We start from the raw sequence: 72,089 nt of genomic DNA on the forward strand, positions 1-72,089 counted from the left end.
AAGATTAGACAAAAAAGAACGTAATCTCGATCAGTTAAAAAACACAACAAACAAGATTTGACTTTTAAAGTTTCATACGTAAACAATGTAGACTTTAAAAACCATTAATATACTCTTCTGCTAAGCTGAGTTTAAAGAAATAAAAAAACAACCGCACCAACCGTTAACGCTTACCGTCAGACGGTGGTTTTGCCAACCTTTAAAGTTCTGCAAAAACAGTTTTTCGGAGAGTTAAAAATGTTCAACGCAAAAAGTTCAAGCGTGAAGTTCGAAGAAGACGGCGTGCCTCGCTTAGCTGCTGCATGGCACGACCTTCGACCCTTTTCGCTTGCGTTTGCCCCCCCTTCCTTGGCACAAGACCTCTGGCTCTAATTAGCTTCGCTTGCGTTCGTTCTCTTATCTCAGTCCCCCCCGTCTCTATCTGTGTCACAAAGACACCTTTGCCCAGGCCACATAGTTATTTCGGCTGCGTTTGGTACTCGCCCATCTGCTCTTCGGTTTTCGTTGGACAAATGGTAACTTTTCTGTTTCTTTTATTATGTTTTAATTCATTGAGCGGAGCTCTCTTAGCAGCGAGTTCAATGGGAAAGTTTTGTCCGTCTGTCCGTCCGTTAGTAAGGTTCAAAGGAGGGGGGACGCAAGATAAAGAGGCATGGTATGAGATACGGGTTGCGAGAGAGAGAAAGCGAGAGGGCAGGAGGGCAGGGGGTGCTAGACGGGGATACGAACGGTCGTCCGTTAGTAAGTTTGAAAGGAGGGGGGGCGGAAGAGAAAGAGGAATGGTATGAGCCACGGGTGGCGAGAGAGAGAGAGAGAGAGAGAGAGAGAGAGAGAGAGAGAGAGAGAGAGAGAGAGAGAGAGAGAGAGAGAGAGAGAGAGAGAGAGAGAGAGAGAGAGAGAGAGAGAGAGAGAGAGAGAGAGAGAGAGAGAGAGAGAGAGAGAGAGAGAGAGAGAGAGAGAGAGAGAGAGAGAGAGAGAGAGAGAGAGAGAGAGAGAGAGAGAGAGAGAGAGAGAGAGAGAGAGAGAGAGAGAGAGAGAGAGAGAGAGAGAGAGAGAGAGAGAGAGAGAGAGAGAGAGAGAGAGAGAGAGAGAGAGAGAGAGAGAGAGTATAAAAAGGCTTTATTATTCTAGCCAAAACATAGTTAGTTTTACAAATTAATTAAATAAAATTACAAATACAGATTTTCATAAATGCACATATACATATTCAAACTAAGCCAAAATCTGAAATTAAACCAATACGTTAACAGCTTAAGAGGATAATCAAAAAGTGGTAACTAAGAATTATTAATGTTTAGAAATAATTTACATGTGTAACAGATGTAAATTTGGAATATTGCATTAAAAATTATCATAGGAAGTATACGCAAATTAAACGGTAAGCAATTTGAGGTTATAAATATTTTTCCAATTCAGTTACGTTAACACGCCATGTATTGTTAAATAAATCAATTTGATCATGTTTTCGAGCCCATGTCAGGGCTAATTTAATACGAGAAATGAACTTTCCACGGAACCGATTGAATAGAAGTTTCGAAATTATTTTAGGAGGTTGATCTTCAAAATTGGCATGACCGTCTCGCAATGCAGCTCTGTATAGGGTGTCTTTAAGTAGTACGTAGGCCAGGTTGCAAGCGCGATGGGGGCGGAAATCGGGAACTAAAAACCAGTAATGATATGGGCTGTGAGAGTGTCCTAACAATTTAGATAGAAAATTTTGAACGTCAATCAGAATGGTCGTGACAATCGGGCAAGTATAAAACATGTGAAGAACGTCACCAACCGCTGGACAGAAGGGACAGTCCTGAGTCTGGTGAGTGTCCGGGTCAAAGTGATGTAAGCGGGTGGGAACTGGAAGAGCTTCGTGAAGTAGACGCCATTGGGTGGCATTTTCGTGGCGGCTAGAAAGCGGACTGACGGTGTTGATGCTCCAAAATTTGTAAGATTTTGGAGCAGTGAGGTCAGGTGGGACGAGAGGCCGAGGGAACTCGGACGTAAGGCGAATGATGTGAGAATAAGAGATCCGGGATAAGCCAATACCCGAAAGATGGAGTGTCGTATTCAATGAGCCGGACAGGTTAAGGACAATCGTTGGGGAAAGAGAGTCACCAAAAACATGGTCATCTCGAACACCACGAATGTCAAAAACGTCGGGAAAGGCGTCAAGGACACCCTTTTGTAAAGCACGGAACGATTTCACTGTCAAGCGAGAAACGGATTCCGGTGAAGAGGCGAGATCGGGAGCGTGACGCCACCAAAGGGAGACCGGATCAAGGAGATCTATGATGGAGGAAATTCCGTCACGAGTGAAACGATTAAAAAGAGTTCCTAAGAATGGAGTTTTGTCTGAGTCAGTGATACCTGGGTTATCAAACAACGGAATGTTGGCCAGGGCCTCCACGTCAATGTTATCAAGAGAAAGGTTAAACTTTAGAGCAGCTAGGTTTTCAGAAAGCGAATTATAAAATGGAGAATGACAAGGCCGAGGTTTGTTAGTACGGAAATGATGAGAAAGCGAATAGGAAAAACCGTGGATGAAAGCGGAAGCGGTAATATGGTTAGGTTGAGTAGGAGCAGTTTGTAAAAGAGTAGCGACACTGGCGGCGCGAAAACTTCGAATTTTGTTCACGATCGAAACGAGTCCTAAGCCTCCAACTGGTTTGGGAAGAAGACAATGTTCTCTTCTCACCCAACGAACCTTATCCCAAACAAAAGCCTCAAGAGCAGATTGACAACTATTGATAAAATCATCCGGAGGATTCAATACTTTGAGCTTGTGCCACAAGACACTGGCCGCTAACTGATTGGCGATATTAACACGGCCGTAAAGGGAACAATGGGGCTTAATGGGCCTCCATCGAGCGAGAACACGGTGAAAGGCCTCTTCAAGTTCCGTCCAATTTCGGGAAATAACCGACGGGCTGTGACCGAGATGGACGCCGAGGAATTTGCAGCCTTCAGAAGACCAAACAAAACCCAGCGGAGAATCCATACGACCACGCCAACTACCACACCAGAGACCGACAGTCTTCAAGTTATTAACATTCGCTCCAGAATGAACGCAGAAAGTATCCAGGCAAGTTCTCAATACCTGGAATTCAGTGTCTTCTCGAATAAAACAGGTAAGATCATCAGCGTACGTACCATTAGTCACTCGGCGGTGAGGAATTAATTCGTTGGGACGAGAGAGCTCAAAGTCGAGAAGACGAAGGAGTGGCTCGATCGCAATGGAAAATAAAGCGCCAGACAGAGGACAACCTTGGCGAATTCCACGGTTGAAATTAACGGATGGGGTCAGCGAGTTATTAATTTTAAGGTGAAAAGACGAATTGGAATAAAGTGTGGCAATAGAGCTAGAGAATTCAGGAGGGAAACCAAAAGCGCGAAGAACATTTAAGAGGTAATCATGATGAATGGAGTCGAAGGCTTTCTCGAAGTCAATATTTACGAAAGCGAGGGGCTCATCATTAACGTCAGCGAGATCAATAAGATCTCGAAGAACATTTAAATTGTCAAAAATTGTGCGAAATGGGACCGAATAGGATTGCGAAGGCGAAATTATATCACAAAGAACAGAATTAAGTCGAAGGGCAAGTACTTTGGCAAAAATTTTGTAATCGACATTTGTCAAAGAGAGAGGACGCCAATTGCGAAGATCGCGAGGGTCTCCCTTCTTAGGCAAAAGACACATCACCGACTTCGAGAAAGCCTTTGAGTATGGAGAATTTTTAAGATCTTTCAGCAGTTCACGATATACTTGAAACAGGGCATGGCCTAGCACGTCCCAAAAGGTAACGTAAAATTCCGTAGGGAGCCCGTCCAAGCCAGGGGAACGACCCCGAGACATGGATTTAAGGGCACGAGAAAATTCGTCAAAAGAGAAAGAATTTTTAAGTGAATCAGCAGATGATGGAGAAAGCTGAGGCAAATTTTGAAGAAAAGGCGGTAAAGCCGAAGGTAGGACTGCGTTAGAATTGGAATTAGAGTAAAGATCAGAATAAAAATTAATCACCGTTTCACGTACATCTCGAGGATCGGAGACCAATTCTCCATTTAAGTCAAAAACATTCTCCATTGGTTTAACGGCAGAAACGCGAGAAGTCCATCGGAAAAATTCAGCTGGGGGCTGATCGACGTTCGCAACGTGGGCCATTCGACTCTTCAAAAGAGCGTCCTTCGCGCGATTGTTTAAAATATCATTCAATTGAGAACGAAGTTCTCTCGCTTGGGCACTTTCGGGGTCATCAAAATTGTGTACTTCACGCTGCAATTCACATAAGCGAGAGCGTTCCAAGTTGGATAAGTGGTTACAGAATTCCCGACAAACTGCTCGGGCATTTGGTTTGAAATCGTCGAACCACCACTGTGACCAAGAACGGCCAGTGGAGTTCGAGCACTGATCATTCACAGATTTACGAATGAAATTTTTAACATCACTTACAAAATCAGGATCTTCAAGCGCCTTAATGTCCAACTTCCAATAGGCCGGTTTAGACCGAACTTTCGAAAGCGGATCTGCGATACGTAAGATAACTGGGCAGTGGTCAGAGAAGGGGCACACTTCGTGAACACACGCTCTGATGGGGGTGGCGCTGTCGACGTAAAAACGGTCTAAGCGTGCCCGAAAGACACGACCACGCTGAGGGACGGAAGACCAAGTATAAGAACGCGTATAAGGTTGGAAAATTCTAAAAGCATCTTGCAAATCCTGGCCGTTTACGAGGGAACGGAGGGCTTGCGAGACGTTCGTACGCCGATCGATACAGTCACGACGGTCTAGGGATTCGTTAAGAGTGCAATTAAAATCGCCATTTAAAATGACGGATTCACCTGCAGGTAAATTTTCAATCAGAATTTTTAAATGATTTAGAACGTCTAACGCAACTTGATCGTCGTTAGACGGAATATAAACGGAGAATACATGTGTGAAATTTTGAGGGGTGAGTTCAAAACGAATATAAACCAAATAACTTAAGTGAATTTTGACTTCACGAATGAAAGAGAGGAATTGGGGCTTCATACCGATGGAAACACCGGAACCCAATTTAGAAGCAAAAGCGTGTTCGAAAGAATACGACCAGTGTTTCCAGAGGTATGACGCCCCAAAATCCGTTTTAACATTAGTTTCTTGGAGACAAACAATATCAGGATTAGAATTTTGAATAAATAAACGAGCGCGGGTATTGGTCTCGGGGGTACCAATACCTCTAACATTTAAGGAATAAATTGAAAACATTAAAATAAAAATAAAAATAAAGTTCATAACTGGTGGAGAAGAGAATTTACTTGGCCGAGTCGGATTGTAGTTCCTTGAGAATTTTGCGTTCCCATTGGTAGATCGCCTGCTTAGACATTCGCGAAAGCGGGCTTTTCCTGTGGGAGGCGTCGTTTTTTCGGATTCCTTCCAGTTGTTTCAGAAGGGCAGCCGCCGAATCAGTGTGCTGACGGACGTGTTCAAGAATGGGAATCTTTGACCTGTACATCGCGTCGAAAAGGCTGACGAGAGACGAGTCGCTGAGCGGAGCAGATGAAGGAGAACTGGCATCAAATTCTGAGTCAATGAAGTCCGACAGGTCGTTGTTAGAAGTAACGCTTGAATAGGATGAGGCTGATGATTGAGATTTAGCTTTGGGCATAGTCTCAACCAGAGACAATTTCATCGGAGGTTCAGACTTGTGCACGGTAGAAGGCTGCCTCTTATTTTTGTTTAACACGGTAAACCCCGGAGGGTGTTGACGAATGGGAGAAGAAACGGGTGTCTTAAAGACGTCCATACTGACATCCGGAAATTCCACACTAGGTACAATTGGTGACATGTCCAAAACGGGATGATCATCGTCTTTTTGAGAGGCCATGGTGACATCCATTTCAATTTCAGCGGCGTTTTCAACCGCTTTCGGTGTGGTAGAACTGTTTTCACCGGCTGGGACCCTTTCAGCGTGAGATTTGGGGCAATGATCACGGGTGTGGCCAGTCTTGTGACAATTGTGGCACTTGATATCCGTGGAAATGAAGAAAGTATACGGAACGTCGTCCAAGTCGACAAAAATTCTCTCGGGGAGCATTTCACGAACTTTAGAGGTGGGAAACTTCATCATCACTTGTCGACGGAAACTCTGCAAAGCCGGAAGTTCTGCATCAACGTACGAGGCTTTGAGAGTCTTAATCGGGCCAACGACGGAGCCGTAGGCCGACATCAGATCACGCAAATCCGCGTTTTCAAAGTGCGGCGGCACGTCAGACACCACCACGCGTGTTGGAGGGGTGCCGATAGCGTGGCATTGGACGAGCGTATTGTCAGGCATCGGAAGACCGTTGGTCTTCAAATCCGTTGCCCAGGTCGAATTGATAAAAAATAGTTGGAAAGTACCTTGTACTCTAGCGAAAGCGTAGATTTGAGTCGGGTTAGTGGAAGCCTTTATTGCATCAATGAATTCTTTATTCGAATAGGGATAAATTGAAGAGTCTATCAATATACCGTGCGAGGCGGTGATCTTCTTGTTGGTGGTGTTCGTTGGATTTGGCTTGGAACGGAATGAGTGCCTTTTTTGTTGAGCTCGGTTCGGTCGGTTCATATTTGGTTTTCGCCCATTCTTGGCTACCGCATCAGAGAAAGAAAATCGATTCGGATTTGATGTTTTCGGGTTGACGGTGGATTGATTAGGATTGGCGGAGTCCGCCGAGATTGAAACGGTTGGCGCGAGACCTTTTGAAGCCATGGCGCGAGGTTTGAAAGTTTTATTCCGCGCGCGCGCGAAATTAAAAACTTTCAAAAGTCTTGAACCGGAATAATACAAAAATAAAGCCTGTACGGCACTTTGAACTATAAAAATACTCTAAAAATCGGGAGCGTTAAAAAGCGCGAACTTTATAAAACGAGAGAGAGAGAGAGAGAGAGAAAGAGAGAAAGAGAGAAAGAGAGAAAGAGAGAAAGAGAGAAAGAGAGAAAGAGAGAAAGAGAGAAAGAGAAAGAGAGAAAGAGAGAAAGAGAGAAAGAGAGAAAGAGAGAAAGAGAGAAAGAGAGAAAGAGAGAAAGAGAGAAAGAGAGAAAGAGAGAAAGAGAGAAAGAGAGAGAGAGAGAGAGAGAGAGAGAGAGAGAGAGAGAGAGAGAGAGAGTTTTTTTTTTGTTTTCAAACATGGCCTTTATTACGGCGGCAAGATCAGTTACATGAAATCAAATACAAAATTAAACTAAAAAATGGTTAACATTTACACAAAAAAGCGCTCATTTTCCATTTCGGGCACGTCCCATAAAGATTTAAATAGTGGTTCTTTGTTCATTAAAATCGCGAAAGCTTTCCGCGACCGGTATCGGCCAAGTACTCGTATTTTACATTTATAAAATAGCCATTGATAAAAGAATTTAAAATTAGTACTAGAGAAATTGATATTGGATAAATGGTAATACCTATCCTGGAGAATGCATTTAGCGACCACGAATACCAGGTTACAAAAACAATGATTACCTGGGGTACTTGCCAGGTAGAAGAAATCGCTGGGGCGATGCTGGTGACCGGTGTGATATAACACCCATTTTAAAACTTCGTTTATAAATTGAGAGATAATAGGACAGTCAAAGTAATTATGACAAAAAGAACCGATTGCGGGACAAAAAGGACAATGTGGAGTTAGTATATCGGGTATAATATGAAAAAGTCTTGATGGACACGGAAGAGCACCATGGAGCGCCCGCCACTGAACACCATTTTCAAGTCTCGTTGTAAAAGGAGATAGCTTCGAAATTCTCCACGAAGCGGAACACTCCTGAAGTGTCACAGGAGCAACAGTTACCGGGCGAACCACCGAGTGAGCGCGGGACACGAGAGAAAGGTAGACCAGTCTCGTGGAGGCATCGTCTTCGAAGGACACACGCGTAACACCAGTGAGTGATGCGGTTTCGAGTACGTAGGAATGGGAGGTACACATACCAAAGGTAAAAGTACCAACGACCCCGGAAGAGTCAAAAACACCAGGAAAGGAGCGTATAATTGCAGCCCGAATTCCGTGCAGAGCTAGAACTTGACCACGAGATGGACGCGAGTCTTTGAACAACGCGTGGGCGGAGATCCACTTCCGAGTTAGCGGATCGACGAAGTCACTGAGGCGCGTGTAGCCCGACCGTGAGAAGAACGCGTGAGAAACCGAAGGCAAAGGCACGCCTTGCACCGAGGACACAAACGGTGAGTCGAAAATGGGAAGCGTCATGAAGACGTCAACCGTGACGTTGTTCGCTGAATACCGAACACCGGACGAATGCCAGGCGGCGTAAATCGTCGAGTAGAACGCGTTAACGATATTAACGTTTGGTCGTAGTAGTAGGAGATCGGTGAGCGAAGTAAAAGCGGGCACACACTGACTGAGAACAGCCGAAGCCGTGACTGCACGTGGCATGGTGGCACCAGTACCGTTGGAAAGTGAGATGGCTTCGGTTAAACGAAAGGCCTTGATCTTGAGGGCGACTTCCGAGAGTCCGAGGCCCCCTGAGTATTTGGCAAGGTAGAGAGTGGAGGACGGCGTCCAGTGGATACCATCCCATAAGAAATTAACAAGCGCCTTTTGAGCGGCAGAGACGAAGTCGGGAGGTGGCTGAAGAACTTTAAGTCTGTGCCATAGGACGCTTGCCGCGAGCGAGTTGGCAATTAAGGTCCTTCCTTCGAGAGAGCAAAGATGTCGGAATTTAGACCACCGACCAAGGACGTTATGAAGACGAGTTAGAAGTTCTGGCCAGTTCGTGGCGTCGTACGATTTAGAGTTTCCTAAGTAAGTTCCTAGGAAAAGACCGCCGTCCGAACGAGACGGGATACCGAGGGGAGTATCGAGACGCCCCTTCCACGAACCGCACCAAAGGGTGAAAGACTTGTTGAAATTAACCACCGCGCCCGAAGCGTCGCAGTACTTATCCAAACAGTCCTTGAGCGACACGAATTCTTCGTCATTTCGTAGAAAGTTGTTGGAGTCATCAGCAAACGTACCGTTGATAATTCGAAAATGATTTGGACCAATCCGGCCTCCAATTCGGGACCGAAGAAGACCCAAAAGGGGTTCCAATGCCAGGGTGAAAAGCAACCCGGACAATGGACAACCCTGGCGAATTCCTCGACGAAACGGTATAAGGTCGGTCACAGCATTGTTGAAACGCACGCGAAAAACCGAGTTAGCGTAAATCACCTTTAGCGAGTCAATAAAACACGTCGGAAAACCGAAGCGAGCGAGCACACGAAAAAGATATTGATGGTCGACACGATCAAACGCTTTTTCAAAGTCGATGTTAACAACGGCAAGTGGTTCGTCGAGGCTGTTAGCGAGAGAAATGAGGTCACGCAGGACGGCAAGCGTGTCGTAAATGGTCCGACCCGGAATCGCGTAGGGCTGAGACTCATGAACTATCGTGGAAACAACGGATTTAACACGGAGAACTAAGAGTTTTCCGTAAATTTTATAGTCCGCGTTTGAAACGGAAATAGGACGCCAATTGGAGAGGGCAAATAAATCCCCTTTCTTTGGAATAAGCGAAACAACCGATTCCGCGAAAGCAGGACGAAAGTGCGGATTTGATTGAAGATCGCGATAGACGTGTAGAAGTAGCGGAACAAGAATATCTTGATAGAGAAAGAAAAACTCTACTGGCAAGCCGTCTATGCCCGACGCCTTACCACGCGGCAAGGACGAGAGCGCGTCAGAGATGAGGGACTCGGTTATTGAACTTTGGATGCTAACAACATCGTCGTCAGCAAGAGTGGGTAAGTCGCGAAATAACTCAGTCTGCGAAGGGGTTACAGACGGGGACGGGCTGAAGGAAGAATATAGAGACGAGTAGTAATTAACTACACGGTCACGAATAGACACGGCGTCACGAATAAGAACGCCCGACTCATCGTAAAGGCCATGAATCACGGAACAGGTCCGCGCCTTCTTTTCAAGTCCATAGAATTGCTTGGAGGGAGTATCGACAGCGTCCGAGAATTCATTTCTCGAGCGAACGAGGGTATCACGCGCTTTCTTCAGTAGCAAGGAATTTAGTTCTTCCTTACACTGAATATATGCCAGCGAATCCGGAGGGTGAGACGCGAGAGCCATCTCCAGATTTTTCGTAGAAATATCGTTTCTGACGCGAAACTCGTGGGCGAGCGTAATAAGAAAAGACTTTATGGATGGCTTGAAAATACGAAACCACCAATAGCTCCAGGTAACATGGTGAGGGCGGTCGCGGACAAGAGCTAAAATCGCGGTTCGAACTCTCGTGGCGAAAACAGTGTCGAGTAGCATTGCCGGGGCGAGGCGCCAGAAAGGAGCCCGTCGCGGAATGCTTACATTATCAAGAAAGACACAATGAACGGCGTCATGGTCAGAGAAATACGTTGGTAGGTGCGAAACGGACTGAAGGGACGCGGAAGAGTTATAGTACAGGCGATCCAGACGAGCGGAGCGCAACACAGCGGCAGTTCTCATTCGCCAAGTAAAAGAGCGCCTAAGTGGGTAAAAGTGACGAAAAGCGTCAACGAGGTCATTTTGATTAACTAACTCGGATAAAGCCAGGCAAACCCTGGTGCGAGTCTCCGCGCAATTAGCGCGATCAGCTGCTGGATCTAGTGTACAGTTGAGGTCACCGAAGAAATATATATTGTCGGAATCCTCAACTGTCGCGAGGTGAGAAGAAATGAACTCGAGCGTACTAAGGGCTAACGCGTCATCAGATGACGGAACGTAAACCCCAAAGAGGTGTTCGAAATAGGGAGCAGCTGGTGTACCGCGAGCAAGACGGACGTATATGCAATGACCATGAAAAGAATCATGAAAGTTTACGTATTGGGCGAGCGCCGGAGAGAGACCGAGTGAGACACCAGTACCACGAGAAGAAGCCGAGCAGCTATGATAAAAAATGAATGGCCAAGTGGTCCAAATATAAGAATTCGAAAACTGTATAGAAACGTTTGTTTCTTGGAGACAAAGTACAGAAGGATTGGGTCGGGATACGAAGTCTCGGGCGCGAATATTCGTGAGAGAGAGAGAGAGAGAGAGAGAGAGAGAGAGAGAGAGAGAGAGAGAGAGAGAGAGAGAGAGAGAGAGAGGGGGGGAGGTCCACGCGCGTTTGGATATTTTAGCGTGAACGGGCTCGACCGATTTCGCGCGTGCTTCCCGAACATTTTAACAAGTTGAACAAGACACGAAGAATTTATGCTAGCGCCTATTCATGAGGGGAATTCCTTCGAGGGTTTTTTTTATTGAGAGATAGGGAAACTGGCAATGGTACTATAGGCAACGTCAAATATCTATATTTTCACCGATACTCGCGAGTATTTAAACGAGCTGCCACTTTGTGTGCTTGTTAATTTTCCAACATACTCAGGTCCGTCGTTATACAATAATCTGATACCGATCCCACCAATCACCGTTTCGTTTAAAAAGGGGGCGGCCACTTGTACTCGTAAGCAATTCCCACTGCAATTTGCTTACGCAATCAGCATTCATCGTTCCCAGGGCTTAACACTTGAGCAAGCAGTTGTTGATCTCGGACCCAACGAATTCGCTTTTGACATGGCATACGTTGCCGTTTCGCGCGTAAAATCATTGGACGGCATAATTTTCGATCGCGGATTTAAAGTAGAACGACTTTTGAAAGTCAATAGTAAGACCGGGCTTTAAAAAAAAAGAACTGGAGAGGCTGAAACTACTATGATATGTATGTCATAAAAATAAAAGTTATTACCTTAATTTATTTAAATGTGTGTTCAATATTTGAATTATTTATATTGTCGCTAGCTCGTTCCGCTCAGGTTTTTGTCAAAAATACCCGTTGGGGTTTTGTGACGCCCTAGTATAGACATTACTATGACCCCTCATTTATACTGAGATCGCTCAGTATAACACAATCCCGCTGTGATATTCAAAGCTTGCAAATTTTTGCAAAAATTCGAAGGTAGTTTGATGTTTTCGCTTTGCTGATCGATCGGCACAGTTCCGTTACCAATTTCCAAAAGGAAGTTTGCGAAGCGTTCTGCAAATTTGTCTCCGTGCAATGAAACTCTCAGTTTGGTGGTTAGGGTTGTTTCCTTTACGTGTTTCTAGAGGTGTGAAGCTTTGAAGCAAGCATTTAGTTCGTCAGCTGGTGTACCCCTCGGAATGAGAGGTAGGGTCTGCCTAAAGTCTCCGGCCAATACAACTACGACACCACCCATAATTCTTTCGTCACCTCTAAGATCTTTAAGCGATAGATCCAGGGCTTCCAGCGCTGCCTTATGAACCATCGTACACTCGTCCCAAATAATAATTCGACATTCTTGGAGAACCCTGGCTTTACCAGTGCCTTTACTGATATTGCATGTTGGATTTTCAGCATAGGCTAAGTTTAAAGGAAGTGCAAACGTAGAGCCAGCAGTCCGACCACCAGATAGAAGAGTTGAAGCAATTCCCGATGATGCTACCGCCAGAGCAATTTGTTTTTTGTTTCCTAATTTTAGCTAATAGTAAATTTATAAGGAAGGTTTTTCCTGTACCACCAGGAGCATCGAGAAAAAAAGGCCCCAGTTTCTGATGAAACTGCCATTCTATAGGCAGCTACTTGACCTTCGACCAGTCGTGGTTCATTTTCGTCAATGAATTGTTTTAACTCATCGGTATTGTAGTTGGTTTCGCGCAAAATATCTCTACATTCAGTGATTATTTCGTCCCTCTGCGGCGATGGAAGACCTAAAACTTGCAAATTTTTTCCGACCATACTTCGAACTTTATCCTCCAATAAAATTAAGGCTTGGTTAAACATTCCTGATGTGAATTCTCTCTCCATTTTGTTATTTCTCCTCGTCCTTATTAGAATGTCCTCGGCCTTATTAGAATGTCTTCGGCCAAGCTCTCTTTGTGCGCCTCCCACAGTCCTATTGGATTTGAGAGTCCACAAAATGCCAGGAGAACGGCAAACAGATTCCTTAATTTGAAAAGCGAATCCTTCGATGCGGCTTCTCTCATCATAACATCCCATTGGCCGTCTATTTCTAAAAGACCTCTAAGTTGGCATGCTTCGCGATAAGTGGTGCATACGGTGTCATCAACGGTCTTAAGAGCTTTAAATGATGTCGGACCTTTCATAGTGTGTAATAACAGTCTGAAGTAGAAGCTTTCGCCGTTAGTGGGGGTGAACTGTATATACACGACCAAGTGCATCAGTTGCATATATGACAGGATTATCAGTAACGGGTACACCCTGCACTCTACGTTTGAAGTTTTTAGAGCTGATATTCCAGGTATAATATCTCGGTATCTCGCAGTAAAAAAGCGTTTTTGCAAAGTCATCTCGTTGACATAGCTTGAAAAAAGCAGTCAGAGTTGTGTTTGGAGGATCTTGAACTCGATCTTGGGCGTTGGCTTCTGTGAAATAGACCCTTTGACCATTTTCCAAATGGACACTCAAGTCATTCACTGTTGGGTAACGGTCGTGTTTAGGGAAACCAGTAGTTTGTAAGCCAAATACCGCTTGATCGCAACCCTTATTAACGTAAGTACAAATGTACTTGATTGATTTTACTGAATTGCAAAATTCGACATTTATATGGGCACAAAATATGCGCGACAATAAAGGGCAATAGGGAACAACTCATTTGTTGTCAATCTCAACTTCTTGACCTCGCATTGTAATAATGCTTGATAACCCCCCGTGACCTGGACTCCTTCTCCGGTATTTCGGATAGCCATCTTTTCCGGTCGAAGTCTCGTGTACTAAAGGGCCAGGGTATCGTTTAGTGCATTTACCGCCTTTCATGCAAGGTGAGTTAGGATTCAACATACCGCATGGCTCATGTATCATATTTTTGACGATTACACCATGCAGTGTGGAGTCTTCATGGGGATCAGGAAGCTCCGTGCTTATCACCTGATCAATCTGGTTTAGTCTTATTTTTTCTTTTAACCAAATCAAAACGTGGGCATGCGGTAAGCCTCTTTTCTGCCACTCAATGGAATATATCCAACATCGGACTTCTCCGAAACTCGAACCTTTAATTATTAAGTTCATAAACGTAATCAGTTTTTGCCGGAAAATTCTTGCTGTAATATCATGGCGGTCTTGCGATGACTGTCCAGGAAAAAGAGCAGCGGTAATTTCAGGCCACCCAGGGTTGCAGGTGAATGTTAAAAATACATCTGACGTGCCATAATATCTGACATAAGTCATGGCGTCTTGCGTATATTCGTGCATATGGCGTGGTCCACCCGTGAAAGATGACGGTAGAATTACTGTGCGTCCCACTTTAGAAGCATTTCCGTCTGTAGGAATAGCATCTCTTAAATGTATGTAATCTTTGATTTGTGCGTACAAAAAGAAGTCTTTCAGTTTCTATTTTGGCAAACTGGTGGAAAAGTTGCCGGTAGAATAAAATGTGATTGAGGCATCCTGGCCTAATCATTAATCGGTATGCGTAAAAATCCATAGCAGAAACCTTTTCCCCATGGATTGGTTGGCCGGTATTTGATTTGACTTGAGGAATTTGGAAATTGCCCTCTGGTTGATTTCTTTTTCTTAGTCACCCATAAAGTAAATCTGAAGAAATTTGGGTTCTTCGTTTTCTAGAGGAAGCAATGATCCAGCGAGGTGGTAAACCTGGCCCTGTACTTTAAAGGTTGGCATAAACCCCGGAGGCCGAATAATTTTCGTAGCGCCGAAGGACGTCATTTGGAAACTCGAGTTATATTTTCTGAGAACCGTGATAAACTTTTTGATTGTGCGGTATCGGCAGTGAGAAGAGATTTGAGTGGTTCGGGCGGCTCGAGTAAAGTAGGTAGGCTTACCTTAACCGATGAACAACACATGCCAGGAGTTTTCGCCTTTCCATTTAGCAGCGCCGCCGAACTTACAAATTATGGACATATCTCCAATAGAGAGCAATGTTATATCCTCATAACGTTCATCCGCTTGATATTTGAAAGCAGCTCCTTTCAGGCAGATCCATGTTTTAGATCTTGAGATTGAAGTTCTTTCTTGTTGAGATTGTAGCCGTAGTCGTCGTTCGGAAGACGGTGCTCGTGATCTCGAAGTCGCCGCTCTCACCCGTAGTTCCCCAAGGCGTGATTGCGTCTGCGAAGACGTTTCTCGCGATCTAGAAGGCATGCTCTCACCCGTAGTTCCTCAAGGCGCAATTGCGTCTGCGAAGACGTTTCTCGTAACCTCGAAGTTTGCGCTCTTTGTTTTTCATTATCACGGCGGGATTGTGTTATACTGAGTGATCTCGAAACAGCTATCCTTTGACGTTGCTCAGCTAAACGTATTTCCGTTTGCAAAGGAGTTTCACGTGACCATAAGACCTAAAACGTTCGAGTCTTAATTATCTTGCTTCGTCACTTTCGTTGTCCCTTTTTCTTTTAGTGTCCGTAGCCAAAGATGTATTTCTACCCAAATAAGGCTTTCTTTTAGGTGGAATGACTATAAATGAGGGGTCATAGTAATGTCTATATGAATTGAAACATAATAAAAGAAACAGAAAAGTTACCATTTGTCCAACGAAAACCGAAGAGCAGATGGGCGAGTACCAAACGCAGCCGAAATAACTCTGTGGCCCGGGCAAAGGTGTCTGTGTGACACAGATAGAGACGGAGGGGGGGGACTGAGAAAAGAGAACGAACACAAGCGAAGCTAATTAGAGCCAGAGGTCCCGTGCCAAGGAAGGGGGGGGGGGCAAACGCAAGCGAAAGGGGTCGAAGGTCGTGCCATGCAGCAGCTAAGTGAGGCAATTTGAGCCAGAGATATAAACTCCCGTGTCTCTTAATACCCGCATCTCTTGACAGCGTGAGGTCAGTGGTTTTGGCCTTGCGGTCACCGGTTATTGGTCCCGTGGTCAAAAACTACGAAGGTGACTAATCTCAAGACGCACCTATAACCAGACGGCAGAAGGTAACAAACCAATATATATATATATATAATTTTTTGCGGCTCCATCTACCTTGTAGTCGCTTTCCACGCCAAACAAACAACAACAAACACTTAACGACATTCCGTCCATAGCGATAGTCCCACTTCGATATTTACAGGGTGTCTTAACTATAGTTGCTAGAAATGTGAAATTATTAGTATATACTCTCTCGGTGAGGACCCTTTTCTTTTGGAATTTTCAGAAAAATCGTGAAATGTTTCACCGTTTTGAAATTTTTATTTTTTGAACGACAGGTGGTAGACGAAAATGTTCAAACAACAAGTTGTAGAGCGTACTCGAAAACCATTAATGAAATTGGTTTGGTCAAAAACGGACAATTTTTCATCGAAATAATACGTTATGAAAAAAACAACAAGTTGGTACTACCCAAAAAGATTTACGTTAAATGAAAAAGAAAGAGAAACCTATCTAATTTTAAATCATCGTATGTTTGTAAAGATTAAAAAAGTAACTGTTTTTTAAGCCAAATCATTTTAAATAATTTTTAGAGAAAATACAATTTATATAGTAGAATTCCAGAATTCACGCAAGAATGTTGCAAGAAGTCCACGAAACCGTCTAATTTATGCCAACTGAATTAGAAGGCAACATGAATCGCAGATTCCGCGGACCTAGTCATGACAACATCAACATGGAAGACAAAGTCATCGCCTACTTTGTCGCCTACCCTCGAGCAAGCATAAGAATGGCCAGCTCTGATTTGGACTTGTCAAAGTACTACGTTTGGATCGGTGTCCTGACCGTCAAAACTATCACCCATTTCGTGCCACGCTCCACCAAGCACTTTACGATGGTGATCAGCGACTTCGGCTGGATTTCTTTAACTGGTTTTTTACTATGGCCGACGGAAACGAAGATTTTTTCCGTTTGATTCTTGGGAGAGACGGCCCGTTTAACAGCCAAAATAACCACATGTGGAGTGATGAAAATCCGCACTGGGGATTTCCTCACCACAATCACGTACAATTATTAAGACGTCTGGGCTGGTCTTCTGGGAGATCGCGTTATTGGGCCATTTTTTCTTCCGCGTCGACTCAATGGGCAGAGCTACCTGGCCTTTCTACAAAATGAAGTCGCAGACGAGTTGGAAGATGTGCCATTAGTCGACGTCCCACGCCTTTGGTTCCAGTATGACGGTGCACCTGCAAACCAAGAAAGACACGTCGTGCAGTACCTTAACAACGAGTTCCCTGGGCGATGGATAGGCAAGAACGGTCCAGTACGATGGCCTCCAAGGTCCCCAGATTTCGCTCCACCGGTATTTTTCCTGTGGGGGATTCGTCAAGGAGGAAGTGTATAAAACGCCTGTCACTAACGAAGAAGATCTACGGCAGAGAATCATCGCAGCGTTCCAACTCGTAACTCCCGAGATGGTCCGCGCTTCGTTTCAAAATATGCATCATCGCGCACGGATTTGTATTGCAGCGGACGGTGGAATTATTGAACCTCATTTAAAATAAGACGCGTTAATTCTGGAATTCTACTATGTAAATTGTATTTTATCTAAAAAATTATTTAAAATGATTTGGCTTAAAAACAGTCCTTTTTTATCTTTACAAACATACGATCATTTCAAATTAGATAGGTTTCTCTTTCTTTATCATGAAACGTAAGCCTTTTTGGGTAGTACCAACTTGTTTTTTTTTTCATGACGTATTATTTCAATGAAAAATTGTTCGTTTTTGACCAAACGATTTTCATAAAAAGTTTTCGAGTACGCTCTACAACTTGTTGATTTTCAAAACGGTGAAAAATTTCATGATTTTTCTGAAAATTCCAAAAGAAAAGGGTCCTTACCGAGAGAGTATATCCTGATAATTTCACATTTCTAGCATCTATAGTTTTTGAGAAAACCGCCTGGGCCGATCAAATTAAGACACTTTATATCGATGTGGAACTAAAAATTGGAAATGTTATTTTGATATTTTCATTTTGTTATTTAGGATTTCTAGCGAGAATAAAATCGCCGGATCATCCAAGGATAACTAGGAAGCAATTAAATATTTCTGAAATTTGGATTATGGTTATGTATCGATAAAAACTTACATTTGATTTAGTTCTTCAAGGATCGATTTGGAAAAATTGTTTTCTCTTTGAATTATAAAGACAACCATCTCGGTCCTCAAATCATTGGGGGAGCAGTAGAATAAATGGTGCCCTTTGTAGAAGCGAGCACAGTGCGCTTGAAACTTGTCGAGCTCATCAGATACTTGAACATAGACTGCTTGTTCTTTCGACACTTTCATTAAAGATTCCGTGTTGTTCATTGATGGTTCTATTATGGTCCTTATACGGTTGCCAATGTTTCCTTGAAGTCCCTAATTTCAAATTAAGCGTAATAAGATCAAAATCTTTTCCTTCGCAAGTATATTTATTTTGTGTTTAACTGTATAGGCGCCGCCGCATTTAACAAACCATGTCGGTCACTTATTTTTCGCACTTAGTTAACGCGGAAAAAGACCCTTAAACTTCCGTTTTATCTGAATGTCCTGTCAGAAGATTTGCCATACATTACAAAACGGAGCCCCAAGCTCTGTGTAGATCAAGTGATTCTCAAAAAATACTTCGGAATCTCTCAATGTTGAATTAACATATCTAATTGCATTCATTGACTTGTTGTTAACACTTTATCAGAAATTTTCATACTCAAAAAATAGAAAGCATCTAAGCAGAAAACTAGGTGGATTGTAGGAGACTGGGAGGGATTATACAAAATTTGCCTAAAATAACTGCTAAGGAAGTGACGTTCATGGTAAAGGTGGCTATAGCGGAACCCACTTATTCCAACGGAAATCCAATAAACTGATCAAGCGTCAGTGGATAAAATCTAATCCAAGTGGATTTAAAATTTACCATCTATTGACTAAATACCAATTACGTCAAGCTCAGAAGCCTAAATACTTAGATTTTCGACCAACCAATGCAATATCACTCACTTTAAGCCAATTTTATTGCAGTGTGTTCATCTTTGAAAAGATGATCCCCACCTCAGCAAGTGAAAAGGGTACTTTAAGGTTGGTTTTCAAAAGGACAAAAACTCCGCGACAGGCAGCGTCGTGTGTTCTGACCATTATGTCACCCAGACTTTAATCTACAATTTATCTGAACGCTGAACTGATTTTAACATCATTTTATATTATAAGTATTTGTTTAATAAATAAAAATCACTTATTATTAAAAGTTGAGTATCATCTTTTAAAATTAATCAGTGTAAAAAATTATATGAAATATATTATGATCAAAACAGGAAAGCTCTTGTTTAATAAAAACGTTTTAGCCTACGATTATCTTTTAAAATTCTTAAAATTAAATAAGGAAAATAATATTACAAAAGATTTCATGATGTTCCACATCGAAATCTGGGCATTATTGAGAAATTTCGAAATCTGGGCATTATTGAGAAATTTACTTACGTTAAAATAATTTCTTATCGATCCCGATAAAGGAAACACAATTTTGAGATTTTTAAAAAGTAAAACGTCTTCTAAGTTGTTAATTACAAATGTTCCAGGAGACAACACCTGAGAAGTTATTTGTGTAATTATGACAATGTTGAGCACAATAACCGATGACACCCATAAATTTAGAAGATGTAATGAAAGTTTTCGATGTAAATTCGGTGTGGAATCTACCAAAAGAAGAAAATGCAAGAATTGGTTTTAGTTTTTAAAATAGAACTGAGCCATTCCATGTCAAATCAACATGGCGTAAAACACTCAAGTCACAGGTTTTGATGAAATTTGTAGAACTGGTGTAGTTTTGCATAAAACTAATCCTGGTAAAGTAAAATTACCCAAAAAAATGTATTTGGGGGAGATATGGGTTAAAAGCGTTTTGTTCTTTTTTTTTCGATCACATCGCACAAAATCACAAAAATGGCTATAATTTTGTTTCTAAACATGATACAAATGTGTTATATGACTCATTTTTAAGGTAATGAGTTCAGCAATAGGTCTTATTTTTAATTTTTAAATTTTTATTTTAAATTTTTATTATTTAATTTGAAGGTCACTCATTGGTCAATACCCAAAATACCATATTTAAAAAAAAATTATTATATATTTTTCTGGACTCACCTCGAGGTAATACGTACAGATAAACAATTTTTTCTTGTGTATTTGAGTTTAAGGTCGAGATACAAGCTATTTACTACACCCCCACCGCCACAAAATTATCAATCATTTTAACTTTTTTCAAAACATTTCAAGATTTTTTTTTTCTGAAACTCTACCCTATTGGATAATATTTATAAACAAATTACTAGTTATTCTCAGGTTTGAATGTACATGACTTTTTTAATGTCGAAAAATTACAAGTAATACGTGATAACCGACTACAATTAAATATAAAATATTTGAATTTCATAGATTTTTCTCTACTAAACAAAGTTCTAATACATTCTATATTTCGACATGACTTGTTTTAAAGAGGTCTGTAACGTTCTTTGTTTCTTCAACTGGTAGTTTCTACAATTTGCCTGTTGTAGTTGTAGGGTTTACAATAGATTTAACGTCAAAACGGGGAGTTCGTTCGATGTCTGTTTTACTTGGATGGTAAAATGAAGAAGCTGGTCAGTTGGGGTGAAGAAAACATAGGTCAAGCTCCTGTACTTCGTCAAATTTCTTAGTTATACACGCCAGCCAACAAATTTTTGTTTCTTTTCACCACAACAAAACCCCGGAGAGATGCCCATGGCATGACGTCTTTTTCAGATTCAACAGCAACCGTAATATTGTAAGCGATATTCGTGGAAGAAAGTCTTCTTGTTTCTAGCGTACTTGGCGTTAAAGGGACAAACGAGTGGAAAGTTCTGATCCCTTTAATTCATAAGTCACTATCATATCGAGGTTTTAGTTCAGTTTCCATCTTGACTACGTCTTCTTTGTTTACGTACTAAAAATTTAGGCCTTCATTTGATTTCCAGTTATTCTGGGCCCACGGGAAAAGTTGTTCTGGACTCAAAATGAGGGCGTTGTTTTAACTAGCCATAGCAGCCAATCTTTTCACACTGCCTCCTAGGCCGTCACACGGCCCTTTTCTACCAGTTGAAGAAACAAAGAACGTTACAGACCGGTTTAAAACCAGTCATGTCGAAATATAGAATGTATTAGAACTTTGTTTAGTAGAGAAAAATCTATGAAATTCAAATATTTTATATTTAATTGTAGTCGGTTACCACGTATTACTTGTAATTTTTCGACATTTAAAAAGTCATGTACATTCAAACCTGAGAATAACTAGTAATTTGTTTATAAATATTATCCAATAGGGTAGAGTTTCAGAAAAAAAAACCAAAAATCTTGAAATGTTTTGAAAAAAGTTAAAATGATTGATAATTTTGTGGCGGTGGGGGTGTAGTAAATCGCTTGTATCTCGACCTTAAACTCAAATACACAAGAAAAAATTGTTTCTCTGTACGTATTACCTCGAGGCGAGTCCAGAAAAATAAAAAATAGTTTTTAAAAAAATAAGGTATTTTGGGTATTGACCAATGAGTGACTCCCAAATTAAAGAAAAAAACAAAAAAAAATGAAAAATAAAAAGTTAAAAATTAATAATATTATCTATTGCTGAGCTCATTACCTTAAAATGAGCCATAGAGCACATTTGTATCACGTTTAGAAACAAAATTATAGCCATTTTTGTGATTTTGTGCAATGTGATCGAAAAAAAAGAACAAAAACGCTTTTAACCCATATCTCACCCAAAAATTGTTTTTGGGCAATTTTACTTTACCAGGGTTAGTTTTATGCAAAACTACATGTACACCAGTTCTCCCAATTTCATCAAAATCTGTGACTTGAGTGTTTTGCGCCATGTCGATTTGACATGGAATGGCTCAGCTAAAATTAAATGTCTGAGTTTTAAGTTAATATAAAATAACTTATGTAATATGAGAAAAAGATATTTGATTTGGGGCAATGATATATTTATATACTGTTTCCAGCCAAGGAGTCCTTGTCGCATGAAGGAGCTCTTCTCGCACAAAGGAGTCCTTGTCGCACGAAGGAGCTCTTCTCGCACGAAGGAGTCCTTGTCGCACGAAGGAGCTTTTCTCGCACGAAGGAGCTCTTCTCGCACGAAGGAGCTCTTCTCGCACGAAGGAGCTCTTCTCGCACGAAGGAGCTCTTCTCGCACGAAGGAGCTCTTCTCGCACGAAGGAGCTCTTCTCGCACGAAGGAGCTCTTCTCGCACGAAGGAGCTCTTCTCGCACGAAGGAGTCCTTGTCGCACGAAGAAGCTCTTCTCGCACGAAGGAGCTCTTCTCGCACGAAGGAGCTCTTCTCGCACGAAGGAGCTCTTCTCGCACGAAGGAGCTCTTCTCGCACGAAGGAGCTCTTGTCGCACGAAGGAGCTCTTCTCGCACGAAGGAGTCCTTGTCGCACGAAGGAGCTTTTCTCGCACGAAGGAGCTCTTCTCGCACGAAGGAGCTCTTCTCGCACGAAGGAGCTCTTCTCGCACGAAGGAGCTCTTCTCGCACCAAGGAGTCCCTGTCGCACCAAGGAGTCCTTGTCGCACGAAGGAGTGCTTGTCGCACGAAGGAGTGCTTGTCGCACGAAGGAGTGCTTGTCGCACGAAGGAGCTTTTCTCGCACGAAGGAGCTCTTCTCGCACGAAGGAGCTCTTCTCGCATGAAGGAGCTCTTCTCGCACGAAGGAGTCCTTGTCGCACGAAGGAGCTCTTCTCGCACGAAGGAGTCCTTGTCGCACGAAGGAGCTTTTCTCGCACGAAGGAGCTCTTCTCGCACGAAGGAGCTCTTCTCGCACGAAGGAGTCCTTGTCGCACGAAGGAGCTCTTCTCGCACGAAGGAGTCCTTGTCGCACGAAGAAGCTCTTCTCGCACGAAGGAGCTCTTCTCGCACGAAGGAGTCCTTGTCGCACGAAGGAGCTCTTCTCGCACGAAGGAGTCCTTGTCGCACGAAGAAGCTCTTCTCGCACGAAGGAGCTCTTCTCGCACGAAGGAGCTCTTCTCGCACGAAGGAGCTCTTCTCGCACGAAGGAGCTCTTCTCGCTCGAAGGAGTCCTTGTCGCACGAAGGAGCTCTTGTCGCACGAAGGAGTCCTTGTCGCACGAAGGAGCTCTTGTCGCACGAAGGAGCTTTTCTCGCACGAAGGAGCTCTTCTCGCACGAAGGAGCTTTTCTCGCACGAAGGAGCTCTTCTCGCACGAAGGAGCTCTTCTCGCACGAAGGAGCTCTTCTCGCACGAAGGAGCTCTTCTCGCACGAAGGAGTCCTTGTCGCACGAAGGAGCTCTTCTCGCACGAAGGAGTCCTTGTCGCACGAAGAAGCTCTTCTCGCACGAAGGAGCTCTTCTCGCACGAAGGAGCTCTTCTCGCACGAAGGAGCTCTTCTCGCACGAAGAAGCTCTTCTCGCACGAAGGAGCTCTTCTCGCACGAAGGAGCTCTTCTCGCACGAAGGAGCTCTTCTCGCACGAAGGAGCTCTTCTCGCACGAAGGAGCTCTTCTCGCACGAAGGAGCTCTTCTCGCACCAAGGAGTCCTTGTCGCACGAAGGAGTGCTTGTCGCACGAAGGAGCTTTTCTCGCACGAAGGAGCTCTTCTCGCACTAATAAATGTGTTTTAATACATTTTCAAACAGTGTACATGAAAATCCCCAAAGGGTAAAACATTACATTTCCGTTATAATAGTTTAATGTATACGTAACCGATTTATGTACGTGAGGCATTGTTAGATTAACTTTACACCTTATCGGAGTAATACGCGATGCTTACAACGTATGACCTGAAATAACAAATAGGTGTGACACTTATCGGTGTAATACGCGATGCTTAAAACGTATGACCTGAAGTAACAAATAAGTGTGACACTTACTAGTACACTTAGACTTGAAATTTGTTTCGACAATGACATTTTTTTAAAGAGAACGTCTAGGGCATTCATTCGTTTTTATCGCTAAAGATTTTTCGTGCAACCAACACCTTAACATTTTAACAATATGCAACTAATTAACATCTTATTTTCTTAAATAAAACCAGAGAAGGTAACCATGAAAATTTAAAAATGTTGAAATAGCAATCAATTGAATACAGCCGGTTTATTCAATAGTCAAATTTACACTTTATCAAAACTTTTTGCCTTATACGTATATTTAAGGGCCTAGATAGCGAGCATGTTTTTGACCGATCGTTTTATAGGATCTTGGCTACTTCTACATATCTGTTGTGGTAAGTTTTAGTCAAGTCGATAAGTTGTTTGTGTTTGAAAGTGTATAGTAAAATTTCTTTAACATATAAATGTTTAACAGAAAAAACTTTAAATTCATCATATAGTAATTGATTTGGGTAATAATAATTTCGTACATATGCGTAGAATTTTTCTTTGTAATATTTCTAATGATACGCATGTAGATTCATAAGTACGACCCCAGCCGATTATTCCGTATGATATAATTGATTGAATTAGGGCGTAATATACTGTTTTTAACCACGGTATTTCTAGAAAGTTTTTAATTTCACGGAATTTATACATAGTCGAATTTTATTAGTGATATAGGTCACATGTTCATTCCACTTTAGATTACTGTCTATTATTACCCCCAGATATTTTAGTTTATTTACTCTTTCTAACTTTAAACATTTTCCAGTGCAGTTTCTACAATTATTATTTTCGTGAATTTTTTATTCATGTAACAAATCTATAGTCGTTCTCGAGAAGAAACAAATGTAATTAGTTTTATTTATGTTGAGTGTTAATAAATTTTCATATAAACTATATTTAAATTTTCCTTAAGTTTCATATAAACTATATTTAGAGCCCTTTCTGTCTTGGAAAAATAAACCAGCCTAGGGAATATTTCAAGTTTTTTACATTATTTATATATGGTTTTCTTTATCGTTCTTCGAAGTCGGTCGTGTCTGGTCTGGCCGATCCCGATAGCTATCTGTTGGAGAAACAGGACAACGACGTTTCAATTCAGAAACCGTATAGGAGTGAAACGCTCAATAACTGACCATAAAAATAACCAAAAAATGGTTAACCAAGTAACTTCTAGCTCTGTATTTGACGGTAATTAGAATGTCATACTTATCGACTGCTGCTTTTTGAAAAAGTTATAGTAGCAATGTACACGTTTAACACGAATAACCGTTTAAAAGTTCATATAGGGGCGACTTGTTTAGGTAATCCGAATCCATAGATACCTGCGTGTTAAACTTTTTATAATCAATCTTTATGGACATATCTTTTAGCGACGAAAATTCAGACGTTGTTAATTATACCGTCATTGATCTATTAAAATGATGAACGGTTATTGAAATATCCATTACAAAGTCAAGTAATTTACCCTACAAAGTTTACTATTATATAAATTTCATGAGCGCGAACCAACCTTGTTTAATGTATGTAAATATTTCGTATATTGGCAATGTATTCAATTTAATTAGAAAGTTCCGAATACTATTATGTGTTCAACACGCGAACTTATAAATGCATTATATTTACCTAACCATGGTCGATTGGTATAACTAAAAGGTTACGGTTATACGTAAACTAATATTACTAAATGTACACAATGTGGGTAAAGACATTGTATACAGTGAAACATTTATAAGGCCAGAGCTGCAAATTGTATACCAAGCTGATTCTTAATATAGGGACAACTTGTTTCAAACTGCGAGGTTAACGAATTGAACATTGAAACAATCTATAGGTATTTGCTAAGTTTGTTGATACTCAAATAAACGTCGCGCTGAGGTCACCATAGCAACGGGGGATTCTCCGCTCAACACCTGTTCTAAATAAATCAACAATGGAGATAAACGCGGAGAGAGATATAGTTCGCGGTGATCAGAGGAGCTCTAACGGCGTAGAGAGATAGTTAGCGGTAATCAGATTCCTTTGTGTTCGACCTGTACTGAACTAACCACATCGCGTTTTATACAAACTAGTTTCGCTTTGTTTTTGTTGTGGAATAATGACTTATAAAGAAAACAAGGACTATGAACTGATTAAACATATAAATAAAGAATTGAAAAAAATTAATCGTCAACTTGAAATGGATTTGATTGCACAAAGAATGATATATTTTCAAAAAGAGCATAATTCTCACGAAATGCATTTGGAACGACCCCCAAAAACTGGATTCTTAAAGGCGATAGACGAGTTAGTGGTTTTTATTGATAGCGTGTTAAATGTTATTAACGATAGTTCCTTTGTGTAAACAACAAATGTTGTAAAATAAAGTTTAAATTTAAATCAGAGTTTTTTATTTTAAACATAGAAGGATGTAAGATAATTTTAAAAAAATGGTAACAATTTGACAAACATATTTAATTTCAGGTTCAGAGTTGGAAGGATGTAAGATAATTTAAAAAAAAATGGTAACAATTTGACAAACATATTTAATTTCAGGTTCAGAGTTGAAAATTATTTTATAACATTGTATTATTCATTCAACACCTGTTCTATATAAAAAGGTTTATTATCAATTCAAATAAGCAACGCATTGACGGTATAAGTTGGTTTTTTAGATGTAAAGTAGTTTAATTGTTAAAGAACTAAAACCCGTTTTGTTTGTTATTATACCAATGTAATTACTTATTACGTTTATTTAAATTTCATGAGCGCGAACCGACCTTGTTTAATTTATTTAAATATTTCGTATAGTGGCAATGTATTGAATATAAATTAGAAAGCTTTCCCTTGCGTCGTTATTAAAGGTTAAGTGACGGTAATATATGATGCATATGTCATAATAATCAAGTTCAAGTCATCTAGGTACGTAACGATATAAAAATCCGTTAGGAACAACTTGTTTAAAAAGCGTTAAAAATTGACGTAAATATGGTAAATTTCCTAAAAATATATAGATGGCCACCCTACCCGTTTGAATATGCGACATTAAAGATGGCGGCCAAATCACGTGAATTTTACAAATTACTAAGAGTTCATATAATAACCGTTAAAAGAGAGTTACAAACTTATGTTAAGCCTTTGTCATTTTTATCGGGCTTCCTAACGGTTAATAAAACATAGCTTATAAAACTGATTAATATTTCCCTTTTAAGACCACTTGTTGATTAACCCCTATCAAATATCTTTACCCCGTTATTAACGTATTGACTATGTTTAAAAAACTTGAAATATCCACTCCCTAATTACTTCACGGTAATATATGATGCATATGTCATAATAATAACCAAGTCCAAGTCATCTAGGTACGTAACGATATAAAAAATCCGTTAGGAATAACTTGTTTAAAAGCGTTAAAAAAAATTGACGTAAATATGGTAAATTTCCTAAAAATATAAAGATGGTCACCCTACAGAACCCGTTTGAATATGAAACATTAAAGATGGAGGCCAAATCACGTGAATTTTCGACGTAATAATTCGAGAAATATGACATAATTAATATGTGTATGAGATTCTCTCGGTAATGTCACTAAAGGTATTTTATTTGTTGATACTCTAACAGCGAGCGGGGTAACCTAGCAACGGCGCATTCCTCGATAAACACCTGCTCAATCAATCAAACCTGTCACCACTTTAACAATGCCCGAGTATAGCGAGCCTGGGAATTCCTTTAAAGGAGTATTGACCCCTTTTCGCGCCAAAACACCAACCAATCAGCGCCATTTTGAATAATTTCGCACCAGCCAATTAGCGCGCAGTACACGCGCCGCGCCAGCCAATCAGCGCGCAGTATCCGCGTCGCGTAGTTACCACGTGGTCCCCGCGCCAGCCAATCAGCGCGCGCGCCACCTGGCGGGAGTAACCTGACACCCTTGGCCACGCCCACAATGTCGACCCCCCGCGCCACCTGCCGGAAGGGGGAAGGAAGCGGGGACTTCCGGTGCCGACCCCCTTTCTACCTGTACATTGAAAAACCCTGATGATTGGGGACACTCCTACTAACGTAGGCAAGAATTCAAGGACGGTGGGGACGGGAATCTGAAACTAAAAACCAATATTGATAGGGATTGTAGGTATCATCGAACAATTTTGAGATGAAATTTTGAACGTCAATCAGAATGATCGTGACAATCGGGAAAGTGTTATTCATGTCAACGACGTCACCGACTGCGGGAAAGAAGGTACAGTCGCGCGTCGGATTGGAATCAGGGTTGAAGTGGTACAGAGGTGTTGGGACAGTAAGGGCGTCGTCAAGTAAACGCCACTTTATGCCATTTTCTATGCTATGGCGTTAATTCACCAAAATTTTGAGCGGTTGGAACGGAAAAATCTGCCGGGCAAAGACGATTAGGAAATGTAAAAGCAATGCGTATCAGACGAGAGAACGTGAGTCGCGAAAGACCAACGAAAGATGAATAGAGTTTCGAGTCCAAAGAACAGGGAAAGATTATTTTAAAATAAGAACATAAAAACAATCAATGAACATTTTAAAACAAAACATTACAATGGACTTGATTGGGCGATATCCACCAGTGATTTCACGGTAAAGCGGGAAACGAATATGTGGGAAGACACCAGATATGGAATACGACGCCCCAAATACATGTTTTTTAATGATAAAGTTCGTTTTTACCTCTCCGAGGGGACTTTGTACCCTAGGAGAGGTTATTCAATCAGCGTGTCAGTCTGTGTGTGTGGGTGTGTGTGTGTGTGTGTGGCCTGCGAACGTGTTCGCATTTTCGGGGCAAAGGGTAATCACTGCGTACGCAGTCGAACAACCGTTTTAGCAGTTTAAAGGTTGGCAAAACCACCGTGTGACGGTGAGCGTTAACGGATTGATTTGCGGTTGGGTTTGGTTTGGTTGGTCTTTTTTTCGTCAACGCTCGACAGTTTTAATTCAGTTTGATTGGATATTTCGTTATTGTAATGTTGATGTGTAAGTTGTGAATGTTGAGTTCGTGTTATGACGGTTGTGGGTGTTGAGTTTGTTGTTCTTGTGTTATGATGGTTGTGGATGTTGAGTGCGTGTTATGACGGTTGTGCGTGTTGAGTTTGTTGTGTTTGTGTTATGATGGTTGTGGATGTTGAGTCAGTTGTGTTTGTACGGGCGTTTTCTCTCCAACTTCTTCTTAATGACTTTGGGATGGACCGAGTGCTGACGAGGAGACTACCCGAGGTGATAATCACCGATTTTGTTGAAACTAGGTGGGTATGTAGACCTTATGGTAACATGAAATTCCACAAAGGGAAAAGTTGCAATGTGCATTAGGTTTGCCATGGCAACCGAAAATGTTTTTGACAACACAGTCTGTATATTGTCCCATTGAAAATAACAATTGATCAATTTTTACATATTTTGATCAAATTGAACAAAAATCAATAAAATATCATACAATTCATTTCATTTGTCCATTTTGATCTATTTTTTTTGGTTTTGAAATTTGAAATTTTTTTAAAAAATTTCACATGAGTAAATATACATACTGTGTTGTCAAAAACATTTTCGGTTGCCAGGGCAAAACTTATGTCCATTGCAATTTTTCCCTTGGTGAAATTTCATGTTACCATAAGGTCTACATAGCCACCTAGTTTCAATAAAATCGGTGATTACCACCTCGTGTAGTCTCCTCGTGAGTGTTATGCAACCTCTCAACGTCAAATGGCAGGGTTTTCACCAATTGCACACGGAATTCGTCTTAGTATCAATTTGCGATTTATTGGCGCCGGCCGGGAATCAAACCCGAGACTGCCTCGTGCAAGAGATTTACTCTAACCACTCAGCCACCAACGCTTATTAAGTTACGGCGAATGTCCTTTACAAAGTTATAACGTTAGGTACTATAATTTATTCTACATAATTTTAATTATTTGTAAATTATATTAATCTTATATCTAATAAAATATTTGTAAATTATATTAATCTTATATTTAATGAAATATTTATAAATTATATTAATCTTATATTTAATTAAATATTTATAGATTATATTAATCTTATATTTAATTAAATATTTTAGTATTTTAATGTAAAATTTGATCGTGATCAGGAATTGAACTCGGGTCGCATTGTAACAATGCAGAGGTGGGCAAAAATTGTGAGCGAATTTCGAAATGAACGCCCAGACGTTTTTAATTTCAGTGATCAAGGGAGCGAGTCCTCAATACAGGTGACGCTATTTTATCTTTCTTCAACTGAGCCAGCTCAGGCCGAGCGCCAAAAAATTATCACAATCACTGATCGTTCACGGCGTGTTGAGCGAGATCCGCCGATCGACGCGCTAGCATGCTCACTTCTGAGCGCCGCGTCGTCTAGCGGCCTAATAGTTCGTTCAATAAAAAGCGCTGCCGTAAAGTCGAGAGAGATCAACCCGAGCGATTGAATTAATTTTTTAAGGCTGACGGATTTCAATCATTGTGAGCGACCGGATGGTTTGTTCGACCACCGCCGCTCAGTCGGCGGGAGGCCTACGTGTCAAAGTTATTAATTTTTTATCATCATAACTTATTTTTTAATTGTTATAATCAGTGACGGGATTAATATTTTTCTTTAATTTCTCATCGATTTGTGCGTTCTAAAAATTAAATAAAAAGCGGACAGAGGGTGCCCAATACTAACCGCAAAAATTAAAAAATATTATAAAGGAATACGAAAAACAATTGGATAAAATAAACCGCAAACTTTCGTATCTATATTGCACTTTTTTATTATGAAAATATATCATCCGAACGACAAAACCCCTTCCAGATTGAATGTTACCACCGTAGCTAGGTAACAGGTTCTTCGAAATCTCGGGGACTCGATTGCTGCAAACGTTTTCCTCTCGCTATTAGTAAATGCTAGTTTACGTCATATAACCCTTTAAGAAACCAAATTTTGTTAGACTAGTGTTTTATTGTCTATGAATGTAATCAGTGGTCAGATTGGGAGGAAAGTAGCGGTTTTACCGACTATCCAAAACTTTGGGGGATGCTCCCACATCCCGTAAGGGACGCCTCTGGATATAATGATTATAATATAATCACTTATTTTAATGTGTTTGCAATTGTTTAAAGCCTTCAATATGTTTTCCCAATTCTAATACGTTAAGTCTAGCAGGCTGCCCACAAATGTGGGGTGGCAGAGTGGCTAGCACTTTCGCCTCGCAGCAAGAGGAGCCGGGTTCGATCCCAGCTTGTGGCACTGGGTGAAAACTCGAAACAGCTCCTTCTGCGTTGGGTTTACAAGTTCTCTCCTCACTGGATAAAGGGGTTTTCCCCCGAGCTCTTCGGTTTCCCCTTCTATAAAAACTTGTTAAGGTTAACGGTAATAGCTAGTGTAGGGAGCTGTTGGCTCGATCGTGTGGCATGCAGGGCTTGCCACCACCCTCCTACGCATTGTAACCCGGCCACCTGAATTAAAGGTTTCAAAAGTCGCTTGATGACTTAAGCCTAAGGTGGTGCCTTGGGTATTAGCCTAGCTGATTATTATTATTATTAGTTGAAATGTCTGGTTTTAGCGTTTTATATATTAGCCTGTATGGAGAGATGACCCTAAAAAATAGTGAACAATAAAGATGGCGTCAATGGTCACCGTCGAGCTGAGTATGTGGCGGACGACCAACCAATGGTTAGTCGGAGTACAAACACCTCTTATTTCTTTGGGGAAAAGGGGTATATAAAACCTTACGGTTAGCTGAGGTATTTTTAGTAGTGAATTAACAATGCTGAACACGCTGGTAATTAACCGTTGAAAAGAAGATTTTTAGCAGTGCTTATACTGTAGGCTGCTGTTTTATTCGAGGGGCTAACCACTCTTAGAAAGTCTGTACACCGGACTACGCTTAGATTACCACTGCCAAAGGCAGGGACTTCAAAGATTACGCGTAGTCCCATTAGTACAGTCAAAGGTACAGCTCTGTACACCGATTACGCGGAGTGATCAGCCCCTCGGTTTTATTATCTTATTTTTGTATGGCTAAAGTTGGGCACTATCAAACACGAGTTTTGACCACAATCGAAAACGTCGTGTGTTCCGTCGTCTAACCTTAAGCTTGCTATAATTCCAACCATTACATTTACACAGTTTTGGACGGTGCTATTAGAGTGTAAAATCTATTATAATGGAGCGAGAAAACATTAATATTCTCAAGTTCTCAATACCATAGCAGAGCCTAAGTCTTAGCGCCAGTTCCGGATAAGGGCGATGGAAACTGGTCATTCTCTCTACGTCGTTAATTAAAGTAGTAACGATATTATTGAAATTGAGAACTAAGTTTCTGATTTTCGGCGGAGGATGTTCGTTCGGCTATTCTTTCAAACGAGTTCTCCCTTTCACCTTCATTTTGGTATTTAGTGTAAACATCAATCCATATTATTGTTGACTAAGTATGTATAGTTAAAAATGTGAATATAATAATACTAATTGTGCAATAACAATACTAACCTAATATTGTTTGCTAATGTAGGATGTATGATTAAATTTATTTTTGAGTTTTCAATCGATTAACTCTCGATTACATTTAGAACTTAACAATGTAGTTTCACTCGTCTTGGAAAAAAGTGTAAAATACATTTCAGAAGAAAAAATATATTGTTCAATATTTCTACCCTATTGCGGCAAGTACCTAACCTTAGGTAGCACGTGAAAGATTATGCCCTCCTCAGTTCTAATGTCGAAATGGTCGAAGGGCCGCCTCAATGTCTGGAGACCCCCCGTGTCGAGATATGCCAAAACCTCGAGAAAGGTGGAACACTGAATTGGAATGCATTGGGTAGGTGCTAGGTGCGTTAGGGGGTACAAACAATCACCGAGTGAGGCGTCCGGAGGGAAAGCGTTTAATACGGAGACCGCATTTCCTTAAAACTTGAGAATGGTTAGCTCTAGAGTTTTGAAATTTTAAAATCAATGTTGAGGGCCTCATTTCCCACTAAACGCGCTTAATTCCAAATAGTTATCAATTACTATTTATTTACTCGACTTTGGACTTTCGCCTCTTTGCTTCTCTTATCTATTTTCCCGGCTGGTCTCTGCGGTATTTTCCTGGGCGCGTCCGTGTTTGGTTTTTCCCCTTTCAGCCCCATCCTCCATTACGGATACCCCAAAAGTGGATGCTAGACTCCCCGCTGGTTCCGACTTGCACCTCTTTCCTTCCCTTATCCATTATCGGATCCATTTTTTTTTAAATGTCGCGTGGTCACGCCGTTATTTGTTTTAAAACGTCGCCCGGTTGGTTTTCCTCACTTGAGTTTCTTGCGCCCGTCCCGACCTTTAAACTTTTTAACGGGTTAGTGTAAAAGAAAGGGACTTTGTAGAAGTGGAGGTTTAGTTGGGATTTTTAAGTACTGCAGGACTTTTTGCTACGCGTGTTACGTGCGTTATGTTTTTGCTTCGCGTGTTGTGTCTTTGCTACAGCGTTTACCTTTCTTACGTACAAATCAGATCTAATTCATTAAAACTAAGATTTCGGGCGAAGCCGGGTATTAGTACTTCCAATAAAAATGAGCTTTTTATACGCCATTAGAAGTAATTATTGATAGTGTTTAATAAATTGTTTGTTCATAAATATAAATAAAAACTATTTAAACGGGAAATAATTAGCTAAACTTGGTTGATTTTGTGAGTTAATAAAAAGATGAAAAGCAAATGGTTCTGTTGTAGTTTGACAAACGACATACAAGTATCTGTAAAAAGCAATTGAGAAAATTAGTGTTATAAAACCGAATTCAACACTACATTAACAGTTAAAGCACCAATAAACAAGTTGGCAAGCCAAAATATACCTCTCCTCGGAAGAATGGTCCCTAGTGGTAATAATATCTCGACACGACCCCCAAAGATGTCTCCGCAATTCAGAGTTATTTACGAAAAACGTATTCTCGGTTCAATCCCTGCCCGGTATAAAGTTTTAATTATAATTAAAATAATTGAGATGAAACAACCTAATATAATTTATTCAAAATATTATAAATTAAGTAGTTACAACAGCGAGTTAGACGTACTAAAACAATGCACAATTGAATTTAACCCTATTTACGGTACAAGTTTATCAGTTAAATATAATACGAAGCCAATTTTATCGAAAGAAATATCTAAAGAGGGTATTTGTATTTTTCTCGCTTAAGAAATACTTGCCGCATCTTTAACGCTCAATTAATTTCAAATTAAACAGCTTAATCGTTCGAGAAAACGTTTAAAACAAAGTACGAAGTAATGACGACCCAGTTAAAAACCAGACCAACATAAGTGTAAGCGCACGATGTATACAACTCGATAAAAATATACGACTGAAAAAACGAAATAAAATTAAATAAACTGATCCTAATAAAACGTGAAAATACCCTCCACGTCACGCACATTCGAAATACGCAGAAGTAACGTTATACTATATCTAGTTTAAAATATTAGAGTATCAAAAAATAAAAATAACGAATAGAAAAATACACAATAACAACCCAATCCATCAGACTTCAGAAACAAAACTCATTGAAAAATATTATAACGCAGTCAAGCAATAAATTAGTTCAAATACTTAGAAATCAAGCAATAGAAAATATAATATCAAGAAGCGCAACACCTTACCATTCACAAATACGATTTTTCACGTTATTATAATGAAACTGGATAAGCTTTTGGGCATGCAGGAGGTCTCGGGTTCGAATTCCACCCGATGCGATCGCAAAATTGATACTAAGACGAATACCGTAAACAACTGATGGAAACCTTGCCATTTGGACGTTGAGACGTTTATCGTAACCCTCAGCACTCGGTCCGTCCTAAAAAGTCAATAAGAAGAAGTTGGAGAGCAAAGACGCATATGCAAATTCAACACTCACAACCGCCATTACACAAACTCAACACTCACAACCGCCATAGCAAACAAATTCAACATTCCTACACTACACATAAACATTGCAACAAATTCCCATTACAACTGTGCCGAAACCGAAACGACGGCGAGCGTTAACAAAAAAAACGACTAAACCGCACCCTACGCAACCGCAACTTTACCCGTTAACACTCACCGTCAGACGGTGGTTTTGCCAACCTTTAACAACGATTTCACGACTATTGGACTTTGCGCCCGGTAACGCGTTTTGGACTTTGCCCCCGGTAACGCGTTCGTACACACACACACACACACACACACACACAGACACAGACACACAGACAGACAGACACACACACAGACACGATGATTGTAAAACCCCTCCTAGGGGACTTTGTCCCCTCGGAGGGGTAAAAATGCAAAATTAAAAATTTCAGTTTATTACGAATACCGAGATAATGATAAATAGCAATTTTTGCCGTAACTAAATGCACGTGAAAAATACTGCTAAGTAACAAACTAGGATGATACAGTGCTGCCGATCGTGTTTTGTTAAAAACTTTTCGCTGTGAAACCAAATCTATTCCTAAACAGACAGAATTTCAAATAAAAAATTTCATAAAACAAAAGATTCGTAAAGGTTTCCTTTTAAGTATAACTCAGATTGAACTTTTTTTAAATCTGCGTGCGCGAACAGCACTTCTGGACTCAACAAACGATATATTTTTTATTAACTTATCAAAATACCGTTTAAAAATTTAATTTTTCCATATAAAAGGAGTCTCTACACAACATTAGTCTTTCGTATTGTATTATACATAAAACATTCATCAGTCAGTGCAACTCATTTCAACGATGGTTTGTTTTCGATTAATTACTATTGCCTTCTTAGTCACTCTCGTCCACAGTCAAGAAAGAGAAGATGAACACGGTTCCAGGTGGTTCAAAGGTGCTAGACATCCAAACCTGAATAACGGGTTGAATCGGCCTCTACATCCTGGCCAAGGATTTTTTCCTCAAGTAATGCTCTACAATTAAATTTTCGTAAAGCGCTTGCCAATGATTTACTATTTTCTAGCAGCCTAGTTACGAAATGGCTGGGCTTGTACCGGGAGGAAGTTTCAACTCTGGAAGCGGTGGTTCAACTTTCGGAAACACCATGAACACTCCTTGGCTCGACTCTGAAAACAGCGGCAATAACCATTACTCATACGGAAATTCGTTGTTTGGAGCTTTCTCGTCTTTCTCGCAGAGTTGGTCGTCGAGCGTGTCATCCAGGAAGCAAGGCGCTGAGAAGACTTCTGCCCTGATAGACGACGCGGATAAGGCCATCACCCGGGTCGGCGGTCAAGTTGGAGAACATTGTCTGTTGCGAGTCTTGTGTGAATCCGCCATCAATCCCCAACGGTTCGGCGGTTTCTCTCAGTCGGTCACCAATTTCGTCCAGTGAGCACGTGACCGCCCCTCGATTGGTTTTCGTTATCGCTCTAACAGTATGATGTGTTTTCCAAATAGGGCGGTGGGCGAGGAAGTACCTGAAAGCCTCAAGTCGTTGGTGAGCGCCTTCTCCTACGGACAAAGGAAATCCTTCAGTCGTGTTCAGGGCGATACGCTGGTTGCAAGTCCACTCCATCACAATTGATGTCAGATGTCATTGGTGTTAATTTATAAAGAAAATAATTATTGTGTTCGACGTCTTATTCAAAATAACGAATAAAATTACATTTAAACAAATGTTGTTGTCTTCGTATTCCTTTAAACTCAATCAAAAGATAGTAACTTGTATACAATGAGAAATATTCTAAAGATATCTTTCTTAAATTGTGGCATAGAACTAAGCCAATTTAGTATCACAAATTGGGTTACATGTACTCCTTCTGCGTTGAGTTTGTATGTTCTCTCCCCACTGGTTTAAGGGTAGTTTCCTCGAGCTCTTCGGTTTCCCCTTCCATTGAAACTTGTTGACGTTAACGGTAATAGTTAGTGTAGGGAGCTGTTGGCTCGCGTGGCATGAAGGGCTTGCCACCACCCTCCTACGCATTGTAACCCGGCCACCTGAATTAATGGCTTTAAAAGTCGCTTGATAACTTAGGCCTAAGGTGGTGCCTTGGGAATTAGCCTAGCTGATTATTAATTTTTATTTCTCTTTGGATTTAATTTTATGATAAACAAATCCTTCACCGAGTTCATCGCTGTTTCGTGAAGATAAGGGTCTGAAGGGCAATGCAAATCACTTCCTTGGTGATTGCACAGATGGATACCGGTAGTCAAAGGCGTAAACATTTTTCAAGGGGGATGTGAGGGGCCGGAAGTCCATTCCAAAAACTAATCTCGCACGAATTGTTTTTCAATTTTAAACTAACTATCTTCCATAATAATGTTACCGGTCTATTCTCAGTTCTTTAAATAAATTGGCTTCACATCCAATCGTTTAAAGCGATGACAGTCTAATTATTACAACCCAAGAAAATGAAATATCAACAGTAGCTTCAACGTCTTTGGTAAACAATAACACAGTTCAGTTCTTGACGTAATGTAAATTATTGTAGATGGACGTGATGGAAATTAATATTTCTGCCACACCTGAAACGTCGTTGGAGAGTAATATTGGACATGTTATACGAAAAAGATAAAGGAAATAAATACATCAGGAATTCTGAAGGTGCATTAACCCAACCAAAAAGAATGTCGGTATCTTCTCCGCGTGAAACTAAATTGTCAACAAGGCACTACATTCGCGTACGGAAGTGTCTTACCCAGCCTTGTTTTGCGTGTTAGTCTGCCATAACTCAATAATGTGAAACTGTGTAACGAAAACATGTCAAGATATTATCGATTAATTTTGTAAGGTGGTCTTAAGTTTTACTAATTAATTTCATTTGGATTGTACAAAACCACCCACTAGCTATAAAATAATTAAAAATACTTCGCCAAAGATCTTCTCTTGGAAATAGCCCATGGAATAATTAAAAACAAATTATTTATATTTATCCGCTTGCTACCTGTAGAAATACATTTTAAAATTTGAATCAACGGCGTTATTAAAATCCAACAAATTAAGTCCCTTTAAAGGAAGGTCGGATGAAACATGGTTTGTTCCGTATAATCAGACTTCCCAAGAATCAAGAATGGATTAGTCATTAGTATAAATATCATTTTTTTTGGTCTGGCGCATGTGGGCAGATGCTGACAATCGTGGCTACAATTTTATTTATTTAAATTGCTTATTTAGTTTCTTTTGTGTTTAAAATATTTAAACTAAAAAAACTTCATAAAAATACTTGGTACGTTTTAAATCAATTAATTTACGTTTATTTTGGAGTTTTCTTGGTTTATTTACCTCGGTTAAAAGGTAATTTGACTTAAAAAACCTGGCGGGCATTTTTCAAATCGGAACCATTATCCTAATCCTAATGGTTCTCGAGGTAAATTTTGAATTACCTTGAACTAATGTTTCAAGGTCATCACAAGCTACAAATTTCGAACTCCCCCACTCAGTTTAGAGTGTCACGACAATTTTGATCCATTAGAATACCACACACGACCTTATGGTTTCCGGTCTAACATTTATCGGCTTGGTCAAATTAGATCGAGTCAAAGCTGTTTAGACTTATTATTAAACGTAGAACACATTTCTAATTGGAACCATTCTTCTAATCCTAACGGTTCTCGAGATAAAATTTAAGGTCATTGAAATTTTCATTGACATTTGTCCCCCTGCACCCTATATGAAATCTGCAAATTTCAAATTCTTACATAAAACATATTTTGAGTAATTGGCTCTGTATCGTGTTTTAGTTAACACCCTGTAGAACAGCTGTTCCCAAAAGGTGTTCCGCGGAACCCTGAGGTTCCATGGAAGGGTCACAGGGGTTCCGAGAATTTGCAACGCGGCCATCTACATTTGTGTCAAGACTCTTTTAAGATAAGTAAAAAAATGAGTTGAGGTTCCGCCAGAATTAGGTGGAAGTAGAGAATAACTAAATATGAACATGTAAATCCAAGATGGCCGCCAAGATGGCCACCAAAACAACCCCCCACCCCCCCAAAATATTTTCCAAAAATTTTTGTCCTTGGAAAAATCGAAAATATTTTTGTTTTCAAATTTCACCTTGAAGATAATCTTTGACCTCGACGCCTGACACCTGTACACAACCACTAAGCCTCGGTCTATCAAATCAACAAGTTTGGTCACGATCGGACAAGGTCGAACCGAGATATCGGCGGTAATGTGTGACCCCACCAAATACTTCCACTTATTTACTTCTGGTGTCATTTTTTTCGTTTTTTTCGTTTTTTCGCCGTTTAAAATGCTAATTAGTTATTTGCGAGATGGGGAAACGAATTCGCGACCTTCGCTTTATATCCTTGGCGGTTTTGGCCCCACCCAAAATACTTTAATCAACTAAACTAATATAAATAAAGTTTAAAATGCTAATTAGTTATTTGCGAGATGGGGAAACCTTCGCTTTATAGCCTTGGCAACTTTTGGCCACACCCAATCACGTGATATCCAACTAACCCCTGTTGAAAATTAAACTTTATTTACTTTTTGGAAATAAATAAATATACAATCAATACATAGTTTGCATCCCTACGTCATCAATGACGCAGTTCCAAGTATAGATATAAGAACCAAGAATAAATATTTAATTTGAGCTAGAATGAACTATGCCGCCATTTTGCCGGTGTAGATTTCTTAGTAAAACGGGAGGGTTAACAGTTTCAATCGTCTGTTTGCGGATTTTAATTATTTTCAAATGATTAAGAAATTAGTTTCTGCCTGGTTAAAAATTGTTCGAGTAGTTCAATTACCAAGGGAGAGCGAAAATTGTTTATTCGATAGCGAAGGTAATTGTAAAAAGGATGACTGCAAAGGCCTAACTTTGATAAGCTTTGTCAACTTCTTTTCGTAGATATTTCTGTCGTAATTTGATATTTTATTTAAATAACCCGGCCTTAGAATCTTATCTGACTTTGTTTAGGGCCCATTTAAAATTTTAAAGCATAAATCTAATTAGTTTTGTAGCTTTGACGAGATTACCAACAAAATGGCTACCTATTTAGTAGCTACGCGCGAACTGGTTTGAATTTTTGATCGCCCTCCCAGTTTCCTTGGAGACCATAGGCCCCTCCCTTCGGTGCAAACTATGTATACACATTTTAAAACAAATTACAATGGGGCTGGTCAATATCCGCCGAGATATAGCCCCTTATGTATAACCCCGGTCGAAATAAAATACAATTTAACTTACCCCTGTCGAAATAAAATACACATTTTAAAACAAATTACAATGGGGCTGGTCAATATCCGCCCAATAACTTATGTTTTACCCCTGTTGAAATGAAACTTTATTTACTTTTGGAGATAAATAAATAATACAATAACGACATAATAAACAATCAATACATATTTTAAAAACACAACAAATTACAATGAATAAAAGCGGTATTTATTTAAGTAATTGTTTATTTTTATTTAAATAATAGGCTTATTCACTTTCAATTATTTAAACATTTTGCAATTTTTATTAAACTATTAGTTATTTAAATAAATATTGAAATATAGCCGAGCTTATTTTATTCATGGATTAATCTACTGCCGAGCACTAACTTTTGCAACTCGAAAGGCTATAATTTTACACAAATGGATGGCTGGTTAATTTTTAATAGTAAAATAATATATTCTAAAGTTGGAAAAACATTTTTAAGTTACATAATCAATAAGAATTCCAAAAACCATTTATTGAAAATAAATAAAAAATAATAATAATTAAATTAAAAATAGCAACATTGTAAATAGAATTTTCTCTGACTATACACAGTAAACGAACGGGTGTTTAACGGTGGCTAAATTAAAACAACATTAAGTTTAATAATTTTAATTATTTTCAAAATTAAACATTACTTACTTTGATTTATAAGTTTATTTTTCTGATGAACAAAGTTACCAGAAACACGCAAAGCCATCGTACAAGACACGGTATATGAAATTCGGCCGGATTGCGAGCTATAACCGGTTCAACATTCTAAAACTGATTTTATAACCACACCCTAATTATCGTCATGCGTAGAATTTATCAACTCATTACAACCTTGTAAAACTAGTTTGGATTTTTCAACAATTGACTAATTATATCAATTAAACGCAAAAATGTTTATTAACATCTGGTATTATTGATCCTACTCTATTTTTTCCCAACTTTCGCATTTCCGCGCCAGATTGAATTAATCAATAAAATTATAAACGCAGATCACGTTTCACAAGGAAACATTCAACAGAGCCAGTGAGAAGAAAAAACTGGTTTTTACAAACAACCGCTAGATATTAATAAAATATCAATTAATAAATCCTCTAATTTGAAAAAAATTGTAAATAAAAATGAATGTTTTTAAAACAAAGCTTATTGACAATTTACTTTTTGAAGATACAATCGTTTATAATACTTAACAACTATTGATAATAATAGTAATAATAATAATAATACTTCTTTCGCCAAACACTAAATGTATTGGCTACCCGGATATTGCAATAAATAAGATTAAAAAAATTTACACCAATAAAATTATTTTTTAAACAATTGCAAATTAAATTATATAAACAATAAAGATTAACAAAACAATCTCAAAATATGTACAAAATAGCCTATTTACTTAAGAGATAATTAGTAATATGAAAAAATTAAAGGTTGTAAAAATAGAACATTAAAGAAATTATATATATTATAAGGATACAATTAATAATAGTTATATTTACCTTAATTCGTAGAAGATATTTCTTTACTACGAAATTTGGTATCAGGTTTGAAATTCGAGCTAAATCTTGTAATTGTTAACTAGTATAATTAAATAAATATAATGATAAATATTAACTAACAAATTATTTGATTTTATGCTGTTGTAATGTGTTTACGTTGTTAAAAGAGTGGTTTTTATGCTGAATTTCCCTACACATTTGAACAACAGCATCATTGCTAATAATGGAATGGATTTGGTTTTGAATATAAAAATGTTTTTAAATTTAATTGTTTTCTTAATTTTACATTAACTGTGGAATTCAAAATAGAAATATTAATTGCAGAAGCATGTTCCTTAAAAAAGAGGATATTTAAATCTATTTTTTTAATTTTAAACCTTAATTAACGTGTCATTATTAATTCTGTTTAATTCACAATGCGCTTCTGATTTGATCTGTCTGTTTTAAAATTTAAATATTCAGTTTTTCATGTTTGCAGATTGAATTTCGTCAAATAAAATTAAAAAAATACTGGTAGAGATAAAAATATTAAATTAAAATTGATAAAAAGTAAATTAAATCTTATAAAGAATCTGGAGACTTTAGTTGATTGAAGAGTAGGTTGGTTTCTTCGTAGTACACCTCTGACAGGTGGCTCAAAAGTTCTTCCTCTTCTAGCAAAACGTATTCAATTAATATTTCACACATGTTTTCAATATTAATATAAAATTACTCTTTCGTGTTTATAATTTCAATTCTTAAATTACACAACTTAACAATAAAGAACCGATATCATATTAGTGTTCTTTTCGGAAATGTGGTACTGTAGAACTCAGGATTAAACTTTTTAAAGGCTTAGACTACACTACAGTAAAACCCAAAATTTATTAATAGGGCGTGAATCACCAGATATTATCTATCACACAGATAACACTTCTATTTTTTCGAGTTAAAAGTATAAGAAATACGTCTTATTTTATTTATTATTTATTTATTTATGGTTATTTACTGTTTATTGCTTTGAAAAGCAAGTTTTCTAAAACCACCTCAATTTGTCAACCATTGGATAAAATATTTATTTGAACCGTGTTGTATTTAATAACATTTTTACATAATTTCACCGCTAGGTTTAATTATGGATTCATATTGTACCCGATTAATGTTTTTATTGCATTTATCAGAATTACGTTAACATAACATGAAATATTTGACTTTATTCCATATTGTCTTCACGCGTACGGATATTTTTTTTAGTATAACAAATTTGTATTTGTATTATTTTTGTTTAAAACATTTGCAGTTAAGGATATAAAAACAGATATAATTGGATTGAAAATATTGCAAGATAGTTGGAAGAGAGCAGAAAACTAGAAAGCGTGTTTACAAAAGGTTCTTTTAAACGTAACTTAGTGCATTAATTAAGTATTTTTTTAAATTTGAATATCAGAGTTTTTTTATTTTAAAGTGTAATACCTAGAAGGATGTAAGACAATTTTTCCGAAAAAATAATAACAATTTTACAAGTATATTTAATTTCAGCTTCCGAGTTGAAAATTATCTTATAACTGTATTATTAATTTTGAATTTTTGTTTAAAAACAAAATTTGGAAAAAGTTATGTTATCAATTTTATTCAAATAAGCAACACTCGTTAGTTGTAAACTAGATTAAGTGTTAAAAACTAAAACCCAAAATTTGTTAGTAAACTATGATTTCCAAAAATTTACATATCAACCTCACAGAATGCTAAGCTTATCAGACAGTAAAGTGAGTCATAAAATCGATTGATTTAAAATATATTAAAAATCAGACAAAATAAAGGTGTTTCGGGTAATTGATTTCTTACTATTTTGTATATTCGCTTAAATGTATCGACTGCATTTTTAAATTTCAATTAATTTAGTTTTGTATTGTATTTAAAAATTAAATATACAATTTACATGATATTTATTAAAAAGAAAAAATATCCAAAATAATACAATAAAACCTTTAAATTAAACCAAATTTAAAAAAATATATAAAATATTAAGAAATGAAACATCTACATTTTAAGCAAAAAAATAAAATATTGTATCTATCTTCGGGGCAAACGTTTCTAATATTACGCAAACATTTAAAAAATTTCTTGTGGTTTCGGGCTACTATTTTTTGCATTGTAACACATTTTTCGTATACAGTACCTGTTTATTTATTTGATCTGCTTTAAAATACTAATTGTCTGATTATTATAGGACAAGAAAATTAACACTTATACGAAAATATTAGTATAATTTCTACTAAATCATGTTTAGATGGATTATGAATTAACCGTTTGAATAATACGTATAAGAATTAATCGTTATCGAGATGATTAGGGTTATTTCAAACTTTAAATACTTTAATTCGTAAAATATTTTAAACGTAACAAGGAAAGACTAAGTAACATTTACCCCGGAGAAAACAAAGCGCATTCTAGCCAAGGGCTGTACTATTAAGGAAACGTAATTGACTTATTGTCGTTTTTACCTGAGAGTAAGAGTGATAGAAATGGAGCCAATCAAGCCTATGGTAATACTGTGAGGTTAGTGGGTGGCCGATTTTGTCCACCTTGGTATTAGGTGATTATTAATGTATTATTTTTATGGTCCGTTATTCAGCGTTAACATTTCACTCCTATACGCTTAAATAGGATTTATTGACCGTCGTCTTGATTGTTGGCTACTGTTATAATTACTACAATGATTACAAGAACTTTAATTTATTTATTCCGAGAGATTGATTTGACATACACTTTACAACGATAAGTTATTAATGCTTTAAATTTTATTAAAAATGGTGTCCTAGGTAAAATATTTCTAAGTCAAAAACACCCTTAAATAAATGGTCAAAGTTTAAATATTTTATTTAATTTAAAAATATAAACAGATTTGACATATTATATATTACATAGAGTGGAAATCTTTGAAAGATGATATAATTATTTTTAGTGTTTTTTAATGAAAATTATAATAAAATATCGCATTAAGAAACATTTTCATAGAGTAGGTTTTTAATGGAATATGCAATTATCAATATAAAACTATCAATTTGATATTATAGGTTATGTTGTTGCAAATGTGATTATTAAATTTTATTCCACGTGAAATAATTTTTTAGTTATTACAACTACTTTAACACTAACACAACTTTGTTTATTTCAAATAATGTTTGGAATATAGACTATTTTCTAAATCTTCCAGGTTTTACTTGTTTTATTAAAAATCTATTGCTTTTAGTCCCAGTTTAATAATATTTTTGTAAATTATATTTTTTCACATACAACGAGACAACCCGAGGTGTTTCTCACTGATTTTCTTCAAAGTTGGGGAATAAAGTACGAAATGTAACACGAAAACAATAAAGGGAAAATTACGCTAGGCTTCCGTTTTGTTATGGAAACCAAAAAATGCTTCTGACAACTTAAAAGAAAAGTTCAACGTAAAAGAACATGGGAAAATAACAATGTTTAATTATCTGACCGAGTAAAAAAATCCTATTTATTTTGAAAGAAATCTTGATTCGTTTTGCAAATAAGCGCATATTAATGTATCTCTTTGTGTGATAAATTCGATATTATCATTGTTATTAAAAATTATGTCAAATTCATATTAAACGAGTAAATTTGAATACATTTGGGGAAATTAAAATAATATTGAGTAACTTCTTATATTATTGAATTAACTTAAATATTTTTTACTTGAATTCGTATTAAATTGGGAAATTTCGAATACATTTAGGTAAATTCTTGTATCTTGGCTAAATATAAAAATATTTTGTATATTTGATTAATATTGAATAAATTCAAATAATACTAGGTCGATTCAAATATTCTAGTTAACATTTAAACAGTTTTAAGTAAATTCCAATAGTATTGTGTCAATTGATATAAAGATAAGTAAATAAAACGTTGATTATATTTATATTTTTATTAGATTCCAATTATATTGGGTTATTTGAATTTTTATTTGTATATTCGAATAATATTGTGTGAATTACAATAATATTAGAACAATTCAAATATTGTTTTTTTATATTTTGATTAAAATCCCATAAAATTGTGTTAATCGATATAATGATAGAAAGCATCTCCGATAAGACGTCATTTTCTAAAACTATAAACGTTCTTCAAACTACTGCCAAGGTTGAAATGTTTAGGATCACACAATTTCGGGCCATTACAAAAAGTTGAAGACCTAAAAAGCAATTAAACGTTCTAAATTACCGCCTCACGAACAATGTGAACTAATTTTATCCTTAAACGTAACGATTCGGCTCGATTCGTGAGTTTTCTAATGCCCTTCTTTTGTTTCTGAAATTATCCTCGCTTGATAGAGTAAACAATTTAAACTACAAAATATCATTAGGTTTTGAAAGACGTACAATTATATGCCGTATTCATTTAAGTAAAATATAGACACTCGGTGCAGTTCCTTTTAGAGCTGTTCACACGTTGTTCAAAATATAACGCTAGTTAGGTATTTGTTGGTATTTTGTTTAAAAAAGCACACAAAGAGATACATTAATATGCGCTTATTTGCAAAACGAATCAAGATTTCTTTCAAAATAAATAGGATTTTTTTACTCGGTCAGATAATTAAACATTGTTATTTTACCATGTTATTTTACGTTGAACTTTTCTTTTTAAGTTGTCAGAAGCATTTTTTGGTTTCCATAACAAAACGGAAGCCTAGCGTAATTTTCCCTTTATTGTTTTCGTGTTACATTTCGGACTTTATTCCCCAACTTTGAACAAAATCAGTGAGAAACACCTCGGGTTGTCTCGTTGTATGTGAAAAAATATTCTTTACCAAAATATTAATAAACTGGGACCAAAAGCAATAGATTTTTTAATAAAACCAGTAAAACCTGGAAGATTTAGAAAATAGTCTATATTCCAAACATTATTTGAAATAAACAAAGTTGTGTTAGTGTTAAAGTAGTTGTAATAACTAAAAAATGATTTCACGTGGAATAACTCTAAAATTTAATAATCACATTTGCAACAACATAACCTATAATATCAAATGATAGTTTTATATTGATAATTGCATATTCCATTAAAACCTACTCTATGAAAATGTTTCTTAATGCGATATTTTATTATAATTTTCATTAAAAAACACTAAAAATAATTATATCATCTTTCAAAGATTTCAACTCTATGTAATATATAATATGTCAAATCTGTTTATATTTTTAAATTAAATAAAATATTTAAACTTTGACCATTTATCTAAGGGTGTTTTTGACTTAGAAATATTTTACCTAGGACACCATTTTTAATAAAATTTAAAGCATTCATAACTTATCGTTGTAAAGTGAATGTCAAATCAATCTCTCGGAATAAATAAATTAAAGTTCTTGTAATCATTGTAGTAATTATAACAGTAGCCAACAATCAAGACGACGGTCAATAAATCCTATTTAAGCGTATAGGAGTGAAATGTTAACGCTGAATAACGGACCATAAAAATAATACATTAATAATCACCTAATACCAAGGTGGACAAAATCGGCCACCCACTAACCTCACAGTATTACCATAGGCTTGATTGGCTCCATTTCTATCACTCTTACTCTCAGGTAAAAACGACAATAAGTCAATTACGTTTCCTTAATAGTACAGCCCTTGGCTAGAATGCGCTTTGTTTTCTCCGGGGTAAATGTTACTTAGTCTTTCCTTGTTACGTTTAAAATATTTTACGAATTAAAGTATTTAAAGTTTGAAATAACCCTAATCATCTCGATAACGATTAATTCTTATACGTATTATTCAAACGGTTAATTCATAATCCATCTAAACATGATTTAGTAGAAATTATACTAATATTTTCGTATAAGTGTTAATTTTCTTGTCCTATAATAATCAGACAATTAGTATTTTAAAGCAGATCAAATAAATAAACAGGTACTGTATACGAAAAATGTGTTACAATGCAAAAAATAGTAGCCCGAAACCACAAGAAATTTTTTAAATGTTTGCGTAATATTAGAAACGTTTGCCCCGAAGATAGATACAATATTTTATTTTTTTGCTTAAAATGTAGATGTTTCATTTCTTAATATTTTATATATTTTTTTAAATTTCGTGACGAAGATTTTGCGGTTTGATAAAATCTCATTACGAGATTAGCGGAGGTAAAATATTATTTAAAGGTTTTATTGCATTATTTTGGATATTTTTTCTTTATAATAAATATCATGAAAAACTAAATTAATTGAAATTTAAAAAATGGAGTCGATACATGTAAGCGATCATACAAATTACCAAGAGAACAATTTAACTATCCGAAACACCTTTATTTTGTAGGATTTATAATAACTTTTAAATCAATCGATTTTATGACTCTCTTTACTGTCTGATAAGCTTAGCATTCTGTGAGGTTGATATGTAAATTTTTGGAAATCATGGTTTACTAACAAATTTTGGGTTTGAGTTTTTAACACTTAATCTAGTTTACAACTAACGAGTGTTGCTTATTTGAATAAAATTGATAACATAACTTTTTTCCAAATTTTGTTTTTAAACAAAAATTCAAAATGAATAATACAGTTATAAGATAATTTTCAACTCGGAAGCTGAAATTAAATATACTTGTAAAATTGTTATTATTTTTTCGGAAAAATTGTCTTACATCCTTCTAGGTATTACACTTTAAAATAAAAAAAACTCTGATATTCAAATTTAAAAAAATACTTAATTAATGCACTAAGTTACGTTTAAAAGAACCTTTTGTAAACACGAATTTATCCATTTGTTAAACATAAATTCCACATTAGATGATGTATGTATGATGGGTAAGACTTGTGAGAAAGATTAATTCTTATGGAACTTTATTCTGCTTTTAATACTTTAAAATACATTTCAAATATGAAAATATAAATAGAAAAATACTACTAAAATCCCTTTTTAAATTTGATAAAATAAATTTCCGATATGTTAATAGGTAGAATAATAATATAAAAATTCCTTCTTCTTCTACATAACACAACTCCGATACGCAAATATAGACAGAAAATACTAAAAAAAACTCTTTACTCTACGTTCGATTCTTTAAAACACATTTCCGATACACATATATAGATAAAGAAATACCAAAAAAGGTAGAAAAATACTTCACATTAACCATTATGAATTTAATCTTACAACATCCTTCCCGTAGAGTAAAACATATTTGTTCAGAGTCAACTTGTTTCCTCGTTATCTTTATCTCATGTGTTTTAAATAGCGTATGGAATAAGTTAAGAATGTATTGAAATGGTTTATGTTAAAACGTCGTAGAACAAAGTGTAAAACATATGTTCAGTGTCGGCTTGATTAATAAGGAGAATAACATTGACGTTTCTGGTGTAGTCACGTAGGAAGAAAAATACTGCAACAATCTCTATACTCTACATTCAATACGTTAAAATATATTTCCGAAATGCCAATATAGGTAGAAAAATACTACATAGGCTTACGGTATTTCAAGTAATTTAACATCCACGATTTTCCTATTACAAATATTATTTCTTAAAGAATTTTTGTAAGATTAGTCGAAAATGATATGTCAATTGTAACAAGCTTATAAATTTAGGAATAAACTTATATATTAAAGATAGTGTTGTAAATAGGAAAATTAAAATTAAAAAAATGTTTAATATGTAAATATAGTTATAAAAATAAGACAAAAACCACTTATCTATATTTTAAATACGGTAAAATTAAATTTTTACACACAAATATAGTCAGAAAGATACTATAAAAACTCTTTAATCAACTTTAATACGATAAATTAACTTTCCAATGTGTAAATAAAGGTCGGAAAATGCTCTACGTTCATCACGTTAGAATATATTTCAATGCGCAAATATAGGTGGAACAATATTACAAAAACACCTAAATTTGGCGTTTAATACGTTAAAATACTTTTCCAATACGCAAATACATAGAAAATATTACAAAAATGTCTTAACTCTACTTTAAATCGGTTAAAATATATTTCAGATATCCAAATACATAGAAAAATACTAGAAAAACATCTAAACTCTACTTTTAATGCAACAAAATACAATTCCGATATTCAAATATTTAAAAATACTTAATTAATGTACTAAGTTACGTTTAAAAGAACCTTTTGTAAACACGCTTTCTAGTTTTCTGCTCTCTTCCAACTATCTTGCAATATTTTCAATCCAATTATATCTGTTTTTATATCCTTAACTGCAAATGTTTTAAACAAAAATAATACAAATACAAATTTGTTATACTAAAAAAATATCCCTACGCGTGAAGACAATATGGAATAAAGTCAAATATTTCATGTTATAAATGCAATAAAACATTAATCGGGTAAAATATGAATCCATAATGTTTTACACAAAATTAATAAAAATTAAAACATTTTATTCTAAAATATATCCGAGACAATATGAAATCAAGTCAAATATTTCATGTTATGTTAACGTAATTCTGATAAATGCAATAAAAACATTAATCGGGTACAATATGAATCCATAATTAAACCTAGCGGTGAAATTATGTAAAAATGTTATTAAATACAACACGGTTCAAATAAATATTTTATCCAATGGTTGACAAATTGAGGTGGTTTTAGAAAACTTGCTTTTCAAAGCAATAAACAGTAAATAACCATAAATAAATAAATAATAAATAAAATAAGACGTATGTATGTACCATGGCAATTACCTTTTATTTCTTATACTTTTAACTCGAAAAAATAGAAGTGTTATCTGTGTGATAGATAATATCTGGTGATTCACGCCCTATTAATAAATTTTGGGTTTTACTGTAGTGTAGTCTAAGCCTTTAAAAAGTTTAATCCTGAGTTCTACAGTACCACATTTCCGAAAAGAACACTAATATGATATCGGTTCTTTATTGTTAAGTTGTGTAATTTAAGAATTGAAATTATAAACACGAAAGAGTAATTTTATATTAATATTGAAAACATGTGTGAAATATTAATTGAATACGTTTTGCTAGAAGAGGAAGAACTTTTGAGCCACCTGTCAGAGGTGTACTACGAAGAAACCAACCTACTCTTCAATCAACTAAAGTCTCCAGATTCTTTATAAGATTTAATTTACTTTTTATCAATTTTAATTTAATATTTTTATCTCTACCAGTATTTTTTTAATTTTATTTGACGAAATTCAATCTGCAAACATGAAAAACTGAATATTTAAATTTTAAAACAGACAGATCAAATCAGAAGCGCATTGCGAATTAAACAGAATTAATAATGACACGTTAATTAAGGTTTAAAATTAAAAAAATAGATTTAAATATCCTCTTTTTTAAGGAACATGCTTCTGCAATTAATATTTCTATTTTGAATTCCACAGTTAATGTAAAATTAAGAAAACAATTAAATTTAAAAACATTTTTATATTCAAAACCAAATCCATTCCATTATTAGCAATGATGCTGTTGTTCAAATGTGTAGGGAAATTCAGCATAAAAACCGCTCTTTTAACAACGTAAACACATTACAACATCATAATATCAAATAATTTGTTAGTTAATATTTATCATTATATTTATTTAATTATACTAATTAACAATTACAAGTTTTAGCCCGAATTTCAAACCTGATACCTAATTTCGTAGTAAAGAAATATCTTCTACGGATTAAGGTAAATATAAATATATTTAATTGTATCCTTATAATATTTATAATTTTTTTAATGTTCTATTTTTACAACCTTTAATTTTTTTCATATTACTAATTATCTCTTAATTAAATAGGCTAGTTTGTACATATTTTGAGATTGTCTTATTTTTAAAATGCTTATTAATTTTATAATTTAATTTGCAATTGTTTAAAAAATAATTTTATTGGTGTAAATTTTTTTATCTTATTTATTGCAATATCCTGGTAGCCAATACATTTAGTCTTTTGCGAAAGAAGTATTATTATTATTACTATTATTATTAATAGTTGTTAAGTAATATAAACAATTATCTTCAAAAAGTAAATTGTCAATAAGCTTTGTTTCTAAAACCATTCATTTTTATTTACAATTTTTTTCAAATTAGAGGATTTATTAATTGATATTTTATTAATATCTAGCGGTTGTTTGTAAAAACCAGTTTTTTCTTCTCACTGGCTCTGTTGAATGTTTCCTTGTGAAACGTGATCTGCGTTTATAATTTTATCGTTTGTTAGAAAATTGTTGAAAAATCCAAACTAGTTTTACAAGGTTGTAATGAGTTGATAAATTCTACGCATGACGATAATTAGGGTGTGGTTATAAAATCAGTTTTAGAATGTTGAACCGGTTATAGCTCGCAATCCGGCCGAATTTCATATACCGTGTCTTGTACGATGGCTTTGCGTGTTTCTGGTAACTTTGTTCATCAGAAAAATAAACTTATAAATCAAAGTAAGTAATGTTTAATTTTGAAAATAATTAAAATTATTAAACTTAATGTTGTTTTAATTTAGCCACCGTTAAACACCCGTTCGTTTACTGTGTATAGTCAGAGAAAATTCTATTTACAATGTTGCTATTTTTAATTTAATTATTATTATTTTTTATTTATTTTCAATAAATGGTTTTTGGAATTCTTATTGATTATGTAACTTAAAAATGTTTTTCCAACTTTAGAATATATTATTTTACTATTAAAAATTAACCAGCCATCCATTTGTGTAAAATTATAGCCTTTCGAGTTGCAAAAGTTAGTGCTCGGCAGTAGATTAATCCATGAATAAAATAAGCTCGGCTATATTTCAATATTTATTTAAATAACTAATAGTTTAATAAAAATTGCAAAATGTTTAAATAATTGAAAGTGAATAAGCCTATTATTTAAATAAAAATAAACAATTACTTAAATAAATACCGCTTTTATTCATTGTAATTTGTTGTGTTTTTAAAATATGTATTGATTGTTTATTATGTCGTTATTGTATTATTTATTTATCTCCAAAAGTAAATAAAGTTTCATTTCAACAGGGGTAAAACATAAGTTATTGGGCGGATATTGACCAGCCCCATTGTAATTTGTTTTAAAATGTGTATTTTATTTCGACAGGGGTAAGTTAAATTGTATTTTATTTCGACCGGGGTTATACATAAGGGGCTATATCTCGGGCGGATATTGACCAGCTCCATTGTAATTTGTTTTAAAATGTGTATACATAGTTTGCACCGAAGGGAGGGGCCTATGGTCTCCAAGGAAACTGGGAGGGTGATCAAAAATTCAAACCATTTCGCGCGTAGCTACTAAATAGGTAGCCATTTTGTTGGTAATCTCGTCAAAGCGACAAAACTAATTAGATTTATGCTTTAAAATTTTAAATGGGCCCTAAACAAAGTCAGATAAGATTCTAAGGCCGGGTTATTTAAATAAAATATCAAATTACGACAGAAATATCTACGAAAAGAAGTTGACAAAGCTTATCAAAGTTAGGCCTTTGCGGTCATCCTTTTTACAATTACCTTCGCTATCGAATAAACAATTTTCGCTCCCCTTGGTAATTGAACTACTCGAACAATTTTTAACCAGGCAGATAACCATTTTTAACGTGAAACTAATTTCTTAATCATTTGAAAATAATTAAAATCCGCAAACAGACGATTGAAACTGTTAACCCTCCCGTTTTACTAAGAAATCTACACCGGCAAAATGGCGGCATAGTTCATTCTAGCTCAAATTAAATATTTATTCTTGGTTCTTATATCTATACTTGGAACTGCGTCATTGATGACGTAGGGATGCAAACTATGTATTGATTGTTTATTTATTTATTTCCAAAAAGTAAATAAAGTTTAATTTTCAACAGGGGTAAGTTGGATATCACGTGATTGGGTGTGGCCAAAAGTTGCCAAGGCTATAAAGCGAAGGTTTCCCCATCTCGCAAATAACTAATTAGCATTTTAAACTTTATTTATATTAGTTTAGTTGATTAAAGTATTTTGGGTGGGGCCAAAACCGCCAAGGATATAAAGCGAAGGTCGCGAATTCGTTTCCCCATCTCGCAAATAACTAATTAGCATTTTAAACGGCGAAAAACGAAAAAAACGAAAAACGATATCAAAAGTAAATTAACATAAGTATTTGGTGGGGTTACATATTACCGCCGATATCTCGGTTCGACCTTGTTCGATCGTGACCAAACTTGTTGATTTGATAGACCGAGGCTTAGTGGTTGTTGACAGATGTCAGGCGTCGAGGTCAAAGAGCATCTTCAAGGTGAAATTGAAAACAAAAATATTTTCGATTTTTCCAAGGACAAAAATTTTTGGAAAATATTTTGGGGGGGTGGGGGGTTGTTTTGTCGGCCATCTTGGCGGCCATCTTGGATTTACATGTTCATATTTAGTTATTCTCTACTGGTGGATAATAATTTAGGGTTCCATAGCCGAAACAAATTGGGAACCGCTGCTGTAGAAACTCAAAAGGATTACACTGAGTTTTTGACTTAAAATTGATTCCCCAAATTTCAGGGCCAATGGTTTTTGTCATTTATTTTTTTTGTGACAGAACTTTTTTGGGTTGCATCAATTACATTGATTTTTGAATTAAAGTCTTCTACTGACAATGACTCATAAATTTATTCTGGATCGTTAGCAGGAAGCCCACCAAGAATTCTATGAACATCCCAATAGAAAGGCCAACGGGAAGGGCTTGCTCCAGTCACCCTCGTCTTTTTCATTAGTCTATATGTAAACAATGTTAAACATTGAATTTAGAATACAAATAATAGTTTAATATATGAATAAAAACTTTACGTGTTGGTAATTTACCTATATTTCTTGGTCAAGTTTTCAATTTTTGATTGCATTTGATTTCCAGTTCTGCAAATTACACGCTTTTCAAGCTCCTTTGCCATGTTGTCAAAAAGCTTCCTTTTCCTCCTGGCTGATCTTTGATTTTTCAAATATTTCTTGCCAAATTTCTAGAAGATTTCTAGATTCATGCTCCGTCCATGATTGCCTTAGGCTTTTCTCACTCATAGTAAAGAGGAATCTGTACTACAAATTCCTTGATATTAGGTACAAGTTGACCCAATTTTTTGCGTCAAGTGACAACTCCAAATTATCCAGTGTTGCCAGTGTTCGAGACTGGACAACCACAATGTTAACACTGTGATGGGCTAAACGCCTCAAAATTACAAATTCCACGATTTGGCAACGCTGTAAGCATCTAGCAGCCGCTCTGAGAGCAGACGACAGTACTCAAAGTTCAACCGGTTAACCACGGTTTACGATGGGTTCGGTTTTTATAACTCCGTTTAAAATTTATATTGTCTGAAACATTAGTTCTGGTTTAAAAATAAACTCTGGTTTAATAAACCCGGGTTTAAATGCAACGTCTGAATAGGGTATTACTGGTTTTTTTTTAATTTATTCAAGATCTTCAAAGAAGATATTGTAATTTCTTCGTATTCTTAACTTTGAATTTCCAAACCACATAATTCAGTGAATAAATTGAATGTCAAAGTTAACGTACTTTTGGTTTTTAAACTTGTATGCGAAATAAAAAATATTTGCATAAATATAAGATAACAATATAATACAACAAAAAATAAACTAGTTAATCATTTAAAGGTATATTTGCTAGACATCCAGCTCTTACCGGTAATGTAAAGAAAAAATTATATTTTGAAATTTGAATTACTTTATCTGAATGTTATTTGTATCTGTATGTATTTTTTTAATATCCAAACAATAAAATATTAAATTTATAAAAATTCCAACTTTAACCTTTAATTATTCTAAATTTCCTATTTAAGCGAAATTTTACTTAGCTTAAAACTAAATATTTGAGAACCAAAATGCAGAATCCAATTTTGTTGCATGGCCTTTTTCCTAAAAAAATACAATAAACCACTACTTCACGGATCTATGAGTAGGAAAGAAGAGTCAATATTTGGTTAAAAAAAGATCCAGTAAATATTCACATGTAGATAAATAGTTTAATCTAAATGGAGTATTTGCATTTCGTACATTTTCTACCTCTTAATAGAAAACAATATCGCAAAGCCGCAACGAGGCCGATTATGAAATAGAGAGTCAGTAGATGCTGCGCATTTCAATGCTAAAACAATGAATTATTTGGGCACATTCAATTAAGAAAATGGATTAATGTTGTTTTTCCGAAGAAGCAGGAAGGTCCGTTTACTTAACATTAAATGTAATTGGTTTTCCAGCCCGGTTGTAGTAATAACCTTACGTGATCAAAATATCTTTACTCGATTTAATTACAGGGATATAATTAATATTTGAACTGTTATATGTATTCTACGTAATTAAGTAAAGGTTTCACCAAACGTACTTTTGTGGTAATATCTGTATCATATTTGAAAAACTTACGTCGCCATCGTGATGTAAATAATAATATTTTTCTATATAAATCCATAAGTCTTGCGGAAACGTACAAGTCAGTCTTTTAAATTGAAGTGCTATTCGGATCCAAGAGTAAAAACCCGAAACATAACATAAACCGGTTCAAATTTAAATTATCTTCACGGTTCAAAATGTATTGGAAACTCTGAATAATATAATCTGGTATATTTTCCATTGATGTCAAAAGTGATCTTTGTATCTGTGGCTGACGCTTAAAACATATCTGCATTCTCTTAGCGATCACTTTTGGAAAAGGTGATTCTTCTTAAGTTAACGAACCCTTTGGGTATACTTTTTGTCAATTAAGATTTATTTTATTTTTCAAATGTTTGGGAATGATAAAATTTCCATATATTTAATATAGGTTATGGGTCCTCAAAACAAGATCACTTTGTATTTGGATTCACCTGTAAGCTGCTCTAACAAAATGAGTGAAATTAATTTCTCTATATAGAAAGAACAATTCTTAAAAAAAATGACGACGTTCATGGTCAACTATAAAATGAAAAAAATAAAATTTAAAACCTTTATTAGTTAGGCACACTATTTTTAACTCTCCGAGGGGATTATGTCCCCTAGGAGGGGTTTAACAATCACCGTGTCTGTCTTTGGATCTGTCGGTCTGTCTGTCTGGGCTGCGAACGCGTACGCATTTTCGGGATAAAGTGTAAACGCTGCGTTCGCAGTTTCTTGGAATTAGGGAAAAGCTGTTTCCAAAAGAGCCCACTTTCAGTCTTTGGGTGTTGTATAAACTTCTTTAAAATTTGCATTAGTATTGTGCGGGATTCGAACCCGAGCCCTCCTGCACGACAGGTGAGCGTTCTACCACAGAAACAACTTGTTGATATTATGAGGTGACTCAGAGTTCTGAACTGAAATTAAAAATGGCATGATATAACTTAACTGGTAATAAATATAAAAGATTTAAGTAGTTTAAAGATAAAATATTATAAAGTATATTTAAATTCACTCGTTGTTGCGTTTCATATTGAAGTTGCCCGCATATTCCATTTTCAGCACATACCCTTGTTAACCAAAAGTGATGTCGTTTCGGAATCGGATAACGTTTGGGACCACTATAAAGGTTTTGTTCCACAAATGTTGGCAGCGTTTGGCCGCTCTTCAAAGTAAGACGCTTCATTTTAAATTAGAATTGTTTTTACCGTCTTGATCAATATAGGGCGTGTGCTCGGGAAGGCACGACGAGGCCACGGCTCGAATTTAAATAAAATGAAAAAGTGCCATATTCGCGGAAATTAGGGTACCAAAATAAGATCGCCAGAAAACTTTTAATCAGAATAAAGAGGGAGTAAAATAAAAAGCTTGAACTTTTTGATTTAATCTTAGGTTTTTAAAAGCCTATCTCTTTTCGATTTTAATTTGTTGTCCTTTTAAAACCTCGACCGAAAGAATATTTTTCTAATAAAATATTCTTCACACTTACAAAAGAAGTATTAATAATTAAACGGAATTGAGTACAAAGCGAATGTGTTCCATTAGAGTTGCCTTCACAGTTGTACATTGGATCAAGTTACTTTCGTTTAGGAAGATTCCTTCTAGAGCACATAATATAAAAATAAAATGTCGCTGATCGTTTCAATTCAGAATTTTCCAAAAAAGTCGTGTCTTTTGACGTAAGAGCAACATACTAAGAAGTTGGGCAAGAACATTTTTTATTGTATAAAATCAACTTTTTAGAATTTGGGCCCCACACTATTAATTTGATCTGCGGCCACAACAGACCTCGGAACCCCGAACCGCCAAACTAGGGCGTTAATCAATGAATTTCCAGTTTCTGAGATTTTTCCGACTTCTTTTGATTTCACAGATTAGTAACTTTCAAAAAAATTAATACATTATGAAAGATTATATTGTAAACCATTCAACTAATTTTACAAAAAAATCATGCTAAAATTGCCCAAATAACGGAAATTATAGACACATTTAATAAAAGATGAAAATTGCAAGTTTTATTATAGCGGAACAATTCAAAAAATTTTCTTCATTTTCTAAAATATTTTCCTTTATTTGCAGTTTGACTTTTGAAAAAGCTGTAAGTAAATTTACTTGTTTGAGTTTGATACTCGCGCCGTGTGTTTTTGCAAAAGTACATGAAAATCGATAACTAGTTGTTGTTTAATTGGATTTTAACTATTTTTAACGTAATTTTTACTAATTCATGTAGGACCCCGACGAATCGGATATATTCGTTAGCTTTCTTTTTTTGACGTGGGAGGTTTTTGATGAATTTGATATCACAACAGAGCTATTTTATCCAAAGCTGGTTTTATATTCAAAACCGCCGAATGTTCCAAGTAACGGGTTTGTCGGTAACTTAATGTCTGGACTGCCACCATGGGTAAGCAATACACCAAAGATAGCGAGTATTTCAGTAATCCACGGTCTTCCTGTAGTTTCCTTCTTTCCAAATTAAATCAAATCGCTCAGCTAATTTTATTGTGGCCAAAAACTCATGTCTTTCGACCATTTAAAGGCAAGCGGTTGCCATTTTTCCTTCTCGCCTTTCGTAAAAAAGTAAAGATAAACGATCAATTTAGCTAATTGTCTCAACATATCCACCAATCCTAACTTTGAATAAATTCATGCTTGAAGTAACATAAGCCACCTTCGAAATTTAATTATGATGAAAAATAGAGCGTCATGAAATTATTCAAGTTATTAAGAATGATTAACATACGACTTTGTAATGATAACTCAGTTGTAAAATCCAGAATGAATCAATATAATCAATATAATGTGCTTAAAATGATTGAATAGGTATCAAACTTTTCTCACTAAGGAATAATCGATTTGAAAAAAATTCGATAATTTGGTTTTACTCTGATGGATTTCCAAGAGTCTCGAGCAGTGGTTGGATAAAGTAGAAAATAATTACAGAAAAGATATGTTTCAGATGAGCTTCGCTTTTCTTTATACAAATGATTTCTCAAAACACTCTTGAAACCTAGTTTAGCCGTGAGGTTTACAAGCGCCATTGCAACTATACGATGTTATATAAGCCAAAAAGCTGAAATTCAATTGGTGGAAAGATAAGAATAAGAGTTATCCTGCAGCAATAGGTAACACATTCAGGATAACCATTAACGGGGCCACCCTTTTACAAAGAAGCTTGTACATGTCTAATTCAAATACCAGTTTTAAGAACTGGAAAGTTATTTCCGAGAGAAGAAATTATATTATAATTTTTTTGAATTGTGGAATTCAGCTCTCAAACTCAAATGTAAACATAAAATAGTTACCAATGGTCATGTAAACAGGAACGGACGAAAAAGTTAATTGTAATAAAGAAAACGCAGAAAAGGCCATTCGAGGCTGTTAATATTTTTTATATAGTTGTTCATTTTCCGGAAAAATTAAATTAAATGAAATTTCCACAAATCAGAAAAACAAAAAAATGGAAACATATTACTTTTTAAGTCTAAAGGTTTAATTTAACTTTTTGATTCGATAAAATAAGGCGAAAATGTTGCCAAATTTAAATTCGTGAACAATATAGGGAATGGAAACCTTTTTTCTGATTTTCGAATAAATACGGACAATTTTCTGATCAAATTTAGTTGGGAGCCTTTAATCCATACTGTGCCATGGTTCTGCGCTTTTTCTCAAAAGGAAATTTTGTCACCGACTTTCCATTTTTTTTTAAACTTGGGCAAGAAAAACTAAAAAATTGCACTCTGGTTTCAAAGAATGTTTTTGCCAGATGAAAGTAATAGCTTCGCAATCACATTTGTTATAGATTTAATATATTTGCATATTAGTAAATGGTAAGTAATATACTATAGAGACAGATACTTCATGGTTTAAAACAAACTTTTAATTAAAAGAATATTGGGGAAGCTTTTCGAGCCCACTCACTCCTTTTCAACCCAGATAGAAATGGCGAAAAATCCAAATACAAACAGATAGCAAAATCAGCGTATAGTTATTTTTGTTGAACGCGCTCTTCCGTTTTTATGGCCTAAAAATCTTTTAAAACTGCCCCAATTACTCACTTTCACCTTTCTCCCTTTTAGGTTCATACCCCCTCTGTCAGCAATAAAAATGCTTTCTTTGAAGGTCCGTCTGAACCAATTTTTTTCTTTTTCCAACACTCTCGAAAAGCTTCCCCAATATTATTTTTAATAAAAGTTTATTTTAAACCATGAAGTATCTGTCTCTATAGTATATTTCTTAAATTAACCATGGTTAAATTTTGCGTTTATGATTATATTTGCATATTGCTGAAATTTTATAAATATATTTAACTAACCGGTAGATTATATGAAACATACTCATACATTCTATAATAAAGAATTCAATATTAATTCTAATAATTCTTTATTGGTTTATTTAGTTTTTCTTGCTGTTATTAAGCGCTGTAGTAGTTTGTACTACAATAACTTTATTGGCCGAAAACCTTTCACCGTTGCGAAAAGCCACTTTCTGGTCTGTTTCATGGGCGTATCTTATTGTGCTTATCAATCAAAGTAAGTTTGAAATTTAAAGTGAAACTGAATAAATGAATGGGAATAGGAATTTCATTTTGTTCGCAAATCAATTTTTAGAAAGAGCGTTTTTTATTTCTTATTACAATCTACTACAAAAATAAGGAGTTGCTATAACAAGATAAATTTAAATGTTTAAAAACAGAATCATAACATATTTGTCAGTATATAAATATAGCATTGCCCAAAATATAATATCTTTGCACATATTACATTAATTATTTCATATCTACTTACAACTCAGACATTAAATTTTAGCTCTATTTTCTAAATAACAACTTAAAATATTTCTTGTATTTTCTTCTTTTGCTAGATTCCACACCGAATTTACATCGAAAACTTTCATTACATCTTCTAAATTTATGGGTGTCATCGGTGATTGTGCTCAATATTGTCATAATTACACAAATAACTTCTCAGGTGTTGGCTCCTGGAACCTTTGTAATCAACAACCTAAAGGACGTTTTCCTTTTTAAAAATCTCAAAATTGAGTTTCCTTTTTCGCCATCAATAAGGAATTTTTTTATAGTAAGTAAAATTCTCAGTAATGCCCAGATTTTAATGTAGAACATCATGAAATCTTTTTAATATTATTTTCCTTATTTATTTTAAGAATTGTAAGTGATATGCGTAGGTTAAAACGTTTTTATTTAACTAGAGCTGTCCGGTTTTGATCATAGGATATTAAATATAAGTATTTATATTTATTAATTAAATGCCTGTTTATTTTATTAGATTATATTTAAAAGATGATTATTAACTTTTAATAATAAGTGATTTTTATTTAAGATTTTGAACGACCTTTCGCTATTAAACAAATACCAAGAATGTATTTATTTAAACTCAGGGAGAATGAATATGTCGAGATTATTTTTAGTGATTCTCCAATTCCACCCGTTGGGGCCCCCGGTATGCTCCTCCGCTTTAATGAAATCAAATAATACTGCAATCTCATTGGTTCTTAAAAATTACGTTTTTCGACGCGATTAACGTTGCTGCGAGGACGCAAAAAATACGACCACCTCCTTTTTTCTCCCCCCCCCACCCCTTAGCGTGACGGGGTTAGGGCCTCAACGTGTCCGTCGATAGTCTCGACATATTCATTCTCCCTGAGTATAAATAAATAAATTCTTGCAAATACTAAAATATAAAATGTTGTTAAAATCAGTTCAGCGTTCAGATAAATTGTAGATTAAAGTATGGGTGTCATTACGGTCGCGTAGTTTTTGCCCTTTTAAAAACCAACCTTAAAGCACCTTTTTCACTTGCTGGGGTGGGATCGTCTCTTCAAAGATGAGCACACCGTTTCAGCCTCTTCTCTTAAGATTATCTTCAAATTTAGTCTAAAGGGCTATTTTATGAAAAATGGCTGATTTTTTAGTTATTTTTCTAGTTTGAAGAACGGATTTTAAGATATGAGACACTGATAAATTTAATAAAAAAGGTCATAACCCCTAAAGTATTTCTAGTAATATTTTTATAAGTAAATGTCCGCTTTAAGAATTGTAATGCTATAAAGCATTTTCCATAAATTATTGTACGTAATATTTGGTTTTAACAGTTAATCTTTTAAATCCATATCCAATTGATCCTAGTGTGTAACAGCACTTTTAATATAAATTTTGTGTTATTTTTCGAAGACTTGGAATATGTTTTACAAGATAATGCATTTTTTATTGTTTCCTTCCATTTTTCAAGATAGCCCAGAAATATGGTCATTTTTAATAATTACTCGCTCGGCTTATTTCGTTGAGAGTCTTGCAGATAAAAATGTAGCTCTGCTATTCTCTGTCAATTTCTTTAAACCTGCGTTTATTCTGCCATCGGTGGCTCATAATTGAGCGGAGCATGCCCAGCACTGCAATAAATTTGCTTTAAAGTGAGTGGGCTTCTGAGCTTGAGGTAATTGGTATTTAGTCAATAGATGGTAAATGCTAAATCCATTTTGATTAGATTTTATCAACTGACTCTTGATCAGTTTATTTGTTTGATTTCCGTTTGGATAAGTCATTAGACTCTTTCGCGTAAAACGTGAGTCCCGCTAAAGCCGCCTTTACCATCTAGCTCACTACCTTAGCAGTTATTTTAGGCAGTTTTTGTAAAATTCCTCCCAGGTTCCTACGGGCCCACGAGGGGTTGGAGTGTGCAATTACGGGCGGTTTTACCGGGGACTCGGGGTCCGGCTATTGTAACCCATCACGGGCGGTGGCGCGCTCGGAGATGTTAGCTCCGTCCAAATGGTCCTATTTCCACCTCCGACTTCGGCCCAGGCTAACGGAGAGGGTCCAGGCAACCTGACCACCTCGGCGGATTGGGTAGCCTGCAGTGGGGCTGCCAGCCTCCGTATGAGGGCACGGCGGTCCTGTTTCTCGGCCTTTTGGGCTCCCACCGGGATATCCGGTGCCAGCTGTGCCGGGTTACTTGGACTGCTGTGTGCTCGCCGTTTCCCTTTAGGAGCTCTTTCCAATGGGTTTGGCTCTCTAACTTCGTAGGTAGGGTGTCGGCCGGAGTTGCCAGAGCATCCGCTCTCATTCCCACTGCTGTGTGCGAAGTGGGGGCTGGTCGACCCATTGCTGCACCTTCTGCTGGGTTGAGTGGCTTGCGTCGAGGGTGCGGACATCAGTAGTGGGGTTCTGCTACCCATGCTGGTTTTGTCACCTGTCCGGGCTTGTGGACGCTGGCGTAGGGCATTATGATAATAGACCTCCGATGGTGGGGTTTCAATCTTACCGGTACACCGGGCTGTAAATCTGACTTATGTCCCAGGTTCCTATAATCAACCTCCAGTTTTCTGCTTAAATGCTTTCTATTTTTGAGTATGAAAATTTTTGATAAAAGCTTAACAACAAGTCAATGAATCTCTCAATGTTGATTTATTATTAGTTTATTTTAAGAAACACTCGATCTTAACGGATGTCAGTTTTGTAATATGTGACAAATCTTCTGACAGGACATTCAGATAAAACATTAGTTAAAGAGTCACTTTCTGCTAATACTAAGTGCGAAAATTACGTGACCGACTGCCAAACTACCATCATAGTCATGGTTTGTTAAAAGTGGCGGCGCCTATACAGTTCAGCTCGAAACTTAAATATTCGTGAACGAAAAGATTTTGATCTTATTACGCTTTATTTGAAATTAGGGAATTCAAGGAACCCTTGGCGAACGTATAAGGGCCATTTTAGAAATATCAATGTACCCCATGGAATCTTTAATGAGAGTGTCGAAAGAACAAGCAGTCTATGTTAAAGTATCTGATGAGCTCGGCGAATTTCAAGCGCACTGCGCTCGCTTCTGCAAAGGGCGCCATTTATTCTACTGCTCCCCCAATGATTTGAGGACTGAGATGGTCGTCTTTACAATTGAAAGAGAAAGAAATTTTTCCAAATCGATCCTTGAAGAACTTAATCAATTGTAAGTTTTTAATTTATACATAACGATAACCATAAGGGAAATCAAAATTTCAAAATATTTCGTTGCTTCCTAGTAATCGTGCGTTGATTTGGCGTTTATTTCACGCTAGATAACAAAATCTTAAATAACAAAATGATAGTAGCAAAATATAATTTCTACCTTTTTTCATTCAAGATGAATAAGTTATCTTTTTGATTTTATTATAACATGTTTTTTTTTTCATTTTGTTGGATAAAATTTTTCTAAGTTGTATAATTTATGGTAAAATTTTATTATAAATAGGAAATTGGACCATATTTTAATTAAATATTAATGGAATATTAGTCATACATAATGATTAAATACTCGATGAAAGGAAGTGGATAACAATTTCCTTGATCACAAACATTTGATAATAATTTTATTAACTTTACTTAATATTTAATAATAATACAAACATTTTTTGCATTTATGAAGATATTTGTAATGAATATTACGTTTAGACTGGTGCCTATTATACTTCAATTTAAAGGGTTGGAACTCATTGATTCTAAGATCTTGTGTCAATGGTTTCTTGGAATTACTTTGATAATCAGATAAGGTGATGGATCCTATCAACCACAGTCCGGCACATCAGGAATTAAGTTTTCTAACCACTGTTTTTTACTAAAGTATAGTTTCCGTCCAATTACATTAAAAGTTTAATAAATAAAATCCCTTTTTACACAAATATTTTGCCGTCAGTTGATGTTGATGTTGACGTTGATTAAATTTATTTACATTTTTAATGCCTTAAAAGTTTTAGGCAAACCACGCTTAATAAATTAAAAAACGTTATTTAACCATTATCTTTTCAATAAGAAATTCAGAAAAATCAAAAAGTCTTTATAAGTACAATTAGATTCCTGTTTTTAATCCCATATAAACTAAACTGGCATGAATAGTGTTGTGGTTTGGGAGATCCCTAAATATTTACAAGCGATGTAGATATTACAATAAATATCTAATGCCTCTGTTTTGCCATAAATGCCTTTCACATAATCGCGGAAAGTAAACCATTTATCGTTGAAAAAACCTGTTTTTTTAAATTAAACGATTCTAATAACTTAAAATGTTGAAAGATCTAAGTATGAATAATTGGAAATTCAAAAGCGGTCTTTGGTTGTCTCTACGATGGATATTCTCTACAGTAACAAGTTCTGTACAATTTAGCCACGCCTTCTATCGTTACTTCAACTTGGCCGATTTTTTATAAAACTAATTCCAACCCAGGAATTACTGTAGAACACTTTCCTTAAAAATTTATCAGTTGAGCAGAATTGAGTAAAATTGTGTTTATTCATATTTTAATACTTATTTTAATTAAACCAATAAATATCAGCTAGGCTTATACACAAGACACTACCTTAAGTCCGAAAAATCAGGGATAAGATTAATAAAAGTTTCGTTTTGCCTTTGGCCGATTAACTTTTATTTGAAATATTTTCAATTATAGGAATTAACCATTCCGGAAAAATATATTACTTATTGGAAGGGATCTAGCTGACTTCGATAAATAAATTTCTTTTAATTTCCCCAAACATCGTTGCCTGTTTTACATTTTCAGGGTTGTTAAATATTATCTGTACATGGTCCAACGGTGGTTCACTTTTTTCCTGCAATCGGTTAAATACCTTTTTGGGAAATCAGCTTAGCCTTAGTTAAGTTACTTAATTGTAATCTAGATCATTGCTGTTGCTTAATTTTAAGTATAATTTTATAAACATTACTTTTTACTATAGCTTAGAATTGGATGCTATTTCGTATTTGTGAAAGTTACCATTATTAATACTGTCATTTTTGCTGAATACAAGGTGTCATCTGTGTCTTACAAAAATAAGTACACTATCTGGCATGAATAACGTGGTTCAAATGAAAATGTATCTGGCTCCTAGTAATCTCCGTCGTTAATCAGGTCTTGATAAAACGATTTGATTCTGGCCTTTCTGATGAAAACCTTCCATATTCAAATAACAATTTTAATATCAATTAAAAAATCTCAGTTTTATTAAAGTTAAACCGTAGGGCATTGGCGTTCTTGATCTTATTTTATGAACAATTGGTCACAATTTGAGTAAAGAATGAAGAAAAATTATGAAATTAGCCATGGTTAAATTTAACAAGTATCTCGTTATCGCGTGCTGATTTCAACAAAAATTAGTTTTAAGAACCGTTTTTAAAACTGCTTGTTTGTTTCTAGAAGCACCATACCAACAAACCATTTAATTCAATACTATTAGCATCTCTTTTATATGTGGTTACAAATTATTATTAAAGGCAGAACGAAACTCATTAAGAGATGCCTTCTACAACCGAATCTGCCATACGAAACCACAATAGTTTCTCTTGTATTTAACACGCACTCTTTGAAACCAAATGATTGTTTTCCAGAATAAGATACACAGGAGCAATGGGTATTTACGATCAAGAAGTCTATAGGCATTATTATAAACTATACCAAGGATGCATAACTAGTAACGAAGATGATCTTTATGAAGAACAGAAATTTGACGATAAAGAGATATCGAAACTCTTTAAAATCTGCGTAGTCTGTATGAGTATCGCTGTCCTGATTTTGTTTTACGAAATAGCCAAAGGATTTCCAAAATTCGTGAAAAATGTTCGGAGAAGGCGGCTTCAAGGAAGACCGTATTAACAAAAGTTTTTCAAAAATTGATAACTAAAATTTACGGATCATTTGATATGGAGCTGCTCAGTTTATCGTTTAAATTGTCAAAATTATTGTACACGCTTTAAATTCGTTGGAGTAACGTTTGTAGAAATGAAAAATATTAATCACTGAAAAACCTCAATTTCAAGTTTCATACTTTTAAAATGTAAATTGAAGAGAAATAAATATGTTTTTTTTGTACTTAGAGTGGGAATCCACTATTAAATAAAATGTTGCAATAAGTTTCGAAATGGCGTCCTTTTCAATTAATATGCTTCACTAAACATGTAGCATTTCCATGCATAAAAATAAAATAAACCTTTATTTAAAATCTAGTTTTTATTTAAATTGCAACATAACATCATTTCATAAAATATTTAAAATTTCAGGTAGTGTAAAGCCTTTCTGTACTTCGTGTTTTAATTGATTGTTAATGTTAATTAACCAATCTCTCAAAAATTTTAAATTCTAAAAATTTTATTATTATTGATGAATGTTTGGCGGAACAATATCAGTTTGGAGAAAAAGAAGTGTCATACTATTAATTTTGTGTAACTTACGGTCAAATTTAGTTGAACGTGGAGATTTACTTGGGTAGAGAAAAGTCAGTTCAACTACCCTTCAAATAGTAAATATGGTAATTTATACATTTGCTTTAGATATATTTACATTATTGACGTTTTAGATTCGTAATGTGGTCTCTAAAATTCTATTATCTGGTATTCGTAAAGATCAACGGTCCCAGATTAACGTTTCTTTTGACATTAATTAACGATGTTAAATTGGTTCTCAACGAAATACGTGCTACAATTGTACATACAGTATGCTTTTCCGCGCATTGTATATGAAACAGGTTAATTTGGTTGAAGTTGAGCAAGGTATCGGTAAAAAGATTTTCATGAAAAACGCTTTTATTTAGTTTTTCAATTAATAATGCAAAAGTCCAAGGATATAAGAAAGTTTGCTTTAATTTAGGCTAATGGGAAACATTTTATGTACTTCTAAATTAGTTAAAAGTTAGTAACGTTGAACTGTCCTCACTTTTTTCTTATTAATGTACGAAGCTGCCGCTTAAAATGCAAACCTCGTAAATGAAATTCAGGCGAAATATTGTGCATGTTTTATAGCTATTGGAACGATATTTTTACATTACGTGTTTTTTATTATTTCGAACATGCACTTTTTAAATGTCATGTAACCTCCAGTATTAATGTCGCAACCGAAGAGTTAATAATATTTTTGGATTTAAAAAAAAATCAAATAAACCGATTTTTTTATTTATTTGATTTTAATGAAAATTTCAAAGTTTTATATAATTTGGTATAATAATTTTACATAAATCAAATATGTTTTAATTTTTAAAGACTAATATGTATAATGAATTTATTAAATTTAAGCTAATAATCATATAGAAGTTTTTATTTTTTAAAACCTATTTTGGTACTTTACAAAATAAATTTGGCGTAATCCCCAGCCACAGGTAGAATCCAATGCAACATTAGGGTGGAAATACAAGATAGATTATAATTAAACCTAAATTATAGTAATTGGCGAGGCTTTTTCTTTTTCAAAAATACTATATAAAATTGATTTAAAACGATGATTTTTTTTAAAAAAATCATAAATTAAAATCGTAATTTAAATCGTGATTAAAATCAAGTTGATTTAAATCAGCCAACCCTGTAGCTATGACATTTGAGACGCTGCTTAGTGGTTTGTAGTGGGATTAATCCCTAAAAGTGTTGGGATGTTTTGAAAAGTACGGCTTGAAAATTTAATTTCCTATAAGCAGATAGTGGTACCCTGTTGACAAACAGGAAGCAATGTCCTCTTCTCTAGCCATTAAGCGTCGCAAATTAACGCACCTCGGGTGTGGCCGTCTCCCTACTAGATTTCGCTTGAGTTAGATGGATATCAGCTCTCGGTGTTTAGCGGTGGACGACGGTTTACACGTTCGATTACCCTGCTGCTTAAATTCCGCGTGCGCTACCCACTCGGGCTCTACTGGCCACACTTGTTGGTGCCCTCTGTGTGGTTCACTTGTTATTCCAAAATGCCGTTACGGCCATAAGTGCCACTTTGCGAAAATGCATACAGACTTAACTATAAATCCTTTTTTAACTTTTTGTGTATTTAGTTCTCCCACCCTTAACTTGTAGTATAATTTACCTCGCGTGCTTGGTGTGAAGGCATACAGCCATTTACAGCAACCTTCATTCTCCTTTTATTCTAGCCCCCCCCCCCCCTTATAGTAATTCTATAAGGAATCGACCAACGTGAATGTCGATAGTAGTGGATTACTTCCAAACCTTTTTGGTGGCTTATCTACCTAAATTATGGTGGTTTCCGAAGTTTGGCGAGTTAATAGTGGGGTGGCGGAGTGGATAGCACTTTCGCCTTGCAGCAAGAGGAGCCGGGTTGGATCCCCGCTTGTGGCACTGGGTGTAAACTCGGAACAAATTCTTCTGTGTTTAGTTTGCAAGATCTCTCCCCACTGATTTAAGGGGTCCCCCCCCCCCCCCACGAGTTCTTCTGTTTCCACTTCCATAAAAACTTGTTGAGGTTAACGGTAATAGTTAGTGTAGGGAACTGATGGCTCGCGTGGCATAAAGGGCTTTTCACCACCCTCCTACGCATTGTAACCCGGCCACCTTAATTAATGGCTTTAAAAGTCGCACGATGACTTAGGCCTAAGGTGGTGCCTTGAGTATTAGCCTAACTGATTATTATTATATTATTATATAAATTCAAAAAGTTTGAAAAGTTATGAATTTTTGAAATTTTCCGCTTTTTGGCTTAATTTTGCGCACTTATTTTAATTTTTTTTAATATCCGAATACTTATATCTAAAAATAGTAGAACAAGCTTGAGACGTGAAATCAAATTATGAGTCGGGTGTTAATATTTACCCGCGTAAACGGTGGGAAATCGGGATTATGGATTTTAATCATAATTTCATCATTTATAATCGCTAAAAATACAAAGCTACAGATTTTATTTTAATCAAAGTTAATCCTGATTAAATCATAAGAGACAGTCCTAATAGTCAATCAATAATTGCTACTCTGTAACTAAAAAACGAGCAATTCCATATTATAAAAATAATTTTATTTCCAGATAAAAAGTAACTTTAAAGATTTGGAAGCATTCAATGTGTCTACAAGATAATATTAAAGTTTTAGGTCTGTCAAAAAAGAATTAAAATAAATGATTGTGATTTGGCGTATAATAAAATTAAATCAGATTGATTGGCCAATATAGACATTAAATCATTTGGTTTTAACAAAGTAAGTGTTAAATATCGACTTCCGAATATACATGTAAATTATATATTTACGCTCCATTCATACAAATTAAATTAAATAAACGCCATCCAAGATGCTGGTAATTATTAGAACGATGCTACTCAAAATTTCAGAGACAGGCACTCAATCCGAACTGTCGTCATGCAACTGACATTTGGCAGACGATTTAAAAAAATGCAAATTATGGATCGTCAGGTTCATATAGCGATATGAGAGACCCTGAAACACTTACTTTTTAAACAATGATTATAACAGCTAAGAATTGAGCTTTCCACGTGCGCATTCTGCTCGGATCTGTTCTTCTTTCTGCAATAGCAAGGATATTTTCTCGGCTAAGTTTATCCGTCTCAAAATTTTTTCTGGATGTCGCTCGAAATTTTCGGTAAACGCTGCAGAAATTTCTTCTCGAGTATAATCCGAAACAGCTTCTTGTAAGGCTGTTGTCGTTTAGTGACAGCACCAGTTCCTTTTGAAGAGAAGTTCAGAGGCCCCATTTGACGGTCCCATTCGATGGCTGCCAGCTGCAAAGAAGTGTTCCCCTCCTCGTCCATGCTACCTACATCCGCTCCGTTCTCCAACAAAAGCCGAACCATTTCCTCGCTGCGATTAACACCCGAAACCGCTTTGTGTAATGCCGTTCGATGTTTCCTGTCCTTCGCCTCGATATTGGCACCCTTTACAGCAAAATCGACACTGATTCAATTTGACCTTCAAACGAGGCCAGATGCAAAGGTGTTTCACCAAGTAGATTTACAGCATCGTGATTCGCGCCTTTTCCCGACAGAAGGGAAACTAGTTTAGTTCGGCCCCATTTCGCGGCCATATGCAAAGTAGTTTCTCCAAGTTCATTTACAACTTCAACATTTACACCTTTTTCCAACAAAATCGAGAATGATTTAGTTTGGCCGTATCCCGCGGCACTATGCAAGAGCGTTTCGCCATAATTATCCCCAACCCCGAAATTGGCTCCGTGATCCAGAAGTGTTTGGATTGCTTTGCCTGTTCCTTTGATTGTTGCAATGTGAAGGGCAGTACGTCCCTCGTCATCCACGCTGTCAATGTCAGCGCCATGGGACAAGAGAAATTCGATTATATGTCGATTATCATCCGAATTATTGTCTCTATCGAGATAACGTTTAGCCGCATAGTGAAGTGGAGTTTTGTCTTCTGCATCTCGTTGATTGACGTTGAATCCTCGTTGCAATAAAAGACGTACAATCTCAGTATTTCCGGATTTTATTGCGTTTGACCATCGTACTTGAGGTTAATGTCGGCGTTACGATCGAGGAGGGTTTTGAAGCACTCGAAATTTCCGGCACTTATGGCCGTAAATAGTGGAGGAGAGTTCCGGTACTCGACTTGTAGGTTTACTGGGTCTTCTCTGTCTAAAAGAAATTTCAGCGCAGCTACTCTATCATTATTTATGACGATAGTAAGTGCGGAATGAAAGTAGCGACAATTATCTGGCTTTCCAGCGTTAAGAAGCCAATATCGTGTTTCGTCGTCACCTGCTTTTTCCAGTAATGTTTTCGAGCTTTCGACGTCTCCATCGGCGGAAGCCTCAAAGAATTCTTCGATCAAACTCTTTTTCGCGCGCAACGATTCGTTAGACACCGACACATTTGGAAATGCAAACACTAATTCCATGAAATAGTCTTGGTATTTTAAGTTTCTATGGTATTTTATTTGCGTAAAAATAATCTCTTGAATGGTTTTGGGGCACGACGAGAGAAAATGTAAAAATATATTGACTAATGATGTTGAACATGACAGGGTTGCGAATTGTGACACCAGAGGGAAAAATTCGATGGGCATTTCCCCGTCAATTATTATTCAATTTAGAAGGAACCGATACAACGCGTGGCTATTAGCGGAGAGTTCACCAATCCACGATGTTTGAAATCTATAAAAAAGTGGAATTTGGATCAAGGCGCCAGGCTTTCAGAATTGAGCTTTGAATAAGTCGAAATTTATCGTTTTCAATCTTTCGAGTCTCCAAACCACTTTCGAAAAAGATTTGAACGATATTGAAATCGTAATGAAAGGACCCTAAAATATCACAGAATTTCCCAAGAATCGTATACTTCATCGTCTTCCACGCTTTCGATTAAAAAATCCGCGACGAAAAATTCCGCGAACGTTCGATGTATGAAAAGCGGATTTTCCCCAGTGTCCGTCATGATGCCCACTCTCTCGACTATCTTCAGCAGAAATGCTTTTGCTACTTTATTGGGCGGGTAATTTTAAACTCCGAACCATGTCTTCTCCGTACAACAGATGGAAGGCCGATTCCCAATGGTACTGTTGGACACAGTGTGTTGTACTCGTCGTGCTCTGGTACTTAGTTTCTTCTTCTTCAAATTTCATCCTAGTAAATTGCCGGTACAATTCGTACAAAGAAATTGTCTCCCATTCCTCGGAAGAATTTAATTCATTTTTGTAAACTTCCGCCAGCAGACGACATTGAAGA

Source organism: Leiobunum rupestre, chromosome 2 (assembly GCF_980474605.1).
Source record: "Leiobunum rupestre chromosome 2, qqLeiRupe1.1.hap1, whole genome shotgun sequence".
Classification (NCBI taxonomy): domain Eukaryota; kingdom Metazoa; phylum Arthropoda; class Arachnida; order Opiliones; family Sclerosomatidae; genus Leiobunum; species Leiobunum rupestre.